This window comes from Cydia strobilella, chromosome 2 (assembly GCF_947568885.1).
Source record: "Cydia strobilella chromosome 2, ilCydStro3.1, whole genome shotgun sequence".
Lineage (NCBI taxonomy): Eukaryota > Metazoa > Arthropoda > Insecta > Lepidoptera > Tortricidae > Cydia > Cydia strobilella.
Window position 1 is genome coordinate 8,556,974 of NC_086042.1, and position 67,040 is coordinate 8,624,013.

The 67,040-nt window shown below is 38.8% G+C and overlaps 4 protein-coding genes across 6 annotated transcripts; 2 read left to right on the forward strand and 2 right to left on the reverse strand.

Annotated features, from left to right (window-relative positions):
- Nucleotides 1-11,741: 11,741 nt before the first annotated feature.
- On the forward strand, nt 11,742-25,220 carry LOC134750443 (TAF5-like RNA polymerase II p300/CBP-associated factor-associated factor 65 kDa subunit 5L). The gene is made up of 12 exons (XM_063685600.1): nt 11,742-11,909; nt 11,992-12,146; nt 13,862-14,236; nt 14,432-14,579; nt 15,102-15,171; nt 15,541-15,679; nt 17,126-17,308; nt 19,009-19,161; nt 20,484-20,631; nt 21,392-21,560; nt 23,960-24,191; nt 25,051-25,220. Exons 1-12 carry the CDS (start codon nt 11,832-11,834, stop codon nt 25,160-25,162), a joined length of 1,962 nt encoding a protein of 653 aa, XP_063541670.1. The 5' UTR covers nt 11,742-11,831; the 3' UTR covers nt 25,163-25,220.
- A 2,081-nt stretch (nt 25,221-27,301) lies between these two features.
- On the reverse strand, nt 27,302-28,904 carry LOC134750451 (DNA polymerase delta subunit 3-like). Its single transcript, XM_063685611.1, has one exon. The coding sequence runs from the start codon at nt 28,839-28,841 to the stop codon at nt 27,402-27,404; it is 1,440 nt and encodes a 479-aa protein (XP_063541681.1). The 5' UTR covers nt 28,842-28,904; the 3' UTR covers nt 27,302-27,401.
- Nucleotides 28,905-32,667: 3,763 nt separating this feature from the next.
- On the forward strand, nt 32,668-43,589 carry LOC134751141 (LIM and senescent cell antigen-like-containing domain protein 1). 2 transcript variants are annotated; one of them, XM_063686513.1, is made up of 8 exons: nt 32,668-32,788; nt 34,863-34,976; nt 39,883-39,995; nt 40,705-40,897; nt 41,233-41,374; nt 41,737-41,853; nt 42,410-42,551; nt 42,939-43,589. In XM_063686513.1, exons 2-8 carry the CDS (start codon nt 34,873-34,875, stop codon nt 43,127-43,129), a joined length of 1,002 nt encoding a protein of 333 aa, XP_063542583.1. In that variant the 5' UTR covers nt 32,668-32,788; nt 34,863-34,872; the 3' UTR covers nt 43,130-43,589. The 2 variants fall into 2 exon arrangements, with proteins under 2 accessions (XP_063542583.1, XP_063542574.1); XM_063686504.1 differs by lacking the exon at nt 32,668-32,788 and adding an exon at nt 32,867-32,969 and having other exon boundaries at nt 42,939-43,588.
- Nucleotides 43,590-47,977: 4,388 nt separating this feature from the next.
- LOC134751155 (ATPase H(+)-transporting accessory protein 2) lies at nt 47,978-66,011 on the reverse strand. Of its 2 annotated transcripts, XM_063686524.1 has the most exons (8): nt 65,869-66,011; nt 65,661-65,791; nt 65,343-65,441; nt 57,457-57,600; nt 56,371-56,505; nt 55,562-55,691; nt 54,423-54,568; nt 47,978-48,707 (listed from the first exon to the last, which is right to left on the reverse strand). In XM_063686524.1, exons 1-8 carry the CDS (start codon nt 65,918-65,920, stop codon nt 48,531-48,533), a joined length of 1,014 nt encoding a protein of 337 aa, XP_063542594.1. In that variant the 5' UTR covers nt 65,921-66,011; the 3' UTR covers nt 47,978-48,530. The 2 variants fall into 2 exon arrangements, with proteins under 2 accessions (XP_063542594.1, XP_063542602.1); XM_063686532.1 differs by lacking the exons at nt 47,978-48,707; nt 54,423-54,568 and adding an exon at nt 54,583-55,368.
- Nucleotides 66,012-67,040: the final 1,029 nt, after the last annotated feature.

Consider the following 67,040-nt stretch of genomic DNA (forward strand, 5'->3'; position numbering starts at 1 on the left):
AAAGGGTCTTGACATACACTCAGACAGATAGACGGACGGATGGACAACAAAGTGATCCTATTAGGGTTCCGTTTTTTCCTTTTGAGGTACGGAACCCTAAAAAATAACTTCTTCTAACAAAGCGCTGTTTCTTTGGACATACTTGTATGGTAATATTTGATTTACTCCGCTTCTTACTTATTTCAGTTCCTTTTACATTCTTATATATAGTCCTCCATATCGTGTCCGACAACGGCGACCTTTACAATTTCCTTTAATGAGCACGTATATGGCTCGCAAAACCGAACTTTGTCTTAAATATCCGGTCGCACTGTGCACAATAAAGCTTTACGTTCTTACATAATACGTGAAAGACAAGTCTAATGCATACTAATAATATGTAGGTATTAGGTATCACAAAGGCGAAAGCAGGAATCTCTGTCCGTCTGGTTCCTATACTAAGCGGATTCAAGCGGCACTACACTACACCATATCACACCTATTAGCCAATACCTTACTTAGCACATCTTATGTTGTTATGTTACTAACGCGCGGACCGCGCGGTAACACGATACATTACATTCAAAGTGTTCTTGCATATTTATTTATACATTTGGTATCTTTCTAAACATAAGATCACTATTTTCTCTCTTGACATGTTTATTTTACTATTCGAAAAACATGACAGCATCAAATATGTAATTGTCGTAAAAAGTATATAAGTAAAAAGGCTTAAGAAAAGAGCCCGCGACATATTATTATTATTATTTGTTAGACCCTTTAGTCTTACTTCAGACCAACTTCAGACCAACTACACTAGAGCAATAGAAAGGTACAAAAATGAAAAGTATTTTGTTTTGTTTTTGTATGTGTTTTTGTATTTTACTTTTATATACATATTGGAGTTTTGAATGATTCACGGTTAGTTTCACTAGACTACAAAATTACAAAAAAAAAATTGTATTATTACAAAAGGTAATCACGGTCTATATCCCGGTCAATATAAGTTTATATACATATGACGCTTCGGCTGTGAAATAAGCTCCCTGTCGAGGTTTTCCCGAGGGGCTACAGTATGGGGTTATTCAAAAAAGGAGTCACAAACCTACATATGTGCATAGATTAGTATATGTTATTACTGTAATAGATAAGAAACTCTCGGACATTTCACGTTCACGTCTCTACTAGTGCTGCCCCTAGCGGTCCTGCTCTCAACTAATGAGACTGTATATGCAGTAAACACGCACACATGTACACACACACACACACACACACACACACACACACACACACACACACACACACACACACACACTAACACACACACACACACACACACACACACACACACACACACACACACACACACACACACGTACTTATGGGTTCTTTACCTACATGTAACAACTTTAATATTGGAAACTGATTTATGTAGTAATCTTTGTCGTACCAATTTCCATTTGCTTAGAAAACTACATAAATCAGTTTTTCAGAATAAATAAATGAAAACTTATGTTGAATCAAGTACAATATATTATTTATAAGTACCTACTTATTTACATACGTTCCATTCCAAGTAACTAAGACACATGCAAATACAGCGACTCTTTAAGCGCACTTCCGTGAAAATAACTTAACAGCAAGTATGTAACAATTTATTTCCTGACTATGTTTTAAACAATAATTAGAGGCAACCTAATTCATTTCTTCTTCTTGATTCCAAAATAACTTGGAAAGCTTCAATAGTTTGATCCAACTTTTTTTGATTTAATTTAGATCCATTTTTGTCGCATATTTCATAGTTTTGAGAACATTCAAGCTTTTTATCCACAATTTGTGGTGCGGTGATCTGGGTGTTACAGCGCATTAGATTAGGTAGATTTTCCTTTTTTAGGTTCACTGAAATTGCCATTGACAACATCGAAAAACTTATCGAAGAAAAGCACGATACCTGCCGTGTCGCAACTTTATTCTGAAAGCTTTTTAATACCTGAAAATATATTAACAGTTAAGATGTTATCAAAAGTATAAAAAGGTTATTTTACAGCGAAACAGGACAAGTGTTGAGCATGCATTTTAAGGGTGTGCTATTGTCACATTTAATGTTAGGTAACAAGAAATCAGTGAATCGGGATATTATTCATGTAAAATGTCGACAAAGGTAACGTATTGTGGTTGGATTTTATCAGTAGATGTATGTCTTTCTAATTTTGGCAGGTTGTAGTTGATTTATCAGATTAAGACCTAGGCACGGAAAATAGTATCTTAATTATGATAATCAGAGCAACGTGTATGACGGGCCTTACGGGCACTAAGAATGGTGCTAGTTCAACGGCTGTTATTTGAAATGTTACAATGTTCCATGTTCCATCGCCAACATTTCATAAATATGCTTTACCCGAAGCCTCTATCAAAGCTTTTGATAAAGATGAAATAATAAATAAATGTTCAGGAGGTATATATATATTATAAACTCGAAAATTTACTTACCTTGCCCTTATACCGATGTACATACAAGAAGGTACACAGATTCGGCGCGGCCCGGCCGGCATTGCTTTTCATCTTGCCTGCGTTGGTTTGGTTGAATGAGTAAGAGCACAACTCAACACAACTTACAAGGTTGGTTGTGATATAAAGAAACGCTGTTTGTTAATATCTTAACATAAATCTGACCAAAAATATGTTTAAACGGAATTTATATTAAAAAACAACTTAGAAATAATTTCAAAATTTCCCGTCAAACCAAACGTCATTTGGTTTTTTTATTCGTCTAAATACGTCAGTCTGTCATTGTACGGTGTTTGCACTACATATTAAAAAAACTACTTTTACGTTTCAAATTTATTTTGTTTCCTAGTTCATTTGCAACGTAAGGTTAGTAACACTATCAAAACATTTTTTATTAAAATATATTCTTCTAGATTTAATTAAATACGATTAAGTTACCTGCTTAAATATTTGTTTTGGTATATTTTGTTTTCTACTATCTACACACAAGAATGATATCTAGCCACACTCAGCCCTCCTTATGCTAAAGGCGGTATCTCAAAAACGAATGAACTGGAAACGGAACGTTATGATTCAAATTTAAGGTACTTATTTGCATGCAATCTTCAATTGAGATACCGCTTTTTAGCTCAGCAGGGCACCACGGCTGAGGAATATATGTCCAGCATAACCCAGAGATGGCATTATTATCAGTATTACATTACTCCTCTTCAGAGATACTATACCATGCATATGTGTACCAAATTTCAACTTAATTGGCCCAGTCGTTTCGGAGAAAATAGGCTGTGACAGACAGACAGACAGACAGACAGACAGTCAGACAGACGCACGAGTGATCCTAAAAGGGTTCCGTTTTTTCCTTTTGAGGTACGGAACCCTAAAAACGGCAAAAAAATCACGTTTGTTGTATGGGAGCCCCACTTAAATATATATTTATTTTATTCTGTTTTTAGTGTTTGTTGTTATAGCGACAACAGAAATACATCATCTGTAAAAAAATTCAACTGTCTAGCTATCACGTTTCATTTGATATGTAACACGGTATAGGTAGAAAAACTTTATTTTTTGATTTTCTCATTTTCTCATCGTCGAGCGGCCCCACACTATCGGTTCGTGTTAGTCGTGAGGCCAAAAACTGACAGAGAACTGTTAGTGTGTGGCCTTTTGCGGTTAACTGACAGGCTGATATCGTCCGGCGGCCTGGTAGTCAGTGGGCCCCTTTAGAAGTAAGAAGCTATATTTACTGAATCTGTCTGACGGTGATGAATTGAATCCAAAGATACATTAAATATATACACTTAAGAAGAAATTGGACAACCGCCCCGTAGTTTCTATACAAACCTAGTTCCCATTTTCCTCTTTGAATATTGATATTATGGAAATTATTTTTATATAATTAGATGTAGAGCGAAGGATGATAGCTATAGTTAATGAACATCTAATTTTATAAAACTATATTCTTAATAATCTAGAGAGGAAAATGGGGACTATATTTGTATGGCGAACCGGTCATCTCCTTTCTTCTCAATAGCTTTATATATGCTTCGGCACATTATTATACTTATTTGTTATACACAATACACGCATTGTATATCTTACCTTAAACAGAGAGCCAGACGATGTTTGCTGGTTATTGGTTCCTGAAATCTAGTTATTTGTTTGACCAAACGGTGTTTAATCCTGTCGTGAATGGCTTCGAAAGAGTCTTGGGTCATATGAAAATAATCAAAAAAATTGTCGTCGTAGGTCCAAAGCTGCTTAAGGAGCCCGCAGCAGCCTCTTCATCTGCCATTACGGCAGCAAGGGACAAAATTTTAATTTTATTCGGCCTTTCCATTTTTTCTCCTAGTTATCACTATCAGCAAACAATTATTTGTGACATTTGTCATAAACAGTCCGTTGCTCGGATACACAACTAGTGTCGGGTGGCCCTGACGCCCCGGCCCCGGAACGCCCCGGCGACGGTGGCGCTCCTGATAGCCCCTGTGTCGGATCGCTCCGGCCCGCCCCGGTCCGGTCACGCCCCGGTCTAACGTGAGTCATCCTTAAGGTGCACGTCTTTAAAAACCCGTAGAGGGGCTCGGAACGAAAACCGATTTTAACGAAAAAGTGTTATGGCGCGATGGCGGTATATTATATATGGTTTCGATATCAGTGTATCAACGAAAGTAGCTATTACCCGGAACTGCATGTGCTGCTGACATAGTTGGCGCTGATTCTGCGCTAGAAACGACGCATTCGGAGCTAAAATGACCCCTATTTGCAGTGTTAATAGTTACTCATCAGTCCATTAACCGATTTAGATACAATTGAGTTCATTTGATAGAACTTTATGAAATATTATAAAAATAAAATACGCGGTATTATAAAAAGCTGGAGAAGAGTTAAAATGTTGCAATTTTACAGGAATTTCACGACTGTGTTTGTTTGAGGCCACCGTGAGCGAATATTAAGGCATAAAAAGCTCAAATGCGCATACAGGGCGCCTGCTTTACGCTATGAGGTCCCTAAGCAGCGGCCCTATGCGGTCTTCGCAATAACTTCCACGCCACGTTTCACATCAACCACTGCGGCTGTATCCCTGATACAGCCTATCCCCATGGTTTTTTGATGCCAATCGATCCCATTCCTATCCGCGATCAAAAGCTTGTATGGGACCAAAAAAACTTCCGCCTAAATAATCCACAAGTCGAGGATTTTTTTTCCATACAGTTTGTATGAAAATGAAAACTTTTATTTTTCACATGTCATTTTTTATGCCAATCGATTCCATTCCTATCCAGTATCAATAGTTTCATAGGGTTCAACTAATGGTAATGTACCTACTAAAATTATTATTTTTAATATTTGCGAAACTTACATCAAAATCAAAGTGATTTGTTAAGATTTAGTTAGTGGAAACTATTTTCTCCCGAAATGGAAATTGTATGAAAAAAGTACCTATTGTCTGTATAGCTATTCTACCCTTTTAAACGTAACAGGACTGATTGGCGAGATAGAAAAATATGAATAAAATTTCATGTTTTCTCCATAGTAAATGTAAACTTTTGTTACCTACTCAAAAATGTGACTCACACGCCAACAGTACTAAGCTATCAATAGAAGCGTTTTTGTAGTTGTCGGTAGAAGAATTCGCGACACTCAATTGATAATAAGAATAACATACGGTTAACACGAAAAAGAACGAAAAAAAAATTGGCACCGTCAGGGTTTGAACCATGTAATCTGTTTTTTTTTTCAAAACAGAGGTTACGAATGCCACGAGCACACGACAATTAATATCTGAAAATATCAGTGCCTTGTCAAAGTCTCAAACAAGAATTTAAATTTAATTTCTAATCTTTTTTAACAATAAACATTCCATCCGCTGCGCCCTCTAGGTTACTCTGTTACTTTACATTACGAATCTACTGACATTTGACACAGTACGTACGTGGACTGTTTAGATTAGCTACCCAAAATTTTTGTTCCCCAATAGCTTATGTTCCATTCGCGTTTTTCCCCATTCTGCTTTTTAACCAGCGTTAATTTTTTCAGTAGTTAATTTAATATGAAGGAAAGCAGTACAACAGAGGAGACAACCCACGATCGTGCGATGTGGCGCAGGATTACTAGGAGGGCTGACCCCAAATAAACTGGGATAATAGCCAGGACAAAGAAGAAGAAGAAGAAGAAGAGTTAACACGCGTATGTCCCAATCGCTTTTTTCCCCAAAGAGTAATGTTTTCACGATAGTCACACTAAGTCACATAGATAGGTAGGTTAGGTTCGTTAGGTAGCTTCAGATGCCCGAAGGGCAAACCGCCCAGAAATAGGAGCCCCGCGTAGCGGGGCTCCGTCGCCTCAGGGGCCTCAGGGTATGAAGGCATGTTCTCGAAAATATTACTCTTTGGGGAAAAAAGCGACTGGGACATACGCGTGTGATTAAATTAACTACTAAAAAAATAAACGCCTGGTTGAAAAGCAGAATGGGGAAAAACGCGAATCGAACTAAAGCTATTGGGAAACAAAAATTTTGGGTAATTAATCTATACAGTCCGTGCGTGAATGCAAGATATTGCTATATTTTGCTGTCTTTCTTTACACATTTTTGATGAAGTGTGACAGTCTGCTGTTGAGTGCAAATATTACAAATATTATTATATTTTAGACGTCATATTTTTGTTGCATGCGTAAATATCAACACGTCTTAGAAAATGCTTAGAAAATGATAGAAACGTTTTGGAAACGATGGTGATAATTCGCAAATTGTGCACAATCACGTCATCTTTTGGTGGTTAGTCGGCAGGACAGCCCTAGACACACATCCATCTTATCTTAAGCTATGCTCGCGAGGTCTACAGCTCACAGAGCAACTAGTACATAAAAACTCGAAGGTACTACTACTAGGACTACTGGCCAACGAGACAGGACAATATTGAATAGCAATTGTAGCCCGCTAAAGTTGATATACTTATATTATCGCTCCGGCCGCATACCGCAAGAATATTGAACAACCGCTCAAGAAGATTAAGTTTTGGAATGATAGACGAGGATACAGTTTTACAATGGGGCGTTTATATAGCCTACTAGCGATTTTCGTCTGTAGCCTTACTTAGGGAATGCTTAACCTTGTATGCTAGTTGCGTGTGAGCGTGTGCTCCCGTTAGTGGCATTGTTTCTGCCCGTATGTGTTCCACATCAGTAGTTGACGTCGGACTTTGACTATCATTTCTGACTTTTGTCTTTTGCAATGGATCTCATCCCATCCTAAAAACAAACCTGATCGATTGATACCATAAATAAAAATTTGACATCTTAGCCTATTGTAGAAATAAAAATACAGTTGATGATAAAAAGTTGTATCAACAATAAATTTGGTGACATAAAAAACTTAAATTTATAGTGACAGACTAAAACCAAAATTTATTAAAAATTATACGTATAATATTATAATTTTGTTTTCTTTCAGGTTCGAACAAACGTGAGGTGCAGCTTAAGGTAAAACAACTTCAAATGGAAGATAACCGTTTGCCCAAAAGGGGACTTTCATACAAGCACTGCCGCGTTCCAGACAGTATGACATTGTGCAGCACATCACAGCAGAGCTCAGCTTTTAGTGAAAATGCAATAACAATCAACGAAGCACCCTAAAGGACGACGCTATTCACTAAAAGAAAAAAATTATGCCATTCTCGCTTTACAAATAGAGTCCGAAGTGCTAATACAGGCTGTTGTGTGAATATTTTTCACTTCCACCTGGCAAAGCGATGAAAAGATTATTAGGCGAAATTAAACTTACCACAGTGGCATAAACACAATTATATTCGAAGGAATTAAACACAAAATAACCAATCAGATGGCAGTCGCTTTCGTAAAAACTAGTGCCTACGCCGATTCTTAGGATTACTTGTCAAGCGGATCCCAAGCTCCCATGAGTCGTGGCAAAATGCCGGGATAACGCACGGAAGATGATGAGGAAGGACCTTTCACATCTCCAAACTTCATGCATTAACCGTAAAGACTATGCGTCTCTGTAATATGGTACAATTTTGACTTATTGGACACGTATTAGTTGTGTATTCCGTAGCATTCGTTTATAAGACTGTTAGCTTAGTCTCCTGACGCAAAACAATTACTTACATACAGGGACCGGCCCGCTATCCCTTATCGGGGTTTTATAAGGGTATTGCATAAGGCTTAACTCACCATACCCTTTGCCAGACGAAACCCTTTGTTTTGGTTTTAAAAACCCTTATATAAAGCTACCACATTTGAGTAATCGGTAGCCCAAATACCCTTACAAAACCCTTATCATCCGCTCACCAACACCTTGCATATTGCTTATAAGGGTTAGCCTTATAAAGGGCTTCCCTTTTAGCATATAAGCGTGCTAATTTAAGTCGTCTACGTTGTTCATAAAGCACACATTACTTCAAATCCGAGCGATCGTCGGCGGCGGCGGCAGCGTTCTTTGACTAGGCACGTATTTTCTTTCCTTTTCATACACTACCGTAGTACTATACTAATCCTGTCTCTTTCACGCAAAGGGAAACCTTTATAAAAAGCGCTTAAAGATAAGGGTAACCCTTATTAAGAGCTAGCCTTATTTTTGGTTAGCTTTTCGGTAAGGGTTAGTCAAAGGTAAGGGTATGAATGGGCTTGCAGTTCAAAAGGGAAAGTCTTTCAATGTGTTAGCCATGTTTAAGTGTCGCCCATTGAAAGGGTTTTATCGCGGAAAGGGTTGTCCGGTCCCTGCTTACATATTTCATATTCGCTAGGCTAGGTGCACGACGGGTGCTGCTGTCCTTATTTTGCGGGCTTCTCTACGGGAGTGAAATTATCAAACTGATGCTGCTAGAATTCATGTGGGACATTCCATAATATTATGTGTGTTCTCCCTCCACCGACTGCACTTTGCTAATAATTACATTTTAACATGTGCCTAAGCCTTTCTCACTTCAAGGACCGCACGGAAGACCAGCGCTGGCTTTATATCTAGCATTACGCTGAGTTGGGTCCATTTCGTGATGCACACTTAACATATCAGAACCAAAACGTATTGTTACTAAAATTATAGGCAAAAAGTTGTATCTACTGATATACATACGTACATACATACATACATATAATCACGCCTATTTCCCGGAGGGATAGGCAGAGACCACGGATTTCCACTTGCTACGATCCTGACATACCTCTTTCGCTTCCTTCAATTTCATAACATTCCTCATACACCTCACAATGTGTTTACATTTTGTTAGATAGATAATTCACTATTTATTACCGTTATGTTAAAATGTCATTTTGGTCGGATGTTCATATCCAAAGTTATATGGAATTCGTGTCTTTTATTTTCATCAAAATAAATATTGTTTTTTTGACATTAGGGACCTTTAATATCTCCAAATTGAATGTATTATTGACGAATCGAATTTAATTTCCTTGCTTCATTTTTATATTGTACAGACTGTATTGTAACGTTTAGTATAAATACAAGTTGGCAGATATTTATTTTGATAAAAAAAAACTAATATGTTTAATATAAATTTATGTCCATCTGTACATTTTTAATGTCTGCTTTGGCTTAGGTTATTTGATTTTCTTATAAATTGTTTCATACTAAAATGCATGGACTTTCAGCAAAAAAGAGAAAATCTGTTATAGACAAATGGTGTACTTGTAATAAATTATTTACCTACTGAAAGCTTGCTAAGCTTGAAAATGTACATAAAAATATCTTTATTTAATCGTTTTTATTTATTTATTAAATAATATCATTATCTCTAAGAGCCACGACGCTAATTGCCAGATCTCTTCTAATTGCCATGGTGTGATAGTAAGCTCCCAACGCTAATTGGTAGGCCTTCACCTGTTCTTATTAGCTTTATATTGTAAATTTTAACGAAAGCCTAGGCTCCATGGATTGTTGTGTATGTACATATAAAAAAGTCTTTATTTAATCGGTTTTTTCTTATTACATAATATCTTTCCCTCTAAGAGCCATGACGCTAATTCCCCGGTCTCTTCCAATTGCTATCGTGTGATACGTTTATTGTGGTATAAAGTATATGTTTTTTATAAACTGAAATAGATATCATACACTGAAGAAAAAGTGACCAAGTCCACCACACACACAGTAGCAATCAATTTATTGTACACAACACAGGTTTACAAAAATACTTTATCAGAAATCAGAAATATTTATTGTGTAAACTGTGTAGGTATAAGAAGTTTAACTAGGAACATTTTTTGATAAACATAAACATATAGTAATGGAAGTACAAAGGCGAATTTATCCCTATAAGGGATCTCTTCCAAATAACCTTTGAGTAGATGAGTGGGAAACTAGGCAGGTTAAGTAAAGTTATGTTTACCCATGCATGAGGTAGATATTGCCTCCTGTATTTGTATATGTTGCGATATTTTCCTCATGTAAATATCGACATGTGTAGTAAACTTTTGGCTCCTGTATTTGTAAATGTGACGATGTTTTCTTCATGTAAATGTTATATCGTGTAATAAACTTTTGAATTTTAAATTATGAAATATCAACTATCTTTTCTTTCCAATTTATACTCACCTTATTATTTTATTTTATCCAGTATTTAACGAGCTACTTTATTATAATTTTCTTGTTAAAATCATGCTTTGTATAACATTGTATTGTACTTACTTTTCCTGTATGTCTTTACAATATGTGCTTGCCAATATATCTTACATCAAGCAAATATTATAATAAAGTTGTTGATTAATGGGTACTAGAAAAGCAAACTCGATATAACAAATTATAGATATATGACCCTGTTTACATATTGATTAGTGTTTAGTGTGAGTTTATACATTTGTAACAAATGTATGAAGTCGTACTAAACATTAATCAATATGTAAACAGGCCCTGTAGGTATGAATATTGACGTTAATGCTTGTTGTTCAGATTTACAGATGGCGCTTCAAAATGGATACAAAAAAGTTCCACGAGAGGGCTCTCTTTCTCCTATATATTATACTACTCTTTGTATCTCCCCCCAGAGGTTAGGTGGAGATGAGACAAGTGTTGACGGCCCGTGCGGCTTTATATCCGCACCCGGCGGATTTAACCCGACGGGGTTAAATGGATATCGGCAGCCCGTGCGGCGTTAATGCCTCGATGACTCGACATACTGAAGGGTATGATCTCTGTGACCTCACTGACGTACCGACCATGTGACTAAGCAGTCTCCAAGACGTTGATGACGTTACAGACAGACCTTAACTAATGACCATATGTATCTACCCATATCGGGCCTAAATGTACTTAATGACTGTGTAGTCATTAATCTATTTCACTCCCAGATGACGGACGGTGGTGCCGTGGTAAAGGCGACACATTAATTAGCGAAGCAGAGAGAGTGACAGCGATCACCATCATCGATACGGTAAGGAGTTGAGTATCATATCGAACCTTGGCTAGGTGCTTGTGTATCGCGTAACCCCTTAGTTGCAAGCACGTTATCAGTCCTATTAAGGATATATAAAGTAGCATGTGTCCACACACACACACACACACACACAAGGGGGGTTCGTGACAACACTAAGGTCGCTATACGGTGCGGTAGTCTGTTACGACTTTAAGGGTTAGTGTATAGTCGGCTTAAATATGGAAGAAAAAAACTGTCAAAATACTTTGTTTATGCCAAGCTTAAAAGCTTATTGCGATGTATGATGTATTGATGTTTGAGCTCATGGCCGTGTTGCCAATGCTCCAAATAAATGAAAAAAAAAAAACATTGCTTTTATTGCCGCACAGTGAAACACACATTATTTTGTAATGATTTGTTTATTTATTGTGTTGCATGTGAATTGTACTTTTGCGTCATAAAACGATGTCATTAATTAAAAAAACAAGAAATGATGCGATTAAGGCTGCAGTTACATCTTATTTGGAACGCCGGAATTACCCAGTACGTTTTACTATTACACCAATTTCAACAAACGTTTTATAATGTATTGTAAATTAATAATCTTTATTTTATGAACTTTTAGGATGCAGACATTTTCAACAACAACAATTCTATAAGCCAAAGTGTCGAACAAATGGCTGTCTCCACTATTGTACAATGTGAAGCGAGTCGCGCCAACTCAATTCTATTTTCTTGCATAAACAACGATCCAGGACAATATGACGTTCAGTACGCAAGGTAATAATTTTTTTACAATTTTTTAATTCCAAAAAATACTCTTTAGTACATATTCACAAAAACACTATCTTGAGTCAAACATATGCAACTCTCATTAAAACGGGCCAAGTGCGAGTCGGACTCGCGTTCCAAGGGTTCCGTACATTACACAATTTAAACAAGGTATTTTTTTATGTGAAACGTGTGTGAAATGTCTTCAAAAAACCCGTAGGGGTCGGATCAAAAACTAAGTAATTAAGTCCGACTCATGCTTGACTGCACATTTCTAATAGGTTTTCCTGTAATTTTAAACCCAGTAGATAAAGATAAAGGGGGGGTGGTCATTTTTTGCCTATTTTCTTGAACAACTTCTAAATTGTTTATCCTAAAATTATAAAAACAAAATTATTTCATTTCATATGTAACACAATATAGTTTGAAAAACTTTATTTGCTTAATTTTCTCATTTGCCCCCCAAAAGTGGCCCCCATGTTTAAAATGGGGTCCCTTTGCTTGACATAATTATTGAAATTCATAATGTAATGATTGTCATATTATCATTAGTCATAATTCTGAAACCGTTAACTTTTCAGGGTTTTCCTCAGGTTATCCTATAGGTAGGTTAGGTTTGTTTTATGGCAATCCTTAAAGTTAAAAGTTACGCGTTTCTGAGAAAAACCAAATTATGACTAACGAAAATGTGGACAAATAATTCATTATGACTTAAAACTATATGGGAAACAATAGAGACCCGTTTAAAATTCATTTGTTTACGTTACATGTCTGTCTTTGGGTCACAAACTTACATATGTGTATGTGTACCAAATTTCAACTTAATTGGTCCAGTAGTTTCGGAAAAAATAGGCTGTGACAGAGAGACAGACAGACACACAAGTGAGGCCAGAGCACTGTTTAAGCTAGTAAATATAGGCCTTAGTAATCGTAAGTGAGTGTGATTGTATGATGACTATATGGAGCGACATAATCGCTAAGCGATAAAGCTCTTTAATAAAGATTTAAAAAAAAAAGTGATCCTATCAGGGTTCTGTTTTTTCCTTTTGAGGTACGGAACCCTAAAAAATGATCTCTAATGTCTCTATTAGAGATGGGCCGAATATTCGGTATTTACTCGGTATTCGGAAAGTTTTCCAATGTCTTGTTGCAATACTGTAAAATGTAAGCTTTTCCAGAACTTTTCAAGTACTCTCTTCCATCGGGTTAAGTTTTCCCGTTGTCATTAATACACATGATGTGACATGTTGAATCCATAGGATGATTTGATTATTTAGAGAATGTTGAAAATTTGTTTGCTAGTTCCTTGCCTTTTGACCTGTTTGTTTCTAGGGAATTGCCTAGAAAGGAGCGATGTTAGGAATTCGTTTCTAGGAATTGAATTTTCAAATTGTTTATTAGAATGATAGGGATGAATCAAATTATTTGGCTGAATATTCATATTCATCAAACTCCATATTCAGCCCGTTCATGGTCTCCATTGTATGGAATTAATATTTTTAGTGCCTAAGGAATGCAAACCGGTTTTTAATTGTATGAAAAAACTGGTTATTAACCGAATATTCATATAAATAAAAACTGATTTGCATTCCCTATTAGTGCCATAGCACTAAGCATATTTGATATTAATAATAACTATATTATTGTTTATACCTCACTGTAGTTAAAAGGTAAACTAAAGCAGGCAGTATTAAGTGTTATCTACAACTTTTTTGACTTTACAGGTTATTAAACTTTATAAAAGAGATTAAGGTGGAAAATGTAAAAAATGAGCTCCTAGCACTACTAACTCCATTACTCTGCCACATGTATTTAGAAATGCTCCGAGGTGGCCATGGGGGAGCAGCCCAAATGTTTTTGAAGAGGCATTCAGTGTCATTGCCACAGAAGGATTTATCGTTTCACCAGCCAATTGATGGTAACTTACCATCAGCACTATATAGGCCAAACAGCTTAGAACAATTATTTAACTCATTACAAAATGGCACCATTGACAATGAAGCACCTGAGAAAGATTATCTGAACCAGTTGCTTGATGATATAGGATCCATTTATACGTTGCAGGATGTGGAAACAAAACCATCCGTTGCAGCATTCAGGTAAAGAGCTACAAAAATAAAAATATTGTGAACACAGACAATGTTGTGAGATATCAGAAACTTGCATTCGCTTTTGTGCATGTTTCATTGCAGGGATGTAAATATTTATTTTTGCTAACATTGGAAAGATTGAGCCATGAATATGGCCACCAAAAAGGTTCCCCTATTTTCTAATAATTTGTACTTTTATTTCAGATCATGTAAATATGACATATTCCTGTCGCAGGATGCACTGAACATGCTGAAAGCTTACCTAGCAAAACACAGCCACGTGCTTCTTGTTCAGATTTTACAGACTTGGTTTCACATTGATATTAGTAATGATACTAACAAGAAGGATTCTGTAAGTTTTTTTTTTTAACATATGTATTTCCTTTCATGTCTATAATATTACTAAGCTTCGAGCAACACTGGCTTCCAACACGTCGGAAGGTAGGAGCCCAAGCAATATCTTACCGTCCAAATCGTTCTGCCATTTTTTGCGAGGGGAAACGTGCACGCATTCGCACTTCTCACTCACTACATACAAAATCAAATCTGTAATGATAATGAAAACACAAATACATAGAAAATGACACACGTCAAAGACAAAGCGTGCACACATCGATCTCTTTTTGTGTACAAATGAGTCACAACACGCACCGCGCTAGTTGTGTGCATGCCCAGTGGGACATGTGCTTCGGCAGTAGGGAAATAGTCCGAATGCCGACTCCCTTCCTGGTGTTGCTCGAAGTTACTAAGCGAGGGAGGGAGACTAAATTTTTTGATGAAAGCTTATTAGAGAAAGTAGTCCTGAAGAGTCAATTTGACATACATGGGATGATTACAAACTTATAGGAAACTCAATCCACCTTATGACTTTCAGGAGGATGACGATGATGACCTTACTAATGATGGAATTCATATAAAAGAAGAGAAAGTTACCGACACCAATGGTATGTGTAGTATTTTTCTTGATCTATAAATGTTGACGTTAAATTTAAGAGTTATTAGTGTTATCACACCCAGCCTTGTGATACAGCAATGCGTTTGAACAATGCTCTACTACAGAGCCAGCTATATCTCAAGAACCACAATAGTTAAGGATCTGGTCAGTTCCTTCACATTACTTTCATTCGGAGAAAAGCTGATGGTTAAATATCAAATCATATTTCACACATTATTCCTAGTAGGGAATGTAAAGGTTTTTATTTGTTTGAAATTTCGGTTAATAACCGGTTTTTTTATACAGTTAAAAACTGGTTTACATTCCCTAAAAGTCGCTCTATTTCATTATTTATATACTGCATTTCTATTAATTCTAGACATATTTTCAAAATGTAATGGTCACACCGAGTATCCAAGTGTGGATAAAGAATTGAGAGATTTACAAGACGCAATAAAGAATGTGAGAGAGTCAATGGCACCTCTCAAGCTATACAAAGTGGCTGCTCCTGATACTTAGTAAGTATTTTTTTTTTTAATAAAATAAATAAATAAAAGGTAATTTATTGTCGCAGTAAATAAGAATTTGTAGGTAGGTTCAATAAGCTTAAATTACAGCAGTATTATACAAGTAGGAACTAACTATATATATATGACATTTACAATTATAGTTAACTTCTATTATAAATGCTAAGTGCGACAATAGGCTCGGGACTCAGCTTGTGCCGCGAGTCTGGCGACTGCACAGCGCTGTTCTTCAGCCCGCACCTATCTCTTTGCTTTTTATTAACTTTTTGGATTTTCTTTTCATCAAGACTCAACAGCATCCAACCCAATGCATAAGCAGGTCTGCCGTATTTTCATAGGAATTGGACGTTTATGGAGTAGGTACTTTAAAGGAATTTACGGAACCCTTATAAAAAAAAAACATTTATTTCAGAAAACATAGGTTCCATAATATGGTTAGTAATTCTTTACTTAACTATGTTAGAATATTATTAAAAGGAAAGGAAGACTAAACTAAAATTAAATTAAAATTGCAAAACAAAAACATATAAGATGCGACCAGTCGACCACTCCCTCCGCCGCTTCATGCATCCCAAGACACAACAAAGACAAGTAGGACAACTTATGTGTCCATCTGTCTGTCACATATCGACTAGCACGTGGCGGTTCGTTTTGAATATCATCATGAGCTCGCGTTGGCGGACAGGCGCAGACCCGCCGACGTGAGCTCCCGATTATGCTATGCGACATGCGACACGACACATTTTAAATATATTTTTCTCAAAAATGGACGGCAAAGTCGACGTTGCCGGTTAAGAAGTTGGTCGCGAAGTGCGTTGTTTATGGTCAGTCAAAAAATTAAAAAGTTAAAAACATTGCAGTCTCGATTTCGGGACTGCAATGTTGCATACAAATTCCATTATTTGTAGAGTTCCAAACTTTTTAAAAGTTGAAGTGGCCATATCAAATGAAGGTCCATTAAACAGCCAAACAGATGATCAGTACTTATTATTATAATGTTGGTACTGCGACTATTTAGGTGTCTCAAATAGGTTGGCGTATTTTCAGCAGAAAAATACACTTCTATTTTTAATTAAAAAAAATAAAACGGCGGCAAAGCAAATCTTTTACTTTTTTCTGTGAAAAATATACATAAAAACGTTGCTTCTGTAAAATATTTATATTATAGTTGTATTTATTGCGCCATTTTTGAGAAAAGCACTATATATGACTCGGCTGGAAGGCTACTTGCTGGCTTCGGATTCAATTAGACGGACTCCCAAGGTCGTCCGTTTAAAACGAATCCTCAGCCAGCAAGTAGCTACTTCCGAGCCTCGACAATAATGTACTATAATATGTACGATTATCAGGGCTTGTAAGACGTGAAAGGCGTTTATGAATAACGCCATTAGCCCATTAGACTAGACCTTTTCTACAATTAATCTATTTATTTTTCAGTTTGGTATGTGCAAAGACTGACCCCGGCTGTAATGTCCTCTGTGGAGGATTTAGTAATTCAGAAATAAGATTGTGGGATCTTGGCCAAAATAATGTAAAGCGAAATGTCAACAAGAACATCTCAGAATTTGAGCTGGCTTGCAATGTTCCCCCTGAGCCGGAAGCGGTGCTAGATGATACTTTGTAAGTTTTTTTATACGACGTCGGTGGCTAACAAACGTATGGCCCGCTTCACCCACTTGGTAGTAAGCAGTTACCGTCGCCGTTGGCCGCTTGCAACTGAAGGCTAGATACAATAATCTTAGGGCCGGCGCCTACTCACGGCACGGCAGTGTTTTTTTGCATACGATTTATAATTAATATAGTTACGGTTGTAAATGCAGTGTTGAACTTGCAATATTTTAATTCGATTCACACTGAAATGTCAACTGTAGGTACATAATATTAAGGTTCATAATTGTATCCCGTCCTCATAATCGTACCATGATCCGGCCGTTCACTTTCTAGGTTTTACTCATACATTTTCATATGACATACATGTGATACATGGATCGTTAATGTCATGAATACTATGCATAAGTAAAATATGGCTTACGAATACGAAAGTTGAAACAAAATAAACATTTTATTACACCGTTTCGAAGTGGTAAAACAAAGACAGTAACTAGTAAACCAGTTGGAGCAAGTTCCACCTTACCCAAACATTTCCTTACTGGCGTAGACCTTGTTCTAGTCTAGACTTTCTATAGTATAGTTCAGTGAAATATTATATTCACGCGCGAATTATACAGATACCAAAAAATTTACCCTCCCATAGAAAATAGACCAGCCAAAACGTATGAAACAGCCAAATTTTTTTTCGCGATTTCGGGGTTGGTCCCATAGAAAAAGATGCATTTGCAGGAACACTTTTTTAGCCACCCTGTATTTCGAGCGAAACGTATCTCCTACGCCCTCAACTGCCCCCCAAGACCCCGCGTAAAGGGCCCTCCACACTCGTGCGCGAAGCCGCGAATGCGAGTGTGGTCTAGTTTGCTAATCGGCTAAATCGACACCACACTCGCGTTCGCGGCTTCGCGCCGCGTAGTCTGGAGCGGGCTTAAGGTATCCAGCTTTCGCTTCCTGATTCCTATGCCCCACTTCACGATTTTCAGGCGCGCACTGCGCAGTGGTTTCTTGACGGACACTTCTGACATTCATTAACACAATTAGCCTCATGCATGAAGTTTATATTTGAACGAAATATTTTTTATTCGGATGTTTGCCGGACGGAAATGCCTTTGTAACATGATAATATAACGGTAACCCGTTATATTATCATGTTACAAAGGCATATCCGTTATTAAATTATCATTTAATTGCTAAAAATAATAAATAGAGACAATAGAAAGTACAAAAATTTGCCCGCGAAAAGCTAGTGAGCGAAACCTCGTGAATGTCAAGTGACGTCACGCGTTCGACAGATTAGTTCACATAAGTGTCATTAGTAGCAAACGTCAGTTGGGCCGTCCAACGTGTGACGTCATCACGCTCTGTCGAATTCGCGCCAACAATTATGAGCGTTCCAACCGCTCAAAAATTTTCAACATTTTAAATATTTTTTAATAAAATAATGTGAAGGTTTACAAAAGTATTTTTATTTTTTCCGGTGTTCAAATGATATAAATTATGATTACAAGAATTATAATTATATTTCCATTTGTTAACCCTTTAACCGCCAAAGACGTCAACTGACGCCAGCGGCTAGTGCGGGCCGGCTACACTACAGGCCAATATCGACCTACGTGCATTCCGCCAAGGTTCACAATAACGCGCCGCACACGATAGGCATGGCGTTGAAAGGGTGAAAGCATCTTCTAACATACTACATTATTTGTTTTCAGACATATTGGAACAGGTGTCCCATTGAGAGGACATTCAGGTCCCGTCCAAGCAGTAAGTGTTCTCTCTAGAGAAGAATTGGTTCTGTCCGCTTCGCACGACTGTACCATGCGCGCGTGGAGATTGCAAGATTATTCATGTGCGTCTATTTACAGGTAAATTGTATGTTATGATATTGTATAACCCCATGTAATACATTCGTCCTCCGCAAGCTCCTGCATCTTTTAATACCACTGCCTTTCATCTATCTTTATAACTTTTGGAAATATAGCCGAATTACGCTACCCCACGAAAACGATCTGATAAACATAATTTTCAATGTTAAAAAATGAAACCTGATAATAATCTAAGTAGAGTAAGGACACAATATGGAAGAGGCCGGTGTCGATTTTAGTCGCAAAAATGTAAAACTGATAGATTTAGTCGGTGAAATTGTACACCTTTTGTTACCTAATTGAAATAACAAGTACTGGTTTTTATTAGCACGTCTTCTTATCTTACCTTTTATCAGATTATTTTTTTGAAAACAGACTCACTAAATTAGTAATGTTTGCTTTTCTGATGGACGTTTAGGTAAACGCGCGTAAAGCACTGATTTTGTCGCTCTTATTTGTAAATTTCGTAAAGTTTGGACGGCTAAACACGGTAATTTTGTATTACACGTATCCTGTGCTTGACGTTTATCAGACTACATTTTTATTTTTATGACTTTGAAGTAGTGTAAATGAAAGTTAGACGAAATCAATTTTCTCCAGAAATTACTTCAAAACAAGTGACAATTTCTCTGAAAATCTACTTAATTTCAACGTAATTTTGATACTTAAACAATCTACAACATTTGCTGAAACTATTCTTATACATCAATTTGTATAATTTACCATCATAAATGTTTGATGAATTTTTAAAAACTGTCCCTTCTTTTCATATATTACCTTACCGGTGACGCACGCTCGCGACCTCATAATTAAAAGGCAAGATGAGCCAATACTTGTTATTTAGATATTACGTAACAAAACGTTTAATTTCAACGACTAAATCTATCAATTTAAAATTTTTGCTCCCAAATCGACTACGGCCTCTTAAGTGAGGTTGGCCTTCACATTGGGCCTATTTACAATGTACACATGGATTTGTAATTATTACGAGTCCATACATTTGCACCTTGCTACTTGCGTTTAGTGGCAAATTTATGAACTCGCAATAAACACTAATCAATGTGTTAGTAAACAGGCCGCGGCCACACTTATCCGTATTGACCTTATTTAACCTACCTATTACTTACTTACACATTTTTTATTACTTTACTTATTAGACCTAAATGTAGTTTACTGTTCAATTATTATTTTTTTGTGCATGTTTTCTATAAATGTTTTTGTGCTAAAGTGTATTGTGTATTTTGTTTTTTCTCTTGTGCAATTTTTTTTTCTGGTAGTGGCAATAAAACATTTTTAATTTTTTTTATTAAATTTGATTTCAGAGGTCACAACTACCCAATTTGGTGTATGGACGTGTCGAAGAATGGTCTATTCATCGTCACTGGCTCGCAAGACAAGACAGCTAAGCTCTGGTCACTGGACAGAACATTTCCTGTCAGAGTGTTTGTTGGACATATGTCGGATGTTACGGTGAGTAATGGATGGGATGGTTCTATCCACGTGATAAAATAAATGTCACTTTTTAACACCACGCGATTCAGAGACAGACATTGTCATTATAACGTTGTTACCATCAGGCATCATATCCGTACTGATTGATAACTAACGAAACGTACGAACTATCGTGCTGACCTCGTGTTGATTTTTAATTAGAGTATAATATGAGAGTGATTTTCGTTTTTTGGGTCAGTACAGTATCAGGTGCCTAGACAACTGGTTACAACGTATCTTACCTTTTGCGTCAAGTACATATCACTAAGAAGGCTGGTCAAACGCGCACATCACGGATAATAGAGAGATCCTTAACTTAGTAGAAAACGAAAAAAGAAACAGTAAGTGAGGAGCAAAATTAGTTTGCTACGGCACTTAATACATTCAGGAAGCCCGCAGAGCGTCAAGCAATGGTTTCCGTTGGGCAAAACACTTTCGTATTCGTATGCCCGGCTGTTCTCCTCTACAGGTCTCATATCTCAAGTAGTAGTAGTAGTAAAACTCTTTATAGTACAAAAAGAAACATAAAACAAGAGAAAAACGCATCATTTGTACAAAGGCGAACTTATCCCTTTCAGGGATCTCTTCCAGTTAACCTTTAAATGGAGTCTAATGAAATTTTCTGAGCAAGTAATATAATTATATGATTTTCTTTGTATCAAATCACAGTCACTAGTTTAAATGGTCCAATTAATTGATTGTTTTAAAGCATGTTTTATGAATAAACAAAATGTTTCAGTGTGTGAAGTTCCACCCGAACGAGGCGTACATAGCGACGGGCGGCGCGGACCGCAGCGTGCGGTTCTGGAACGTGTGCGACGCGCGCCTCGTGCGCGTGCTGTGCGGGCACCGCGGCGTCGTGCGCACGCTCGCCTTCTCGCCCGAGGGCTGCCATCTTGCCAGTGCCGGTATTTATACAATAGTAGATTGTACAACAAGGGCACAAAGCGATTCATATTTATACGAGGCAATTTATTTATAGCCGAGGATAAAAATAGGCGTTTGTGCCTGAGTTATGCACACTGCTTTTCACTTCGATTGTGAGTAAAATAAAACAATGGCAAACAAATAAAATACATTTAATTAAATTTTAATGTGAAATTTGAACAATTAGAAGATAACGTACAAGTAGCCAAATATTGAGCATCGGGAGCGGTGTTTAAGAATGTTTCCACATGGTTTGCCGTGAGAACCTTTGATTTTTTGGTTTTGTGCCCATTAGAAAGTCTTTTCAAAAAACATGTAAATTTCACATAGGGTTTTATATTCACGTCGTTTTTCACCTGCAATACACACCATAATGTAGGCGGCTTCAATTTCTTGGACAATTCGTCGATATATGTTAAGAAAACACCGTCCGAGAAAGTATCGACTAGTTTTTCGGCTCTCCAACTCATGAAATTTTCGTATACAGTAATATATTTTAGTTTGGATTTCTGCGGCAATAACTGCTCAATAACATTTTTCGCTTTCCTTTCCATTAAAGTATTAGGCGAAACTGTAATTTCCTTCTCACTCGACGACATTATTAAAAATAACAATCGTAAAACAGCAACAAATTGCAAAGCCGCAACAAGAGCTTCCCGCCAATATTCTTTTATTTTTATTTTTAACACGTGATATTTACCTTAAGTCCACTGCACACTCGTGCGCGAATCGCGGCGCAAAGCCGCGAACGCGAGTGTGGTGTCGATTTCGCTGATGAGCGAACTGTCCACACTCGCGTTCGTGGCTTCGCGCCGCAATTCGTGTGGAGGGCGCTTTAAGTCTTTATTCATACTGCCAAATTATAACTACATTTTGTAGTTTATTTCTATAATAACTATGCTGTATGTAAGATTTTAATGATTTAGTAATATATAAAACACGGATTATTAAAAAAACGGGCCAAATTATAGTGGAATAACAATATTATCCGATTATGTTTTATTGTGTACTATGGCAGTGATTTGATTGTCTTAGGCTTTAAAAAAATATTACTTTGTGCACTAGAGCATAAAAGTAGCATTTTGTGCCGCCTACATCTAGCACAAAGGAAAACTTTACGAGCATGAGAAGTGAAAATATACATTGTGTACGCTGTAGCGTGTACGCGCTTACAGATGTTTATCAAAATGATAAATGTACTATGATCGACTCTGATCAACGTGGGATTCGAACCCACAACTTTATGTTGCCGGTATGTTTTCTTGTTGGTCCCATATTGTCATATATAGTCTGATGACTTAGGATCCTTTAAGGGAATCGAAAGAATTCAAATTAGGCACACTTATAGTAATTACGATTTTTGCAGAAACTTGTGTATTTGCTCTCGGTATTATTTGGTGCAGTGGAAGTGCTGATGAAACCACAAAATGATGAATGTTTAACACGATCACTGTTCCAATGTTATATAGCTATATAGATTGGAACAGTGATCGTGTTAAACATATACCTTTTATACCAACCGTCAGATTCAAAGTTCTTCTTTCTGATTCTAACGAAACGGCACATTTATGATGCGCGACTCATGTGGTCAACATGCGAACGGAGACCAGCTAGATGATAAACGTAATATGAGGAGTGTCTTTTCAAAAAGGCTTATTTTTGTATGGTGTTCATTATCCGTCCAGTCCTACTTTATGGCGCCGAGACGTGGCCGGTTCTTGGAAGGCACGTTCAGGAGCTTCGCGTTACAGAGATAAAGATGCTGCGGTGGATGTGCGGCGTTACGCGCGCTGACCGCATCCGTAACGAGTACATCCGTGGCAGTCTCGCAGTCCGTGACGTAGCGGAGAAGCTCCAAGAATGTCGCCTCCGGTGGTTCGGCCACGTTTTACGCAGGCCAGATGACTACGTAGGAAACATATGCCTTAACATAGTCCTTGACGGCCTCCGATCCCAAGGCAGACCAAAAAAGCGATGGCTCGATGTCGTGAAAGCCGATATGAGCGTAAACGGGCTCACACGAGAGGACGCCCAGGATCGCGCAAAGTGGAGAAAGGCTAGTAGGACAGCAGACCCTGGCAAAGGCCGGGATAACGCTAGGTAGAAGAAGAAGAAGAAAAAGGTGTTCAATGTGTTCAAAGAGAAATGAGCTCTTTTAAAAAGACTCCTCATATGTTTTATAACTAAACTAGCGACCCGCCCCGGCTTCGCACGAGTAGTTCAACTAATTTACCGAAAACCTTTACAAATTATACATATAAACCTTCCTCTTGAATCACTTTATCTATTTAAAAAAACCGCATCAAAATCCGTTGCGTAGTTTTAAAGATCTACGTTTTATACTATGTAGTGATAAATTAAAACATTGTTTATTTTTCAGGAGACGACAAAAAGATAAAAGTCTGGGATTTAGCAGCATGCACCTGCATCCACGAATACAGAGGTCATCACGGAAAGGTGACGGCTCTGGATTGGTCGGCGATCGGGAAGCCTAGTCTCACGCATAGAGTGGGTCTGTACCCCAACGATCCATCCGCTCAAAACTCGCTCTTGTGCTCAGCCGGAATGGACGGCGTTGTCAAAATTGTTTGGGATAATCACAGCAAAAATAAGTATGTTAATATTTTATCTCCCCTTATTTTGTTTTGCAAATGGGCGTTTTCAAAAATAAATATTGAAAACCTGATTCTTTCAAATCTGGACGTTCTTGGGCTCATTCTACTCAGCATTCTCCATCCTGCCATTAAAAAAAGATGTCCCAAAATGTCCATTTTATTATGTCACGTTTTAGTGTGAAAAATATTTCACTTGTGTGCGTGACGTAGTGGAATATACAATTTTCATACAAGTTTTTGGGACACTTTTTTTATCATCAGAATTGAATATGCTAGTGATTCTGAGTTGAAAGTACCCAAATACACCAGGATCTGTGAGAATCAGGTTTTCAATATTTATTTTAGAAAACGCCCAAATAGCTCTTAGGGTCAATTAGACCAACCGTCAGCTACCGTTAAAACGGTCGCTAAATTTATATGGGCTTTGGAAAATTTTATTTGTAGTTCAGTGCTGAGTGACAATAACAATTATGGTTCATGCAATTAGCCCTTTATAGGCTGATTAACAATTAAAAAGTGGGCCCCCTCGCGAAATTATTGCCACACGAACTAGCTTGGTCTGTGTAGAGGTGCTTCGCCCTAGGCAAACGCATGTGCGGTTACGAGTAAAAGGAAATACCTCTTCTACAATCAATCACTCTTTGGTGAATACATACTCCTACTTTGATTCTTAGATCTGTTTTATCTCACTAGATGGCGTAGTATAATTTTCTCAAAGATCATGTTGCTAGTCAATAGTACATTGTGCAACGAGGGGGGTAAGTGAAATATTGGAAACGAGCGTGTTAATTTACGACAGCCGCAGGCCTCTAGTCTTTAATATCGTGAGTAATATACGTATAGTTTTTTGTTTCAGACAAGTCTCCAGCCAGGACGTCCTAACATCAACATATAACACTAAATGTTCATATCTTGTTGATTTGCAAGTTCACCCGGAATGGGTGGTAGCTATAGGAGCTAAAAGATAAAAAGATATTTATATTCTGATACTCTGTTAACATACACTACTTATGAAAACAAAATAAATTATTTTATTTGGTAATAACATCTTTATATCAACTCGCCTTCCGACTTCCGACCAATTAGATATTTAATTGAATTAAATAGAGTCTGTGCAGATAGAGAAGAGTCGTAGAATGTATGGGCTCCCAGACAGACTATTAGTAGAAAGAAATAGAAAACATCAAGATAATATGCGGATACGATCCGCAGGGACCGCAGGGGGAACGCATCGGTTAGTTAGCGTGTAGAAAATAGGATTTGGAGAATAATAAATTAGGAGGGTTCAACATTTGGAAGAAATTAAATTGCGGCTCGGAGGTCAGAAAATGGGGTGTCATTATACAGTGTAAACTCTATAAAGCGATACTCAAGGGACCTGACTTTTTTGACGCTATAGAGAGTTTTCGTTATATAGAAATTAATATTAAAGTAAAGCAACTATAGGTAACACCTGTTGACGTTATAAGATATGCCGATTTTTAATGAAAGTTTATGGAGGTACACCGAAGGTACACTATAAATACACACATTTCGCGTGAAATAATGTAAGATTTCATAGGTCCACCCGCCAACCTGACGTCAGGATGGCGGGTGAACCTTTTTAGAGTTCCGTACCCAAAGGGTAAAAACGGGACCCTATTACTATGACTCCGCTGTCCGTCTGTCTGTCACCAGGCTGTATCTCATGAACCGTGATAGCTAGGCAGTTGAAATTTTCACAGATGATGTATTTCTGTTGCCGCTATAACAACAAATACTAAAAAGTATGGAACCCTCTGTGCGCGAGTCCGACTCGCACTTTGCCGGTTTTTTATTTGTTAAATATCCCGTTTTATAGAGAGGTACAATGAAGGTACATGTTTATAAATATTTCGTTGATATCGCAAAGGTCCACCCGCCATCCTGACGCTCACCATTCCACATCATACCCGCACTCATACCTATACCATATTTATATCCTTACCATACTTATACTATTATACACATCTTCATACTCACATCGTACATCTTAAACCTTTACTTTACCTACTATTTGTAGGAACTGCAAAAGTATTCTTTCGGGGGTATTAAATCACATTTAAAATCGGGTCTATCGCGAATTTATTTAGTTACCTTTATTTACCGACGCGACGTTCGACACAGGTTTCACTGGTCGTGGTCGCGGCTAACTGATGTCCCAGCAAAAAGTCAAAACAGAGATTTGTACCCCAAACTTTTCGTCGGGTAGTCACACTAACTTGAGAGAAGAACCACAAATGCATGGAGAAAATTTTAGTCTTTGAAAGAAGTTTTTAAGGCAAAAGAAATACCAACAAGGCAGAAATTTAAAGTTTTCAATAGTTGCATAATACCAGTAATAACTTATGGCTGCCAAACTTGGGGACTTACAAAAAAGCAGCACCAAAAACTGAATGTGTGTCAAAACCATATGGAAAGAAGCATACTCAATATAAAACTTAGAGACAGTCAAATTTTCCATTATCAAGGTAAAATCAAAAGCAAAAACAATAACTAAAATATTAATAAAAGAACAAAAGTGGCGCTGGACAGGCCACATGATGAGAGAAACACTGGATAACAAAGGACCTTGTAGAGTGGTGTCCGAGATATAACAAAAGAAAGAGTGGTCCACAAGTTTAGATGGTCGAATGATATAAGAAAAATAGATGGAGGTAAATGGATGCAAACAGCAAAAGAAAGAAACAAGTGGAGAGCTATGGAGGAGGCCTACGTCAAAGGACGAGTTGAAGTTGAAGTCGTGAAACCAAATTAATATATGCTATGTACCCAAAACTTCAATAATAAAGGCTATTTACATTTACATGCTTTATATGTCACTGAAAATTCAGGGTTCTAGTTTTAGCCAGCACAAAATTACAGGACGTTAAAAATGGCCTGAATGGCTTCGACAAAAGGATGGTACGGCCGTGCCTCTTTGTATTGCTCGATTTGGCGGTGATAGATTTGGTGATAGACAGATAGTGTCTTAGCTTTTTACACTAATTTGTGATGAGCCTGAACTAAACACAAAAATAAAGTAAATTAAAGTGACTCCCTTCAGTTAGTGTTCAATTGGGTCTTATTTGAATGATCAAAAAATACAGTAAAAAAAAAGTTTATTGGAACAGTTACAAGTATAGAGCAAAACATTTTTTCATAACACATTATTTTCAAAAACCATGATTTACATATTGGACTAGTCAATCAAGCTTTTTTGAAGAAGTTCATAAGTGTAGCTTGTTTCCCTTTCTGAGGAGGAGATATCTTCTTTTTGCTATTTTTTGGGCCAGTTTTCTTACTAGTTGGAGAGACCTCTGACTTAACTAATGCTTTCTTTTCACTAGCTGCTTCATTATTTACTTTTTCTTTTTCTACATTTTCCTTCATGTCTGTGTCCTCATTTTCCGACAGACTCTCATAAACTTCCTCTTTCTTAGTTAATATGTATCCATCCTCATCAGTATATGTTTTGTTAACTATCTTTCTTCTCTTCCTAGGATTTAACATATTTGATGCCACTTTGATGGTATTAGCAGCCGGTGTTGGAGGTATCTCATCCTCAGATTCTACATCCATTTTTTTATCAAGCACATTTTCATCATCAACAAATGGATCATTTTTCTCTTCATCACTCTCACTGTCTGAAATGTGTAAGACTCTTTTACGCTTTTTATCAACCTTGGCATTCTTTTTTATTTGGGTCAAGGACTTGTTACTGCTCTTGGATTTATTTTTTACAGTAGTATTCTCAGTCTTCTTTATTTTTACATCATTACTGATGACAGGTTTATCATTATTTTTCTTCGTTTCTGGTACCTTGTCATCAATATCTACATCCATTTGTTCATCATTTTCCTTGGCAACTGATTTTATTTTAATATCAGGTTCATTTTTCTTAGTCTCTTTTGTTGATTTCTTTGCTGGAGCACTGTCAGACCGGCTGAAGAAACCAGCTATTCCTTTTTGAGATTTATTAGTATTCTTGACATCTGTCTTCTGCTTGTTGCCATTTACAGTACTTTTTTGTGGCGACACATTCTTTTGTGGTGACATTTTTTCTTGCTTTACAAATGCTTCAGTTTTTATCTCTGCTTTCTTGGCATCACCATTCATAACTTTATCTCTCACATTTTCCTCTTTAATTTTCTTTGGAGGTGGTTTAGTCACTTTTTGCTCGGCTACTGCCACTTGGCTGGATGACTTCAATCTACTTATTTCATCTAATGTCAATTTGGAACATACATTATTCTTTAGCAAGCCCGAACATAATTGGTAATCTTCTAATGTAGTAATCGCCATGAAAGCTACTTTATCTACGGAAGGTTTTCCCTTGTTAATACTGTATATGTGCTCAAAGAAAACTAACTTCAACCCCTTCCGATAGTTTGTTACCTCACTTTCAAGACAAACGCTCGTTTGAGCTTTCTTATCATTTGTTAATCCTGATATAATATAAGTAACATTAAGCATCGTTTCTGGGTGTTTTTCTCTTATCTCCTCTGCCGCATTACTCAAGAGAGATTTGCTTTCATTTACATGAATACAGAATTCTTTGCTAATAGATACATATGTAACCAACCTTTCTTCGTCCAATATTATTTCTTTTAATGTACTCAAGTGTGATAAGTATTTTTCATCAGCCATTTTTACGTTTCACTTAAAAACCCGCGATTTCTGCGTATCTTCGTTGTCGCCATGAAACGTCAAACCCCTGACAGACTGCAAATGTCAAAACTTAATCTATGCTTTTAATGAACGGCCATAGATTGTACGATCTGACGCGATTGTACGCAAACGCGAGTGTGGAGTCTAGTTCGCTAATCAACGAAATCGACTCCACACTCGCGTTCGCGGCTTCGCGTCGCGTAGTCTGGAGCGATTAAAAAACCAAAATTAGTATTAATCCATGTAAATTTAGCATAGATAACATTAGTACTAGCGGTTACGGCGATATTTGCATCGAAAGCTGCACTTGATGTAGAAAGCAAGCCGCTTTGCCCAGTGATACTAGGGACCAATCTGAATGATTTCATCCGAGTAAACACAAATTTCATCCACTAGAATTCAAGATGGCGGACCTTTTCCAAAATGGCAGCTGCAAAATTTTAAAAAATTGTAGTCACAAAACGGGTGCACCGATTGTATATCAATCAATTCGTATTGACATCTGTAATCGGAAAAAAATATACCATTTAAGAAATTAAAGATGGCGGCCGAATTTTAAGAAAATTATGTTTTTTTTCCTTCTACTGAAAATAACAACTAAATGTTCTATAATATGGTCACATATTCTTTCATTTAAATGAAACCTGATAATATTAGCTACAAAATAAAATAAAAAACTTGACAATCCGTTGAGTAGTTTTTTAACTATACGCATTACAAAAAGCGCGTAACACCCGTCCGAAACGGCCCCCTCGCGTCAAAACTGACAACTTTGATGATATTTCTTTATATTTAAAGGTAAAAAAAAGAAAATAATACATATTTACTTTATTTATGGGGCTATAAATAAATGTATTACCGCTTATTATTTGTGACGTTCCACGGAAAAAGGAACCTTATGGAGGCTGGCGCTTACGTCGCATAGCACCGCGATAGTATTGGAGCGGCGTTAATAATAGCTTAAGCGCAAACCGCCATAAGGTACCTTTACACGTGGGACGTCACATTTACTCCTCTTTATCATCTTGGTCCGATGTGGTTGAACTGTAAAAAAAAGAAAATTCATATGAAATCAGAACAAAATATACCTACCTAATATAATTAAATTGAATATATAGAAATGAACTATGCCAAACTGTCCCGCCCCTCCATTACTATTTCAATGCGCTGTTTGAGGGTCATATAGGTAGCAGGTGAACTTATGGGGCAATGCTATTATTCTTGATGATGCCTCTGTGCATTGCCATCCTCTTGGGGTTGGAAGTCATCTAATGACAGTTGGGAACCGCAATGGTCTGAAGCCAGGGAGATATGGCGTGAATTATCATACCTGGACCATTGCGGCTGTAAAAAAGGTTGCGAAACAATGCGCTGCACGTGTCGGAGGGTGGGTCTACCCTGCACAGTGCAATGCAGAATGCAGCACATGCAAAGGCAACTGCAAAAACGAAAGGTACTTATAGATAAACTACGCCAAACTGTCCCGCCCCTCCATTACTATTTCAATACTACACACATTCTTCTTCTTCTTCTACCTAAGCCTTTTCCCATTATCTGGGGTCGGCTTGTCCTCTTTCTCCACACAGGACGATTTTGTGCTGTTCCGGCGTCAATATTTGTGTTTTTCAGGTCATTTTGGACCGTTGTCAGCCAAGTAGCAGGGCGTCTTCCACGGCCCCGTTTCGTCGTTGGTAGATCCAATGCCACTCGTACCATGTGATCTGACGACCGCCTGAGTACGTGACTGTACCAGCGTAGTCGCTTTTCCTTCAGCTTTTCTTCAATAGGAGCGATTTTAAAACTGCCTCTCACGCTTTGGGTGACTGCAGCTGACCAGCGAAGTATGCGCATCTTTGTTATATGCAGTTTTTGAACGTGTTGTTTTGTTGATGCCCAGCATTCGGTTCCATAAAGTATGGCGGGTCGCACTGCGGTTTTATATAATTTACCCTTTATTTTTAAAGGCATTCTGTTATCACACAACACCGGTCAACTGCCTCCACTTCATCCAGCCTACTGTGGTTCTATGAGTTACGTCTCTATCAATTTTACCATCGTTGCTGATTATCGACCCTAAGTATTAAATTATTTCACTGTAGGCAGTGGGACACCATTTATGTAGAGCTTGATTGAGTTGGGATCTGTTGTACCGTCAAATAAACATGACATGTGTTCTGTTTTCTTATGGCTTACTCTCAGACCATTTTCCTCTAATGATTTAGTCCAAATGTTTAGTTGATTTTGGAGGTCTTCGACATTATCTGATATTAGGGCGACGTCATCAGCATATGTTCCATGGCACTGGTTTTTGGTGAGCCCTTGTTAGGTAATCTATGGTGACGTTAAATAATAACGGGCTTAATGCACTCCGTTGCTTATTTCAAACTTTTCACAGGTTCCAGCTTTCCTGAATGAATGCTATATACCGTTCAGGTACTTCATGAAACCTCAATACTACACACATTGAAATAGTAATGGAGGGGCGGGACAGTTTGGCGTAGTTCATTTCTATATATTCAATTTAATTAGATTAGGTAGGTATATTTTGTTCTGATTTCATATGAATTTTCCTTTTTTTACAGTTCAACCACATCGGACGAAGATGATAAAGAGGAGTAAATGTGACGTCCCACGGGTAAAGGTACCTTATGGCGGTTGGCGCTTAAGCTATTATTAACGCCGCTCCAATACTATCGCGGTGCTATGCGACGTAAGCGCCAGCCTCCATAAGGTTCCTTTTTCCGTGGAACGTCACAAATAATAAGCGGCAATACATTTATTAATAGCTCCATAAATAAAGTAAAATGTATTATTTTCTTTTTTACCTTTAAATATAAAGAAATATCATCAAAGTTGTCAGTTTTGACGCGAGGGGGCCGTTTCGGACGCGCTTTTTGTAATGCGTATAGTTAAAAAACTCCTCAACGGATTGTCAAGTTTTTTATTTTATTTTGTAGCTAATATTATCAGGTTTCACTTAAATGAAAGAATATGTGACCATACTATAGAACATTTAGTTGTTATTTTCAGTAGAAGGAAAAAAAGAAAAAAAAAACATAATTTTATTAATATTCGGCCGCTCTTTAATTTCTTAAATGGTATATTTTTTTCCGATTACAGGTGGCAATACGAATTGATGGATGTATCAATCACTAAAATCGGTGCACCCGTTTAGTGTCTACAATTTTTTTAAATTTTGCAGCCACCATTTTGGTGGTATAGGTCCGCCATCTTGAATTCTAGTTGATGAAATTTGTGTTTCCTCGGATGAAATCATGCAGATTGGTCCCTAGTATCACTGGGCAAAGCGGCTTGCTTTCTGCATAAAGTGCAGTTTCATTTTGCTAACCGCTATAGCTACATGAAAAATAGGGAAAAATAATTTTGTCCAGTTTCGATGTTGTCTGCAGCAGCAAACACAAAGTGAGCGAGTGCGAGAGTGCGGTTGATTCACTTGATTCCCTCGCTTCACCCCCTCGCGTCGCGTCCTTTGACTCGCGTCCGAAAAACGGACAACAAGCGGAGCGACAGCGAGGCGAGCCGAGGAAAGACGAGGGGACACGAGCGTCCATCCACACTCTCGTTCCCTCATGTAGCCTCGTGGAGAGTGTGGAACTGTGGATGCGGCATTAGCGTTTTCCTTCCATGTATTGTTTAGCCGGGTATTGGATGGCCGTCTATTTTTCACTTTTTTTCCTATATGGCAAGATTAGTGAAATGTGTCATTCTGTGTTGTGTCATCGTTTGGCCTTCCTTCATACGTATGTCTATTTCTTAGGAAGTGCTTAGGAATTTATTGATAAATTCTTAACTTATGTATGTTCCAATTTACTTTACTAAAAGTTAGTGTATCTAAAAATACGTTTATCGGGTGTTTAACTACTTTGTTCACTACCTTCTCATCACATCTCTAACAATTTCATTCAGTAAGTACAAGTGTTCTATTTTTGTTTGCATTACATCATTTAGGGAGTTTGTTAAGTTTTCCGTGATATATGATTATTTGAGACCTATTTATAAAAACAGTTCTTTTTTTCTACAGAGAAGTTAGCCAGCGTCGTCTTTAGTTTGGTTTTTAATAAACAATAAGTGGTTTAAAATGCCAGGGTAAGAACCACCTGCTTGTGGGAGTGGTTATAATGCTAACTAGCACTGACATCTCATTAGCACTGCTAATAGTTAGTGTAAGGACATACAACCTACACAATGATCATCAGTGTGTAAAACAAATCCATTTAATCATTCTTAATTAATTATTTAGATAATCACTTGTTATTTATTTTTTAATACAGTTGCTCAAAAAGTGCTACTTTCCGTGGCTGTTTAGCGTGCGGAAAGTTGGTTTTCGCGAACTAGTGCTTTTTACTTTTCCAATTTTTTTAAATTTATACTTGTTCCAATTCATGACTACTTATTGATGAGTGTTAATATTAGTTTCCTTTAAACATCGTAATCAACATAAAAACCTACTGTTAATGTAAGAATACGAAAAATATACATATTTCATATTTTATTACTTACCCCTTAATCATTATAACACATCTATTTTTTTTATATTGAATATTGAAAAACCGTTCTTAATAAATTGTCTGAATGGAACGGAACGAAACGGAAAGATGAGGCGTTTTTTCTTTATAGGCAACATTCGATATTGTTTTTTAAATGTACGATACATAAATAATCGTAATTAACGATATTTGGGTAATAATAGTACAATGTTTTATATTTACAATTGTTTCTGTCTTATAGAAAAAAAAAACTCATTGAAGTGGGTTCAATAATAATAACACCCAGCTAAAAAAACACCTCTTCATAATGTCAATGTCAATGATGTCACAGAATTAATCATATAAAAGTTTCGAATTCCTTAGGTACTTGTTGTTTTTCTTATTTTTTCGCAACTGTATTAAAAAACGTCGTTCGATACACGTGCGGAAATGTCATTCTTCACTCGTCCCGAGTCTTGCCACTCGCCTACGGCTCGTGGCAAGATATCTCGGTACTCATGAAGTAATGACATACTTTCCGCACTAGCATCGAAATGTACTATTTTTGCTACAACTAACTAAGAAAATAACATTCTACATCAATAAATTTAGATTATTAAACATTTATATATACATACATTAAGAGTAATGCTATGATTGGTTTTCCCTAATACATACAGGAATTTAGTAGCATGTTTTTACTTAGGTCATCTTGGTGGTCAAATAAACAAATCCATCAGAAAGTATTCATATCCAGAAACTTAAAATAATATAGCCTTCAAGCTAATGGTAACTTAATGTTATAATAACAACCTAAAATATTATTGGAAACACTATCCCTCTTATTCATAAAACTTTACGGGCCTGATTTAGTTAAATTATGTTTTATCCCTTTCTTACAAATACATAATTCAAAATGACAGGTAAAGACAAATGATTCATAACTAATGCAGGCCAGTAATGTGTATGAATAATGCCATATATTTCTATTAACCACCTCTAATATTTTTTAATCCTAGATACCAATATATTCATGCTATTTTCATTCAATTATTAGTATTGCTATTCCATAAATTAAACTGATCAAATAATAAATGAAAAATTATAAGAGTGTACAACAAAATGTGGCTGTTCAATTGTTCATAGTGCATGATGTAAGTTGTATTTTTTATTCAATGCTAATATTGAAGCCACACATATTTTTTTTACTGCAATACTATAAAATGAAACAAAATCATATTAAAACATTTAAGGCTGTGCAAATACTGCAAAATTAGCAGTTACGAAAAAATATAGCTAATCATGTACAAATAGTTTTACCTAATATAGCCATAGACACTTTTTTTACCTGTATAAAGTTGTAAAATGACTACTTGTGTAATGTTTTTTGATTTATTTCTGAGCATCAAGTAACTTTAGATCTACTATATTATTACATAATTTGTCACCATGAATAACTGCATGAAATAAAATTGATGTTCTGAATTTTGTTTAGACTTATTTGTTTTTACAGAATTGCAACTATGTCACTGGAGAATATGTACTGCACTCGCTGCGGGGATGGGTTTGAACCCAATGAGAAGATTGTTAACTCCAACGGAGAACTCTGGCATACAAACTGTTTTGTGTATGTATGAATTCAGAATTTATAAGTATTAAGGTGCTCTCACAGCAGTTATAAGACAATAGTTTAACAATAGCTTATAGCATTAAAAGAGTTATTTCTATATACATAATGTTATCATTTATTCATTCAGATGAACAGTCTGGCCTAGTGGATAGTGACCCTCCCTGTGAAGCAGATGGTCCTGGGTTTAAATCCCGGTAAAGGCATTTATTTGTGTGATGAGCACAGATATTTGTTCCTGAGTCATGGGTGTTTTCTATGTATTTACGTATTTATATATTATATATATTACGCGAGGCCGATTTTTGTTCATCCCATCAGATCTACAGTTATGGTCCGATTTTAATAAATTATATGTCATTTGATTCGTCTCATGCTACAGATTTGCAATAAGCTCTTAGTTTTTTGATTTTTTCCCGAAAAAGTACTAAAAAGTTAATTTGAAAAAATGTACCACGTGACCTTTGTTCTGACGAGATTGAATTGAACTCAAACCTACCTATATATATGTAAGGTATGTAAGGTATCCAATCCATTCAAATATTTGTTTTGAGACTGTAACATGCATACACCACACTAAAAATTACATTAAAACACCATAAAATTTTATTATTGTGTTTGACAACATGTCAGACATGTGTCATCCACATCGTACTCATCAAGATGACACATGTTTATTAACTGACTTCAAGATTTCAAAGGAGGAGGTTCTCAATTCGGTTGTATGTTTTTTTTTTAATGTTTGTTACTCCATAACTCCGTCATTTCTGGACCGATTTTGAAAATTCTTTTTTTGATTGTAAGTATATACATACAGATTGGTCCCGTTTTTGTCAAAAAGCAGTTCTGATGATCGGATCCATGAGGAATCGAGGGAACTCCTCAAATGTTAAAGGCATAATATACTGATTTTAGTATTTTCATCAACAAATCAAGCACTTACATTTAAAAAAGTGACATTTGATGAAGTGGAACTGCTGATGATGATCAGAACGGAACTCTTCAATGACGCATATTTCACGTTTGGCGATTTGTCCTCTTCGTTATGTTTGTTAAGCAAGTTAGGTTTTCAAGAAACATTTTTGTCAAGCTCGAGTTCTGATGATGGGATCCATGAGGAATCGAGGGAACTCCTCAAATGTGAAAGGCATATAGTGATTTTTGTATTTTTATAAACAAATCCAGCACTTCCATTTTAAAAAGTGACATTTGATGAAGTGGAACTGCTGATGATGATCAGAACGGAACTCTTCAATGACGCATAGTTCACGTTTGGCGATTTGTCCTCTTCGTTATGTTTGTTAAGCAAGTTAGGTTTTTAAGACATATTTTTGTCAAGCTCGAGTTCTGATGATGAGACCCACGAGGAACCGCCCTCGAAATTCTTTTTTTGATTGTAAGTATATACATAAAGATTGGTCCCGTTTTTGTCAAAAAGCAGTTCTGATGATGGGATCCATGAGGAATCGAGGGAACTCCTCAAATGTGAAAGGCATACATATAGTGATTTTTGTATTTTCATCAACAAATCCAGCATTTACATTTAAAAAAGTGACATTTGATGAAGTGGAACTGCTGATGATGATCAGAATGGAACTCTTCAATAACACATAGTTCACGTTTGGCGATTTGTTCTCTTCCTTATGGACCCAAACCCAAACTTGGACCCGGACTCGGACCCGGACCCGGGTCTGAACATGGACCCCAACTCGGACCCGGACCCGGACCGAACTGACCCAAACCTGGACCCGGACAGCCGGACACGGACCCGGACTCTGATCCGGACCCAGACCCGGACCCGGAAATGCTACTAGAAAAGTGGGTTAGGTGGGTGGGTAGCTTTTGAAGTGCGATTTTCACAGAACAGAACTGCTATCAGAAAAGTAGGTTAGGTTAGGTTAAAGCTGTGACCCTTACAGAAACGAAATGCTACCAGAAAAGTAGGTTAGGTTAGGTTAGAACTGCGACCCTTACAAAAACGAAATGCTACTAGAAAAGTGGGTCGGTTTACCTCCTTTTCTACATAATTAGGCAAAAGATGCTGTCTTTTTCATTTTATTGTCTGGAATCTAACAATGCTTTCAGCGGCATCCCCCATTGAAGTCGGTTTTTTTTTCTTAAAAATTATTTTATTGTTGCTTTGGCACATAGAAGGTAGGATCCTATAGAAGTGGCTTATCGCGTGCGCCCGTGAGGGACAGAATTTGTAGCCCACCAGCCCACCATAAACCATACAAAACGGTGGGGAAAAGCATCTATATTTACTTCAAAAAGCACGTATGGCGAGGTTTGTTCTTATGAGGATGTTAAATGATGTCGGATCTTTAAGGTAAACGGTCAGCCAATGGGGTTGGCAACTGTCAAAGGTTTGCAGAGATGGCGCCATCATAGCTTGCCCCTTTTTCTATGAGATTTGGCTTAAAGGGCTGGCATCCAGGGAATTAAAAAAACAAAAATTTGACTCAATTGTAGGGATTGACAGGGCAAGCTATGCTGGCGCCCTCTGCTAATTATGTCGACCGGTCAGCCCCATTTTCCGCATCGGTCCGCGCCCTTGGTGCGGTGCGGCGTATGTGCGATCGTATGTAAAAGCCGTAACAGACTACCGCACCGCACCGCGATCTTGGTGCGCCACACCCATAAGTGAGGGCGAGAAAGAGAATATCTCGAAAAGCCGTATTGGTGCGGTCAAAATCTCTTACTCGCTCTAACTTATAGCTGCGTCCTTAACGTATGTACAGTGACAACCTTGCACACTATCGATACGTGCGCCGCACCGCATCAAGGCCGCGGTGAGGTGTGGTAGTCTCTAACGGCTTTTACGATAGTCTGTTAAATACGGATATAATATTCCTTTCTCGCTCTAACTTAAAGCTGCGTCCTTAACGTACGTACGGTGACCACCTTGCGCACTATCGATACGTGCGCCGCATCGCACCAAGGTCGCGGTGAGGTGTGGTAGTCTCTAACGGCTTTTACGATAGTCTATTAAATACGGCTATAAAGCGGCTAACACATTACCGCACCGCACCAAGGTCATTGTGTGACTTACTTATGGGTAAGTAAGAGCGAGAAAGCAATATCTCTTTCTCGCTCTTACTTATAGGTGCATCGCACAATGACCAGTGCGGTGCGGTAATGTGTTAGGCGCTTAAGGTGGGGGCCGTACGCCGAGAGCGAGAAAGAGATATTTTGACGGTACCAAGGTCGCGGTCCAGTCGTTGTACAGATTTTCAAAAAAGTTAATTAAAAAAAATACTAAAGTGGGTTCAAGGTCCTGACACTCTTTGATGGAGAAAGATAGTCTTATTGCGATTCCTATAAGAGGAAAGAGAAAATAGTGCCATGCTTTATTTTTATCACCGACCGGCCATTTTTCCATGGTCGGGTTTGCTATGATGGCATAACCCGACCATGAAAAAATGCCGAATGAAATGGAGGCGATGGCGAAATACCGAAATTTATAAGAGTGAAAGAGAAAAAACCGGCCAAGTGCGAGTCGGACTCGCCCACCGAGGGTTCCGTACTTTTTAGTATTTGTTGTTGTAGCGGCAAGATAAATACATCATCTGTGAAAATTTCAATTGTCTAGCTATCACGGTTCGTGAGATACAGCCTGGTGACAGACAGACGGACAGCGGAGTCTTAGTAATAGGGTCCCGTTTTTACCCTTTGGGTACGGAACCCTAAAAAGGATTATGCTGCCATACATGAAACTGTCAACACATGAATATGTCTTTCTCTTACCCCTGGTCCATGGAGATTTTATAAAGGAGCCAAATCTCTATGTACGAAAAGTGTCCATCAAAAAACAGTAATTAGGCGGCGCCACCATACACCGAAATACTACTAAAAACAACCAACGTAATTTGGTCGTGTTATTTGTTGCCTTACATATTATACTCATGTCCCAGAGCCTAACTAGCGCCACCGGAGAGATTAGGAACTATTATTTAAAGCTGAAAGCGGTCACTTTTGCAACAATTCTGCTTCTCCTTTCTATACCATCCATACCAGGGTATGGAGAGCCAAATGACAAGAAGGCATCCTATCCACGAAACCTTGATTTACCGTATCATATCGCGGTCGCGTATCATGATTTTTAGTTTAGAAAGATGCGAAAAGATAGACAATAATTATGTCTTTTTTGCATCAAAACTTACGATCACAAAACATGCTGGTAGGTGCTACGCGACCGAAATATAATACGCTAAATTTATACAAACGTGTCGCCATTTTATAAGAAATAATTATGTGTAAGATTTTATATTCTGTGGGTATAGTCAGCATCAAATAGATAGTGACAGTCAGTGATTCATCTGAAGGCGTCACATTTCCTGATTTCATTAAGCGTTCAGTTTTAGGCTGTCTGTCCACAGAAGCGGAGCGAGGTGGCAGAGCGATGAGCGAGGAAAAAATCCACCGACTGAATGGCATAAAATCTCCGCTCTGAAATTTTAATGAAATTCTATTGCTGGATTTTTTCCCCGTTTACCGCTCCGCTTCAGTGGACAGGCAACCTAACTTTTAGAACCATACTCTAGCGGCGTTTTGACGCCGCAACAGGTCTCTAGTATATTATAGTACCCATAACACAAGCCTCCTTGGGCTTACCATGGGACTCATGGGACATGTGAATGTCCTATAATATTTATTTATTTATTTTATTCATAATGATTTATAAGTTTTACAACTGCTGCATTTTTAAATAGCCCATGCAGCCAAATTGACATGTTCAAGTTATATAGGTACTATGTAATCTTGTATTGACATGTTCAAGTTATATAGGTACTATGTAATCTATGTATATGACTTGATGTGGACCTTGCGCGCGTGGCAAGTTTTGTGGAAAATGGTAAACTTGTTGAGTAAATGGATGTCAATATATTTTTTGATATTATTTTAGATGTGCCCAGTGCTTCCGGATGTTCCCTGATGGAGTGTTTTACGAGTTTGAGGGCCGTAAATACTGCGAACAAGACTTTCAGGTGCTTTTCGCCCCGTGCTGCGGCAAATGCGGTAAGTGAAAAGACATTTACAGTACAGTCAAAATCAAAGGTCTGTTTACACTTCTGCACCTTACTCCTTTATAATAATAGAAGAGGCGAATAATGTAAACATATATTTGACGTCGACTGTACCATATATGTATACATACCTTCTTGAAATAATTCAAATATACCTAAATCAAAAAATAATTTTACAAATGGTTAATAAATTACTTTTCCTAATGCTGGATATCTGTAAAATCAATGGCATGTAGGTACACCATTGAACTATTATTACTAACTTATAGAACCGGCACAGAGAACCAGCATTTTGCGCCATGAGTTACTGTCGTTTTGACAACAAACCATAGAAGCTGAGCGCGACCTAAGCGCCATGAATTTTTACGGCGCTTACGACGTTTTGGTCGCGTGGTACAAGTTGCGATTGCGACAAATTCATTGTTTAGTATGACTTCTCTATAGTAATAATAACTCAATAAGGTACACTTACCCCATACGTATTTTTTTAGTTCTAGATAGAACCAGAATAGAACTCTGAACTGTATTCAAATTCAAATGTATCTGTTTCAGTTTATTAAAATGACTCATTTGTTATGAGATTTCCTATTGGTTTTGGTTCTGTGATTCTGTCTGTGTGGTCTGATATTTTATTTTATTTATAATTCCTTGAAGATATCTTTTAGTATGTTTCGTTTATTATCAATAAAATCATTGAACAGGCGAGTTCGTGATCGGACGAGTGATCAAGGCGATGAACGCCAACTGGCACCCGGCCTGCTTCCGCTGCGCGGAGTGCAGCACGGAGCTGGCGGATGCCGGCTTCATCAAGCACGCGGGTCGCGCGCTGTGCCACGCCTGCAACGCGCGCATCAAGGCCGACGGCTTGCAGAACTACATGTGCCACAAGTGCCAGTAAGTCAACAATCAACAAAGCCCAAAATTACAACACAGATCTTCTTGAACTGATCAAATGGTGGAGCCAAAAGCCGTGAGAATAAGAATATATAGCTATAATTATCCTGGTCACGGCACCAAAATTGTAACACAGCAACAAAAACAATACTTATTAGCACGAAAATTCCTTTTTTTATCGTTATAACGAAAGTATTAATGTATTTCAGTTTCTTTAATCGTGACTAAAAATTTAAACTATTAAATAATATATATATCCAGTTTTGTGAATAGGCACTTTTTCTTCCTTTAATTTAGTAGTAGTAAAAATAATATATAATTGTTTTTCCCAACAGTGGTGTGATCGACGGCGAGCCGCTGCGTTACCGCGGCGAGGTGTGGCACGGGTACCACTTCACGTGCGCCACGTGCGGGGTCGAGCTCGACCACACGGCGCGCGAGGTCAAGAACCGTCCGGGCTACGCGGCCAACGACGTGGTTAGTACTTCACCTACCATCTTTTAGCGTTTTCTCAGTGCAATCACAAAGTTTGAGGTTCGTTTTTTGGCAGCCACATTGCCAGGGTGTCTTTACGAAACCGGTTGACCTTGCAACTTAAGAGGAAAAACCACCACCGCCATCTTCAAAAGCGGGCCAATCAACAGCGCACTTTTTAGTAATTCAAATTTTTTTTTGAACTAACATAAAAGGTAATTTAACAAAGACACATTGCAGTGAACCCCGCACTAGGCATGTTGGCAACAAATATTGCATTATTGTTCAATTCAAGCTGATTAATTCGGAGTCGGACCCAAACCCTTTCGTAAATTGGTGAGATCATTTTTTCCTGTTTGTTCCAGAACAACCTGTTCTGCCTTCGCTGCCACGACAAGATGGGCATCCCGATCTGCGGCGCCTGCCGCCGCCCCATCGAGGAAAGGATCGTCACCGCCCTCGGGAAACATTGGCATGTTGAGGTATGTTATTAAAAAATCACTCAAAATATATTATTGGGTATATATGCTTTTATTGCTGACTGAACTTCCTATCCTTTACATGTCAGTCAAGTAGGTACTCTTCAAGACCTTTCAAATGAGCCTAAACTCAACATGTTTGTGTTTTTTTTATCTAAAAGTTCCTTTGGCTACCTTCCGACTGTATCATCAAATCCATCTTAGCGTATTATTGCATTGTCATCAGAATTATGGATATTTGCTAAATTTCAATTAGACAACGAGAATAGGTGCAAATTAAAGATACAAGATTTTAAGCACACATAAACCCATAATAAATACATTGTGGAGCATTTAGATTAACCCATTTGTACAAAAGTTAAGTTTTATGCAGATAAAAAAATCAACATTTTTTTAAGACTAATACTAATTTTATTTTATTTTATTTTATAAGGATAATTATATTCTCCAAAATTTTAATACAAGAAATTACAAATACCAATTGTACGAAAACAAAAAAAAGATACAAACTTGATCCACTTCCCTACTTTTTTATATGACGCCGACGTCATGATTTCAGCATTTCGTGTGCGCTAAATGCGAGAAGCCGTTCCACGGGCACCGGCACTACGAGAAGAAGGGCCTCGCATACTGCGAGCAGCACTACCACCAGCTGTTCGGCAATCTGTGCTACGTCTGCAACCAGGTCATCGCCGGAGATGGTCAGTATTTATTGTTTATTTATCAGTGCGCGGCCGAAGGTCCCGAACCTTCGGCCAAAAATTGCTGAACGTTTCGGCCGCGCCGAAACTGTATTTTCGTTAGTGTCCGACCGGGGTCAAAGTAAAAATCATGTTCCTACCGAAAATTCGATTTCGCCCGAAACTAAAGCAAAACTGAACCTGTGTTTCGGTCGGACACTATTATTTATTTAATTTAAACTTTAATGCACAGTTAAAATAAATACAGCTAATTTAATGCCTCGAGGCATTCTCTATCAGTCAACCATATGGCAAAACTGATATATGTGCTCTGCCATACCACGTTGGCCGTCACTATGTAATAGATTGTGAGTGTACAACTGTAGCACAGAGTCCCTCCTCCCCCAGTGTTCACGGCGCTGAACAAGGCGTGGTGCGTGCACCACTTCGCGTGCGCGGTGTGCGACGCGGCGCTGAGCACGCGCAGCAAGTTCTACGAGTACGACGAGCGGCCCGCGTGCCGCCGCTGCTACGAGAAGCTGCCGCAGGAGCTGCGCCGCCGTCTGCGTCGCGCGCACCACTACACGCCGCGCCGCTAAACATAAACACAAACACAAACACCGATGCCAGTGAATGACACCACAATCTAAACACACTGACTTACCACTACTTCACTCACATATGTAGCATTTTAAGTTATAGTTTAACGGGGATTCTCAAAGTGCGACCTTTAGCGAGGAGGTTCGTGTAATCACTTTCAGATGTTATTTGTTATCGTCATGTGGTTCGCAGTCGTCTGGTTTATCCCATGTGTTAACATAGTTTGGGGCTGGGGTGTTACGTACTGCTGTTATTGTCAATGAAAGGAATTAAGTTATTCACAAAATGGTGGTCACTTGATCATTATTTTAATCGCACTAATAAACCCTACTGGAATGTAATATATGAGATTAATTTTAAATTGTTACTGTAATACTGTTGTATGCTTTTGCAGGATGGCGGTGAAAAGATTAAAACCTAAAGTTTTGAATGATTCACGGTTAGTTTCACTAGACTTATATTGACCGGGATATAGACCGTGATTACCTTTTGTATTATTTGTGAGCTCCCGATATTTCGACGCAGTTACATGCAAAAGGTAATCACGGTCTATATCCCGGTCAATATAAGTCTAGTAAAACCGAAAGTTCTATATTGTGAGGTACCTATTTTATTTGTGTCATTCATGAACTAACTTATTCATGTTCTCGGTTGTGTTAATAAATTGTATAAATAAATGTTTTAATCGTGTCTGTTGCACAGACTGCAGTACTTGAGGAGTGTTTTTTCAAAAGGACTTATTTCTCTATGAACACTATACAAAAATAAGCCCTTTTGAAAAGACACTCCTCACTTAGTAGTGACCTTTAAATATTGAAATGTTGTATTAAGCGTGCCATGTTTTAAATGTATCTGATGTTTATGCTCGTAAACCACAATGAATGTTTTTATTTATTAACAACATAGTTTTAACTTTCTAAATAATGGTTAGTATTTTTTTTTTATATTAATAATTTTGTAATGGCTATGCTTAGTAAAGCCTAATGTAAGTTAATATGGAATTGTTGGACCATCATGTAAGCAAAAACTAGGTCACATGTCTACTCTAGCACGTCCTGCCTCGACTCCATAATGTTTAAACTGTCTCGCGACTTGTGTGAATGTATGCTGTGTATATGCAATTTAACAGATTATTTTGTGACTGAGTTGTAATAAGTTTATCGGAATCTTGAAAAGTTAGTGTCAGGCAATTTTACTGAAATGTTAACAAATCAAATTATTTTATACTACGGTACTCAACTTTAAGGTAAACGTACCAGTGCTCGACATGCTAACGCCCAATAGGTGTAATATAGTAGTGCTAATGGCGAAAGTTTAAAGATGGCATGTGTTGGAACAGTGACGAGCATTCTGACTACCTTGTTCATTTTAACCCCTAAAGAGGGTAGCATTAATAAAACTATGTGCCTTAGTAGTAAAAAAATGTGTTCCACATAATTTTCTTATTATGAAATGACTAGGTGCTAAACGAAAAAGCGCCTTTATGTAATGTTTTTATTCATATTCAATATAACTTATTTGTGCTACCAAATGTTTAATCCGACATGTACGAATTGCTTAATTAAGATATTTTTATTATATTATTATAATACTTAATCATCATTGTATTATCAATGAATTAAAATTTTATATTAACAAATAAGGCTGTTTTATTTATTTCTTCAAAGGAGGCCCTAATAAGAGTTCCTTCTTGCCAGTAGCTAATATAATAAGTCTAATAACCAAAGAAATAACACAACGCAACTTAATATTATCACTTGCTGTGTATGTGTACAGGTGATTTCAAATTTGTAGTACAAAAGCAATCTTTTAGATACATATATCTTCCCTAAAACAAACCCCTCTACTCGTACAATAGGTCCTATGCTGCAAATTAAAACCACTTTTTAACCGACTTCAATTTCATAGGAGGAGGTTCTGTATTCGGTTGTGGCTATTTTTTTTTTTTTTTTTTATGTATGTTCACCGATTATTCCGAGACCCGTGGTCCGATTTGAGTAATTCTTTTTTTGTTCGAAAGGAGCTACTTCCAAGTTGGTCCCATATTAATCTGGTTCTGATCTGATGATGGGATCCCTGAGGAATTGAGGGAACTCCTCAATTTTTAAAGGCACATGTATGGTGATTTGGGTGTTTTCATAAGCAACTTGAGCATTTTCTCTCGAAAACGACCAATTTGATGAATCATCAGGTCCACGATGATGATTGTTTTGAAGATAGTGATGATGATTTTTTTAATGTAGGATGTTCAGCGATTACTCCGAGACCCGTGGTCCGACTTGAACAATTCTTTTTTTGTTTGAAAGGAACTACCACCAAGGTGATTCCACATTAATCTGGTAATGTTCTGATGATGGGATCCATGAGGAATTGAGGGAACTCCTCAATTTTTAAATACACATGTAAGGTGATTTGGTAGTTTTCTTAAGCAACTTAATCATTTTTTCTAGAAAACCACCAATTTGATGAAGTGGAGCTGATGATGATGATTGTTTTGATGATAATGATTTCAGCGATTACTCCGGCACCCATGATCCGATTTGAGTTATTCTTTTTCTGTTTGAAAGAAGTTACCTCTCCAAGGTGTTTTCGTAATATTTTTGGTTTTGATCTGATGATGGGATCCGTGAGGAATTGAGGGAACTCCTCAATTTTTAAAGGCACGTGTATGGTAATTTCGGTGTTTTCTAAAGTAACTCAAGCATTTCCTCACCAATACCACCAATTTGATGTAGTGCAACTGTAGCCTAACCACGAGTTTGGCACTAAATATTCTTCGTAACTTACTTTGTACACTAATACGCCAGTACGAGTGAGATGCATAAACAGTAAGTTATGCACACGATAGCGAATATATCAATGTCAAACTCGTGGTAAGGCTACTGATAACTTCCCTCGTATGTGTATTATGATTTTTTTGATGTAGGTAGTGTTGGAAACAACCAGAGACTGAGAGGTGAAGGTAGAGGGTATTAGTGTTTGGGGGGCTTGAGGTTGGGGGTTGAGGGGAGGTGAGCTGATGGGTCGGAGACTGAGGGGTTGGGAGTTAAGGGATTGGGGGTTAGGGTTAGGAGTTAAGGGGTCTGGGGTTAGGGGTCGGGGATTGGGGGTTGAAGGGTTGGTGGTTTAGGGTCGAGGGGTTCAGTGATCAGGGGTTGATGTGCTGTGAGGTTGAGTGATCGGGGGGTTTGAGGGATTGGGTCAGTGGCGGGGCGGAGAATGGATTTACTGACAGGAATGATTTCCCAGACGCACTCGAGGAAAATTCTGATTATTTAATAAAGTTTACGAATTTACAGATAAACATGATTATGTTTTTCATTCATGCGTCACGCTCTTAACAATGTCTTAAAACTAAAAATGGAAAAATAAAAACATTTATAAAAAAAAGATAAACCGACTTCAAAAAGGATGAAATAAAATATTATCCTTTTTAGGGTTCCGTGTTTAAGTATATGCGTTACCAACTGATATGTTTGGAGTCGGTGCCAAGCCAAGTACTCCAAGTAGTAACAATACCAGTCAAAAATAATCAGCTTTATGTCTATAAATCCCATTACAACTGTACAAATATTATAAACGTGAAAGCAATTATGTCTGCCTCTTTGCTACCTTTTCATGGCTAAACAACTGAACCGCTTTAGCTGAAATTTTGCATGAAGGTTCCTTGAATTGTTTTATATTTTGAAATGTAGTCCTCTGGATAAGCGACAGAAAATAACTCAGTCCCAATCCCACACTTGCGTGCTATGACTTTTTAAGAATTAGTAAGAAATGCTCTTTAAAAAAATACGACGACAAAACGTATTAGATTTACACTAACGTGCCGACAAGCATGGTACGAACTGCGCCAAGAAGGTTCAACCGTGTGTTCTGTTCTGAGGTGTACAGGAAGTTCGTTTATTGTCGTCGTGTAACGCTGCGTCTTACATAGGCGAACACGAAGCGAAGCGACGCGGCACGGCGCGGCCGGCCCAATTCGTTCGCGTTCGCAACGAGATCGCCCACGTAGGACACTTCTATATAGGCATAGAGTAACTTATACTAGAGCGGTACTGTCATAGTAAATTTTGTAACCCCAGTAAATTCACTGCCATCTGTCGACACACTTTAAAACTAAAAATAAATATTTATAAAAATACGATATAATGTATTTAAATATGGATAAATGATTTTTTTTATTTGCATTAATTATTTTTATGATTTTGACCCATGTTCTTTCACTGGTATGCGTTAAAATTGTTAAATAACAAACGAAACCGTCAACGCCATCTATACGACTGTAGGCCAAAGCTAGTAGCGCCCTCTGAACGAGAATCAAATTTTCTTGATTTTTGAGGCACGTTTTTTCCTTAGACTGTATCCATCTATTACGGAGTTATATCTATCTTTGATATAGGTATCAAAGGATTAATTAAGGCGCCGTGCCGCGCCGCTTCGCATTCGCGTGTTGTTCGCCTACGTAGTACGCTGCATTAGGTAATCCAACGTACATACTTATATAGCCGCATCTTTATCGAATTTCACCAAAATCCCTATGAATATATGGTTTCAAATTTGGCTTGGCACCGACTTCAAACATATCAGTTGGTAACGCATATACTTAAACACGGAACCCTAAATAGGATAATATTTTATTTCATCCTTTTTGAAGTCGGTTTATCTTTTTTTTATAAAAGTTTTTATTCATTATTCATTAACTAAGCCAGAATCAAGTATTTTATATTACATGGTTTTTTGACACCAGTGAGCTGGTATTTTTATTCTTTCTAATTCTGGATATCACTTAAGTAGACTAACAAAACTATTAAAGCAATAACCACGTTTGAAAAGAAAAATACCATTTTAGGAATGTATATATTTATTTCACGAACAAGGACAAACGCAGCAACAAGTTTCATGTGTAAATTTAATACTGTTTGAAAAAAATTTGGAGAGGTATAACAACGCATAATAGGACAAATACCTACACCGTCAAATTCCAATAAATATAGGTAGCACTGAAAACAATTAGGATTTATATTTACAACTATCCGCAAATAAATAAAATTCCTTTCAAGTTTTTACTTTTAACTCTAATATAACTCTAAGTTATACTTATTTTGTACAAATAACAATTATTCGTTAAGAAACAAGAACATTTCAGCCACAAGGATCAAGTGTGTTGGTAGGAACTTAACCCATATATTTTATGATCGAAGAACTGCATACCCTATAGAAGTTGAGTAACAGAATGTGTGTGGCAGATTTCATTTACCTTTTAACCGCCCTGACATTCAACACTAGATGACACTTTAAATTAATTACCAGAGTTACAAATTGTGAATTTTTATCGGCGGTTAATAGCAGTAAGTTCACAATGCACGAACTAACAACAAGATATACGTGTGTTACAAGAATCTAATTATCCTTCTTCATTCTGGTGCTAGTCATGCGGTAGATGATGGAGTCCCTGCCGGGGTCCATGTCCATGATGGCGTACACGATGGCCACCAGGGCGAAGGCGAACACGAGGCCGAACCACAAGATGATGTTGAAGATGGCAGAGTAGTCTTCGGAGTAGCTGTCTTCCGAACTCTGAAATAATAAATTGGTAAATTAATATTAGACTAACTTACACATATCAACCTAGTCTCATATTAAGGTCAATAAGGCTTGTGTTGTAGGTACTGGACGACGATATATAAATATTTATATACATATAAAATACTCATAACCCCGGAACAAGATCCATGATAAACACACCAATGCATGCTCTTACCGGGATTAGAACTAAGGAATGATTTTTAACATGATAATGATGAATTATTTGAATCAAGGTTATGTACCAGTACCAGTTCGCTTCATTTGTCCGCATAATACCTAAACTAACCGATCGTAATTAGTTCATTACCTACCATATTTTAATTTTAAAATATGGGGTAAACAAACGAATGATTAGTACAAACATTGGCACCTATTTTTGTAGGAAACAACTGGGGGCCTATTTGACTGGTCGTGATCGACATTGACGACATTACGTAACTACAATGTCTACATATCGTACAAATTTAGTAAAATTACGTCACATCTGTGTTTTGCATTAAGTACAACACAAGCAAAATATTGTAATTTGTCTATTAATCTAACTACTGCGAGAAGACACCCGTACTGTTAGATCAACTGCAAAAATACCGCAATCTACAAAATCCTAAATACCAATATATAAAGAGAATCACAAACACTATCCTAACTACTACCAGACGCAATTAGGGAAAAGAATCCAACTTAAGAAAATCATCAATGTAATTAAAACCTTCTGCCAATAACAGAAGAAGTAAATTTCAATAACCAATTCCTTAAGGGCCCTCCACCTCGTGCGCGAAGCTGCGAACGCGAGTGTGGAGTCTAGTTCGCTAATCAGCGAAATCGACTCCAAACTCGCGTTCGCGGCTTCGCGCCATGTAGTCTGGAGCGGGCTTTAGGTTGAATAATTTCGCGGAGTAAAGTAAAATAGTACATTTCGATGCTAGTGCGGAAAGTATGTCATTACTACACGAGTACCGAGATATCTTGCCACGAGCCGTAGGCGAGTGGCAAGACTCGGTACGAGTGAAGAATTACATTTCCGCACGTGTATCGAACGACGTTTTTTAATACAGTTGCGAAAAAATAAGAAAAGCAACAAGTAAGGAATGGAATTCGAAACTTTTATATTATTAATTCTGTGATATCATTGACATTGACATTATGAGGAAGTGTTTTTCTAGCTTTTATTCGACTAGAATAGATTTTGTTATTATTATTGAACCCAGTTTTTTTTTTCAAATGCATGTTTAAATAAGACAGAAACAATTGTAAATATTCAAACATTGTACTATTATTACCTAAATATCGTTATTTATGATTATGTGTGTATCGTATATTTATAAAAACAATATCGAATGTTGCCTTTGGAACCTTAAAACATTCTTGCAGTAAGAAAATACGCCTCTTTGACAGGCGTTCCGTTCCATTCAGACAACTTATTAAGAACGGTTTTTCAACATTAAAAAATAAACGTGTTATAATACTTATAATGATGAAGAGGTAAGTAATAAAATATGAAATATGCATATTTTTCGTATTCTTACATTAACAGTAGGTTTTTATGTTGATTACGACGTTTAAAGGAAACTAATATTAACACTCATCAATAAGTAGTCATGAATTGGAACAAGTAAAAATTTAAAAAAATTGGAAAAGTAAAAAGCACTAGTTGGCGAAAACCAACTTTCCGCACGCTAAACAGCCACGAAAAGTGGCACTTTTTGAGCAACTGTATTAAAAATGGATTTTTCCCCTCACTAGCTCGGAAAGTTGTCTTTTATCCTTCAATACAAGCGGAGAAAAACGCGTTTTATCCACTAGTGGGGAAAGTAATTTGACCTTGGATGGAGCGTGTTTAAGTAGCTTGACAAATAACAAAACGTAAATCGTTTATGATAATGATTCGTTCGATATTAATTATTATCATTAAATAAATGGTTTGAGAATCTAATGAAAAATACCAAATTTAGCTTTATTTAATGATTTTAAGTCATAAACCTTAAAATTCCTTAAGAAACGTTTGTTTTTTTATAATGATGTTAAATATAATTCTGTACGCACAAGTTGAGTCGATGCAATTTCAAAACGCATCGTTGACATTATAGAGTACGTCATACGTCAGAAATGTCAACATTGTCAACAATTTTTTTACTAAAAAACTTTTCTCACCGACTCGCGTAAAAATACACAACTTCCAGAGTTTTCTGTTATAATATGTAAAGAAATGAGTGATTCCAGTGATGAAGATGATCTAACGCCTGTGGATGTTGCATTTTCCTCGCTATAGTGAGGTGAAAAGTTTTGTGTTATACACGGGCGCAAATGTATTTTACTTCTCGTGTGTTGAAACACTTGCTACGCTCAGGATTCTATTTTAGAACCACTCGCTTCGCTCGTGGTTCACCTATAGAATCCTTTCGCTTGCTCGTGTTTCAATTCTACACTCGCGAGTAAAATACAACTTTGCACCCTTGTATAACAAATAACTATTTGATAGTTATGAATTGATCTTTATATCGTGGAAAATCTTACACAGATTAACCTAGCCCCAAACCAAAGATAGATATAACTCCGTAATAGATGTTTACAGTCTAAGGAAAAAACGTGCCTCGAAAATCAAGAAAATTTGATTCTCGTTCAGAGGGCGCCACTAGTTTTGGCTCACTGTCGTATAGATGGCGTTGACTGTTTCGTTTGTTATTTAACAATTTTAACGCAAATCAGTGAAAGAACATGGGTCAAAATCATAAAAATAATTAATGCATATAAAAAAATCATTTATCTATATTTAAATACATTTTATCGTATTTTTATAAATCTTAATTTTTAGTTTTAAAGTGTGTCGACAGATGGCAGTGAATTTACTGGGGTTACAAAATTTACTATGACAGTACCGCTCTAGTATAAGTTACTCTATGCCCAAACTAAGCGAAGGTCTACTATGGATACCAGGCGACGAAATACATCCATAAACTCAGGAGGAAATATTCGTAATCAACACAAATAAGTGCCCTTACCGGGATTCGAACCCAAAATCTCCCGCTTCGTAGGCAGGGTCGATACCGACTAGGCTTAGGAGGCCGTTACAGTGAGACAAAATAGTAGAAATAAAATAAAATGGAACAAAACAAAATTCCATACTAAATTGTTGCCATGTTTAAGCATTAAATTTTACGTCAAAAATGTGACAGTTACGTAGGAAGTGGGAAGGGAAGCCCTCAATAATTTTCTACAATTTCTTGTCGGACTATAAGTGATAGCCTTAGCTTCCTAAATTTATGGGTTATTTCATAAACTGTCAAAAATCTATTCTTACGATACTCCGACTATAGAACTGACCGCTGCACAGTGTCACGACGCGATACTTGTGGTTAGACGGTTGGATGAGAATTTTCTGTTTTTCGACGATAACTTTTATTGTCCTAACAAAAAATTATAAGATTCAGTAAGGATCTTAGGAATTTGTTCAGGACTATCCTATCCAAATTTAACGATTCTTTGTCAACACCGTACAGTCGAAGGCAAAAATATCGATCCAGACCAATGGCTCAAAAATATGTGAACAACTTTATTGTCTAACTAAGGTGTAAGAGCGTACACATATTTTTGAAACTTTTTTCCCTTGACTGTACACATGTAGTGTACATAATCCTTTACCATCGTATTTTCACGGAAACGTACGAACGTATGACACGTTCTGTAAAGTTTATCATCGAAAAACAGAAAATTGACATATTATCCAACCACTAGTATGGCGTTGTTCCACAGTGCGCTGGCACTAAGTCCGCGGCCTAAGGTGTTTCACTAACTCTAGCGGCATCCGGCGTTTTAGGAGGTGTCCCTTCGTCTCCCTCTTGTGCTTCGGCGACCCCATCTTCAGGGGCATCACCATCTCGGACGCCTCTCTTTTTTCTTGCAAGTTTCTATTACGTATTAATACCAAAATAATTATATTTGCCACCTTTTACTCAGAGTAATAATTTTATTATTAAGCTGCCGCGCGCGGGTTATTTGCCGTATAAATGTTAATGTGTGCTAAATATTTTTCAACACACTTGCTCAAAACGACGTTTTTATTCCACCGATTTTTGGCTCATAATCCTAGATATTAAACACGCGTGCTCTTTCAGTGTATTATTCCACTCGTGCTTTTTCATTATATTATCCGACTGAGTTAAGAAGGTAACTGATTGCTAATAATATGCATGGAAAGGGAGCCTTCTTTAATTGGTCAGACGGGCGGGCACCGGCGCGCCCGACCGCCTGCGCGGTGCGCGGCGCGCGGCCCGGCCGGCCCGCCCGCCGCGCCGCCCGCGGCCGGGGCGAGGGGCGGCCGGCAGTATGACAGATGCAACACACAATACTAACTGTTTTAATTATTAAAATTTGATTAATATGAGTATCTTTTTTTTTTCTCGCAAGTGTGTTGAAAAAGTCGTATGAAACGCGTGTGCATTGGTCATTACACACATCGGCTTTCTTATTGCGCGCTCGCTTACAGCTCGCGCGCACAATATCGCCTCGTGTGTAATAACTAATAACCAACTTAGCACACTTGTATCATAATGTACTATTACGATATTATTGTTTTTTTTCTACATGCTCGGCCTAATATGTTTGCTTTACGCAAAAACAATACCGGAAGATCTTCCTCATGGTCGCACCCTAATAAAATAAAAACAAAGTCATTATCGTTAACCCTTGAATGCATAGTGATGTATGTATGTACACAACAAAAAACATATAATTTTATGCATAATTAGGTAAAATCTATTTGGTCCTGTATAATTATTATGATCGTAAATTAATACACTTTCCGTCGTTTTATTGAAATTTGCGCAGTATTTAAGTTTAAAAAAATTACATTTCTTTTAACACGAAATGGCGGATAATTGGGAAAATTTAATGATTTTTAGTATGTAATTTAGGCGGTTTTTTGGGGTTTGTAATTATTTATATTTAAAATCTTTATTATAGGTATATTACAAATAGTATAAATTTCTAATGGTAGTAAGATTTTTTATATCTTTTACCAATAATTGTATAAATTTACATAAATTATTATTTACCCTATGTAAATTCTAATACTGGTTAAGCAGTGAAAATCGATGTTTTAATTTATATTTTTAGTTTTCCTAGAATCAGTAAACAATTATGTAAGACATATATTAATTTCAGGCAAAAAGAAAAAATCATGCATTTAAGGGTTAAAGTTAAGCGATCTAGATCGCTTCATTTCGACGCTTGTCGCTCATTGACTCAAATATCTTATTTAATCGTAAGTATAACAAGTGTCGATCCGTTTAGCGCGAGCCGTAACTCGCTTATTGCGTCGAAATAGGGTTTATTATTGGACAGGGGGACAGCTGTGTTGTTGACATATGGTACCCGAGCACTGTCGTTATTTTAGTTGGAGCGCATCGCTAACAAACAGTTTCACAGTTTGGCGAAACTTAAATTACAAGTACATTGTGTTTTGTTAAATAAATTTCAAAAACCGGCCAAGTGCGAGTCGGACTCGCGCACCGAGGGTTCCGTACTTTTTAGTATTTGTTGTTATAGCGGCAACAGAAATACATTATCTGTGAAAATTTCAACTGTCTAGCTATCACGGTTCATGAGATACAGCCTGGTGACAGACAGACGGACAGCGGAGTCTTAGTAATAGGGTCCCGTTTTACCGTTTGGGTACGGAACCCTAAAAAAACGCGCAGTTGAACATACCAGGTCGCGCTGCTGTTGCTGGGGCGGTGTGGGCGCGGCGCGCACGGTGCGGCGCGTGTGCGCCACGTCGGTGGCCACGGCCGCCACCAGCACCGCGCCGTCGTACGCCCGAGAGAACGCCGAGCTCAGCTCCGAGATAGCCGAACCTAAACAAACATACCAGGTCGCGCTGCTGTTGCTGGGGCGGTGTGGGCGCGGCGCGCACGGTGCGGCGCGTGTGCGCCACGTCGGTGGCCACGGCCGCCACCAGCACCGCGCCGTCGTACGCCCGAGAGAACGCCGAGCTCAGCTCCGAGATAGCCGAACCTAAACAAACATACCAGGTCGCGCTGCTGTTGCTGGGGCGGTGTGGGCGCGGCGCGCACGGTGCGGCGCGTGTGCGCCACGTCGGTGGCCACGGCCGCCACCAGCACCGCGCCGTCGTACGCCCGAGAGAACGCCGAGCTCAGCTCCGAGATAGCCGAACCTAAACAAACATACCAGGTCGCGCTGCTGTTGCTGGGGCGGTGTGGGCGCGGCGCGCACGGTGCGGCGCGTGTGCGCCACGTCGGTGGCCACGGCCGCCACCAGCACCGCGCCGTCGTACGCCCGAGAGAACGCCGAGCTCAGCTCCGAGATAGCCGAACCTAAACAAACATACCAGGTCGCGCTGCTGTTGCTGGGGCGGTGTGGGCGCGGCGCGCACGGTGCGGCGCGTGTGCGCCACGTCGGTGGCCACGGCCGCCACCAGCACCGCGCCGTCGTACGCCCGAGAGAACGCCGAGCTCAGCTCCGAGATAGCCGAACCTAAACAAACATACCAGGTCGCGCTGCTGTTGCTGGGGCGGTGTGGGCGCGGCGCGCACGGTGCGGCGCGTGTGCGCCACGTCGGTGGCCACGGCCGCCACCAGCACCGCGCCGTCGTACGCCCGAGAGAACGCCGAGCTCAGCTCCGAGATAGCCGAACCTAAACAAAACCACACTCAAATGCACGTTTACTCTATTTAAATACCATATAATCAAGATCATTACGAGGTGTTTAGTTGTTTACCTCTGAACAACTAACCATGACCGTAAACATGGCAACGAGGGACGCTAAAAAGTTGATTCACCCATTTAGTCCTTAAAATAAAATGCACAGTGAAAGCTGTAAACTTTACCTAAAAGCTTTTTGGCTTCCTTGACTTGTAAAGAGTTGGGGCCGTGGTAGTCGGACAAGGCGTGGAGCGATTGGAAGCGGAAGTTGTAAAAATCGACGATGTTGTCCCCTGAGACGACACCGGAATTAATCTGTAAATAAAAATAATGAAAAAATATTTCACAGACTTTTAGGCGATTTACAGACTAACTCCAAAAATCTCCCGCAGCAAATGGAGCAATAGATTTAGCAATGTATGCAAGTATTGCAAGTGTATGATTTTGTTAATAAAATACGATCAGTACAATTGACGTCAAAGATATGATAAAATATGATTACACTTTTGCAACTCCTTTGTAATAAGTAATACGGTGAACAATGTAAACTGTTGACATCCACTGTTCAACACACTGAGGATGCGCCAGCCTATATGAATTGCCTAACCTTGCTCGGTCCAGGTTAGGCAACTCATACCTCCATGAGTGAAAGTCTCCATTTCAGCTTGAGAAAAAATGCTTTCGCATGGCTATAGTTGTTCTCGCTCCTTGTGCACTTTGGTGAGCACGAGCAGATACGAAAATTATACAGATTTTTTTGTCGATCAGTTTCTAGATTTTTCAAAATTTGTAGCCATGTGGATCTAGAAAAGCGAGAAAATTCGCTACTTTGTCATAAGCGAAAGCATTAAATAGGCCAGAAAAAACCTTATATAAAAAAACTGACATAATCCACACTGTTAACTGGCAATTACCATTTATAAACCTAGCAAAGCCCTTATTGATAAAACTTAGCAAATATAAAATACCAAAGTAAATGTAAATATCAAAGTACCTTTTCAATGATAGCCTTCAATGCTGCAAGCTCATGTAGGAATGCACTATCTTCTTCCACTGAGTATTTCAAGTGGCTCAGGGACAGCTTAAGAACCTTGGGTACTTTGATGTCTGCAAACACCCCTGATGACAACTGAAAAAAAAGTCGTGATTACATGTTTATAAGATATCACAAGATTACACTTAGTTGATCATATATTGCTTAGTTATATTAACTTCAACATTCAGGCTCTTGGTATTACAGGATCCGAGATAGGTATACATTTGTTTTGCCCATATAGTAATCATATCCTAGAGTCAAAAACTTACATTCAATTATAGACATGCTATAGTAATGTTCTAAACCTCTATTAAAAAAACAATAGTTTCTTCAATCCAAATTGGCAATTTATAATAACTGTATGTATTATTATTATTATTAGAGCTTTTCATTATTCTACAGAGAATTATTATATGAATTTGATACATATATTTTAAGATTTTATTTTATTTTTCTGCTGTAGACCCCTTCTGCTACACTTTGCCATTTCTGGCCTGCAGTGGCAACAATTTCGTCCTGCCACCTGGCTAGTGGATGTCCTCTCTTTCTAGAGCCCGGGGGGCCCTTCCATTTGGTTACCTTTCCTGTCCACCTCCCGTCGTTAAGCCTTGCCACATGACCAGCCCATCTCCATTTCATGCTCTGAGCAAACTGTAAGGCATCAGTTACTTGTGTCCTTTTTCTAATGACGGAGCATCTTATTCTATCTTTTAGTTTTATGCCTAAACAGCTTCTTTCCATTGCTCTTTGGGTGGTCTGTAGTTTATTTTTGGTTGAATGATTTAAGGTCCAGGTTTGACAGCCAACTGTATGATTAACAGTAATTTGCTGGATCTCTTTAATATCATAGCCATCAATTTCAAATATAATTTCTAGCTAGACTATTTTAAATTAATGATCATAGCAACCATTTTATATAAATGTGCTACACAAAGTAGCATTTACTTTTTCCCATAAAATTTTCTAACAAATTAAATTAGACCCACTTAATCAAATTACTAGATAAAAAATTGTGGACATTAAGGTTAATGTTTAAATACAAACCTGATTTACATCAGTAAGCTTGATCTTAAGGAGCCTACTGCGTCCATTGCTGAAGCGCTGCTGAATCCTGTGCTGAACTGCTTCAAAAGTATCTGGTTCATATTCGTCCACAGTCAACGGGAAGCCACTTGATTTAAGCTCAATCTAGAATTTAATAAATTAATACTTAACAACAAAACTACTTTGGATTGGATCTAATATGAAAAATATAGATAACAAATTAATAAAATAATAGCCTTTGCTTCATACTAAAGTTTTTACAAGTACAATTAAATTACTTAATAATTTTGTATATTTGTTTGTATTTTGCGTATGTGGAAAATTACAACTATACAGTGTGGAAAAGAATCATGGGCCCTGGAGGGAAAGTGCCTTAAAACCTTAAGTTAGCTCATTTTACTTAAAGGAAATATTATTTTTAAAAAAGAAACAAAACTGCATAAATGATTTTTTTTTATTTGATTGCCTCGACCAAGAATCTAACCTATTTTATTTTACTATTTGATACAGTTAATGTTAATGATAACATTTCTCCAAGAAACTTTAGGTCTTACACTAAAGTCTTACATTATCACTTTAGGTCTTACACTAACTCAGCCTCTTTGCGGATCATCCGTGGTCCAAAAAGAGCCGGTCACAAGCCCGGATAAATGAGGAGTGCAAGGGTCGTGTTGTCGTCTTGGAGGAAACCCCATCATGGCAACACGCCCCAAAACCCCCAGGGTCAAGGTGGGAGGACGTGCCAAGGACCCTCACAGCCGGCTGTGGGCAGCGGGGGGTTGGTGCTGATTGGGCTCGCAAGCGGAAGAGGGGAGGGTGGACAGGGCCTGTGGTGTGTCTGGTTGAAGGGGAGGTGCGGCTGTCGGGGATCCCCGGGGCGTCGAGGAGAGATGCTCTTGGGGTGAACTACTGCTGCGTCAAACCGGAAACTGGAGTGGTAGGAAATATGTGTGCAATGGTTCGCCCCGGGAGGTCAGGAGAGATCTCCTAGGGGTAAACCGACGTGCACATTCTCACCACAAACAAGCAACACAGGAGCTGTCTTCCCATGCCTGCGAGCCTACTTAGCACAATCGCTGCCGTTAACGACTATGCGCAGGGGGGTGGCACCACTGCGTAGGAGTAAATGTAGCTGGATGGGCGGTAAGGGAGCTCTGCCACCATTCTAATGTATTTCTTCCCATTATCTAGACAGTGAATTATGAGTAATAAAATGAATGCCAATGAAATAAACACCGCGTCAGCGGAGAAGCAGCCCGAAAGGGCAAAAGTGCGAGAGGGTGTGAAACCAGCCGGTGGACCCCCGACCGTGCTAATAGAAGGAGGAACTCTGAGTACTGACGAGGAACTCCTAGCACCGAAGCAAGGAAGATCCGGACAGGGTACCCCAGATGTCCTTATGCTGGGGAGCCTGACACTGGAAGAGGACGAGCTGTTGCGGTCACCACCGGGGGGGAAAACCGTTAGGGAAGTCGAACCGGTGTTGGAAGGACAGTTTCACAAGTATGAGTCGAAGGCACAGAAGAAGAGGGCAAAGCTGCTTAGGAGAAAGGCTGCGCTTGCGGGGGATGGGGGTGGCATTCCCGAGATTAAAATGGGGGAGGCCAAACCTGGCCCGGGCAAGCGCGGTCTGAAGGTGAAGAGGCAAAGTACGGATGAGGGTCGCTCAGAGCGTCCCCCGGCGAAGCGCCCCAACCAAGGTAAGGCAGCCGCTGACGGACCACGGAGCGTAGCTAAGGCGTACCGTGGTCTGGCAGTGGCTGTGTGCCGAGAGGATGGTGCTTCGGTGGACGAGGCTCTGGCGAAGCTCATCAGGAAGAGGCTTACGCACCTGATCGAGGTGGTCGTCCTAAAGGTAGTGAGGGGGGAGCCTGGCTTAGTAGCACCGAGATTTGCTACGTCGGGGTTGGTGTCAGAAGGGTTTTTCCTGGTGACACCAAAAACGGCGGAGTCGAGGGAGTGGCTACTAAGTCAGGACTTCGGAGAGTTGGACGGCCACCGGATCATCTCGCGTAAGCTAGAGCAGAATAGGGTGCAGGTTTGGGTTCCGGGAGATACGGACACTGAGCACGTAAAGGAGTTCCTTTTTGCGCAGAATCCCGATCGGCCGGAACTCAAAATTCTGGGCTGGAAGGCAGTAGGTAGGGAGGCTCTAGAGCTGGGGACCCGTCTGACCTATACGGTTCCTGATGGAGTTGAGGAGAGCTGGGGGCCGGAAAAGACCAAGGTACTGGACTTTTCGGCTACCAGTGTACGAGTTCGGATTCTGAGGGCCAATTCAAATCAACAACCCTCAGAATCCAAACCAGAAGGGACGACAGGAGAACCCGTGCTGAAGCAGGAGAGCGCAAAAACCGACGATGTCTATACAGGAGGAGAGGAGGGTATGGATGTCGCCGGCGTTGAGCTCTCCGAGTAGCAGCTCGGGGACAACTACACTACACACTGAATGAAAAAGAAGGGCGACACAAAGGGAACACTACACAATAACACACACACAAATACACACACAAGAATATGCCAAGTAAACCTCCAACATTGCAAGGACGCAATGTCCGAGTTAGGACAGTATGTTAGGAGGGCCAAAGTAGACATAGCACTGCTGCAAGAACCGTATGCATGGAGGAATCAGGTGTCAGGCCTGGGACATCTGGGGGGAGCTCTCTACTATGAACATAATGGTGAGCTACCTCCTAGAGCATGCATATATGTGAGCAATAATGTGAGAAACATGGGTTGTGTCATGACCTTATGTTACAGAGACCTTGTTGCGGTGGAAACTCACTTCATAGAGGATGATGGGAGAAGATACAAGGTGGCGCTAGCGTCCTGCTACCTGCCGGGCGATGGAGTGACACCAACAAAGGAACTAGAAGAAGTGGTACTGTGGTACAGAGGTAAGGGAATTCCCCTGATTATTGGCTGCGATGCTAACGCACATCACGAGGTGTGGGGTAGCACCGACACCAATGAAAGGGGGGAATCAGTAATAGAATTTATAATCAGCAATGACCTAGAGATCATGAATATTGGTAACACACCAACGTTCGTAACGAGGGCGAGAAAAGAAGTACTTGACATCACTATGGCAACGAAAGAGATGAGCGATAAGGTAAGGGGCTGGAGGGTGGATGCGGAGGATAGCATGTCTGACCACCGCAGAATACTCTACAGCATCGAAAGCCGAGTAGAAAAGATGAAGGTAAGAAATCCACGCAAAACCGACTGGGCGAAGTATGAAGAGGAGCTAAGGGAATTGGCTGACTCGGAAGTCAGGTATGAGAATGTGGACGACCTAGAATATGGGGCGCGCAGACTGAAAGAGATTATAATGGGAGCTTACCACAAGGCATGCCCGGAGAAGCTGGTACAAACTGGCAAAGGGCAGCCATGGTGGAACAGAGAACTACAAAAGGTAAGAAAGAAGGTGCGTAGGGCAATGAGAGTAGCGACAAAGAGGGACGACTCTCAGAGCTGGGAAGCGTACAGAGAGGTCAGGAACAAATACACCAGACTGAGAGAGAAAGCTAGACAAGAGGGTTGGAGAAGGTTCACGGGAGACATAAACAGCTACTCGGAGGGGGCGCGAGTGGTAAAACTGCTGGCGGGAGACCGAGCGAGTCAACTGGGCAGCCTGAGAGTGAATGGAGACTTAGTCACAGAACCGGAAGAGATATTAAGCGTCATGTTGAAATCTCATTTCCCGGACTGTAAGGAGTCGACAGAAGGTGAGGAACAGAGTGGTCGGGGGGGCTCCGACTGGGCGGCGGCATTGGAGGTGGTGGAGGAGGAAAGGGTAGAATGGGCGATCGGCTCCTTTGCGTCCTTCAAGGCTGCGGGCCCGGACGGAGTCCTACCGATACTACTGCAGAAGGGTTACAGATTCATAAAAGAGGACCTGGTGAAATTATACAGGGCAAGTATAGCACTAGGGTACATTCCGAGGGTATGGAGAGAGGTGAGGGTGGTCTTTCTGCCAAAACCGGGTAAGAAATCGTACCAAGAAGCGAAGTCATTCAGAAGCATAAGTCTATCGTCGTTTGTTCTGAAGGCTTTAGAGAAAGTGATAGATAGGCATATAAGAGAGAAAGTGGAAAGCAGTGGGGACCCGCTGCACGGGAACCAGCATGCTTACATGGCAGGAAAGTCAACGGAGACCGCTCTACACAACCTAACGGTAAGGGTGGAGAGGGCACTAGAAACGAAACAATATGCATTAGGTTGCTTCTTCGACGTAGAGGGGGCCTTTGACAAGGCAACTTTCGAGGCCGTGGAGGAAAGCCTAAAGAGAGAGGGCATCCGACCGACTATAGCACAATGGATTGAGAGAATGCTCAAAGGAAGATCCATAACGGCGGAGCTAGGAGGAGTAGTAAAGACGATTAGTCCAAGGAGAGGATTCCCACAAGGGGGATGTCTGTCCCCCCTAATGTGGTGTCTTCTGCTAGACTCAATGGTGAAAGAGCTGAACAGAGGAGGTGTGTACATGCAGGCATACTCTGACGATGGAGTGCTGCTAGTGAGAGGGACGGTTATCAGCGTCATAAGAGATATAATGATAAGAGGTCTCAGACAGGTTCTGGGATGGTGCAGAGAGAGAGGACTGGATCTTAATCCGGCGAAAACAAAGCTAGTGCTATTTACTAATAAAAGGATAAAGGAGATAAGACCCATAAAGATACAAGGCACGGAATTAGAATTGGTGGATGAGCTAAGATATCTGGGCGTTACTCTTGATAGTAAACTCAGGTATAAGACTCACATCAAGGAACAAACGGCAAAAGCTATAAGAACACTGTTTCAATGCAAAAGGGCAGTGGGAAAGAACTGGGGATTGAAGCCGGGAATGATGCACTGGATCTACAAGGCGGTAATATTACCCAGGGTGCTATATGGAGCCGTGATATGGTGGCATAGGGCACAAGTTAAAGAATACCAAAAAGAACTAACCAAAATACAGAGACTAGCGTGCCTCATGATGACGGGGGCGTTGAGAACGACCCCGACACACGCGATGGAGGTAATGCTAGGTTTGAAGCCTCTATGGACTGAAGTGGAGAAAAGGGCCATGGAACAGTGGTATAGAATGAAAGCGTGCAAGGAATGGAGAGGAAGCTGCGTGGACAAGAGACACGCACTGATACAAAGAGAGGCGCTATCAAAATTCGATATGCTGATGGCCAATAATGACCTTATAAAGAGGCAGGAGATATTTGACAAAAAATACAGAGTACATATAGGAGAGAGGGACAACTGGAAGGTGGAAGTCAGGCACCCAACGACTATCTGCTTTACGGATGGGTCAAGAAGAAGCTCGACGAATCTAGCAGGGGCGGGCATAGTTATCCCTAAACTGGGAGAGAAGGTATCGGTACCACTGGGTAGGTATGCCAGCGTGTTCCAAGCAGAGGTATGTGCTATAGCGCGCTGTGCGCGTATAGTGAATGAGAGTATGCAGCAAGAGGGCGCTGTTGTAATATATACAGACAGCCAGGCAGCACTGAAAGCACTAAAGAAAATATCGGTCACCTCCTCTCTAGTGAGAGAATGTCGAGAGGAGCTGAACTCGCTAGGCAAGCATAGAAATGTCACGGTGGCATGGGTACCAGGACACCAGGGGGTGACAGGAAATGAGAAAGCGGACGAGCTAGCGAGGATAGGGGCGGAGACGGAATATATAGGTCCGGAACCGGCTCTGCCTATGTCAGCGGATGTCACAAAGGGAGTCATCGAGAAGGTAAAAGAGATGGAAGCACAGAGAGAATGGGTAGAAGAAACAGGATGCAGACAGTCGAAGATGATGATTAAAGGGATAGACCACAGGAGAACCAGGTATCTCTTGAAACTAGGTAAGAGCAGTTTGAGACTGTTAACAGGTATTATTACAGGTCACAACACTCTCAATAGACACCTTAAGATAATGAGAATCAGTGCGGACGCCTCCTGTCCACACTGTGGTAGGGAGGAAACTAGCTTGCACTTACTAGCAGAATGTATTATGTACGCAGCACCGCGATATAATACATTTGGTAGAGACATACTAGAAGAAAACGAACTAAAGGATATCGAACTTAAAGATGTCCTTCTGTTCTGCAGGAAAACAAGAAGATTTGAGGAGAAGGGTGTGGGAATGCCGCCGGAACAGTAACCTGCAGCTCCAACTACAGGGAATTGGGCTGAATGAACACGACATGTGATCGACAGCCCGCCTGCTTCCGGCCGGGCGTCCCTACACTACATCTACATCTACATCTAGGTCTTACACTCGTCTGTGGCACAAAATGTCCATAAAATCCAATATTTAGTACTCAAGAATATTTTTAGACAAGCAAAATTGAAAAAAAAAAAAAAAATCTGAATGCACTTAATAAAAATGTGTTTTAATAAAATAATGTTTCCTTTAAGTAAAATGCGCTAATATTGTCTTCGGTTACCGCGATAGTTACTCATGAAATAAAACTATGAAAACGGATTATATCGCGTATATTGAATTTATAATACATCCCGACGTTTCGAACCCTTTACAGCGTTCGTGGTCAACGGGTGACTGAGGAAAAATTACAAAGTGCAAAAATACCCACATACTAAAATAATGAACAATCATAGACTATAAACTTTAAGGCTGGTTGTACATGCAAAATCGGTTCATAAGGCTAGTTATACACTACAATTGAATTGAATTGATCCGTGGTGTAGGGTAGATATGCTAGCGTGTTCCAAGCAGAGGTATGTGCTATAGCGCACTGCGCACGTATAGTAAAAGAGAGTGTGCAGCAAGAGGGTGCTGTTGTAATGCCGCCGGGACAGTAACCTGCAGCTCCAACTTCAGGGAACTGGGCTGAATGAACGCGACACGTGATCGACAGCCCGCCTGCCTCCGGCCGGGCGTACCTACACTACATCTAGGGTTGGAGCCGGCGTAGTTTTTTATCGCGTATATATATATCCTTAATTGAAAATAATTGTAGTGTATAACTAGCCTTATGAACCGATTTTGCATGTACAACCAGCCTTAAAGTTTATAGTCTATGATTGTTCATTATTTTCGTATGTGGGTATTTTTGCACTTTGTAATTTTTCCTCAGTCACCCGTTGACCACAAACGCTGTAAAGGGTTCGAAACGTCGGGATGTATTATAAATTCAATATACGCGATATAATCCGTTTTCATAGTTTTATTTCATAAAATGCGCTAACTTAAGGTTATTATTAGGCACTTTCCCTCCAGGGCCCATTAATTTTTTCCACCCTGTATAATATTACATAAGTGTCTTGAATTTGCAGGATAAACTACAGATAAAAATTTTAGGCCCAAAAAAATGTTAGGACTACACATATTGGAGGGTTCTGTACACAAGGGAGGACAACTCATTAATGGTTCAACTGATCACATTAAAAATAAATTTAATGAAATTATCATACATACAGTACCGGCCAATAATAATATCACCATGTTTTTACAGTATAACTTTTTTTATATATTTATGAGTGACTTCCACCTCACATTGCTTATGTAGTCTAGTAGTATTCCTTTGTACGGGCGATGAGAAAAATTGGTCTCATGCAATGGTTTTTTCATAGAGGTTTTTTTTTAAATGTATTGTTGACGTAATTTTTTTACTAGATGCTTATTAGTAATATGCTGAGTATCCTATTGTAATTCACAGTATTTCATTGCAATATTCATCAAATATTTGTATAAAATGACTAGTAAAATATGCAACGTACAAACTAACCTATATTGTTTACTCTATACAAGCTCATACAAACACTCAAATGTGATATATTATTGGCCGGTACTGTAGTTCTGTAGGGTAGTTACTGCATTATGCATTAAGGGTCAAGGTGTACCATTGTAAGATTATAACAAACAAAAATACACTTACAGTCTCACCGAGGCTGGGAACTCCATCTACATACACTTCTACTACAGCTTCAGGTAAAGCGAATGGATCAAGAATGGTCATGCCATCCCATTCGGTACCCTGAAAAAGAGCACAGAGAATATGTTTATTAAGTACCTAATTGTACTTTTTTGCACCAATAAGTAAAATGTAAATAACAGAAGTTAAAAAGACAAATATAATTAGGTAACAACAGGCGCTCTTATGTCTAAAGAGCGATCTCTTCCAGACAGCCTTTTGGTTTGGGTTGGGCTTTGGCTGGCTGGGTTAACTATACGCTTCGTAGAGATGATTACCTACCTCTTCAACCGACAGTCCTAAAGCAGCGGAAAACACTTCTTTCAAGAGACTTTCAGGTATCTTACTGGATCCAAAAAAACTAAGGGATTTAGGGCTGTGAATCACGTCGAATTCCCCAGCGGCATTGGAGCCTAAAATCAAAACAGTTATAAACAAACGTAATATAAAAACACATACTTTTAATGGAAACCTAGATTTCTTTTCTCACCGACTATGAGGAGGACGACGGAACACCAGAAAACGACCATTTTCACAGCCATTTTTATCGACTGAAAAATCTTTCCTCTACAATGGGCAGACTGTCATATGATCTAGGTCTTGCCATACAAATTACGTGTTACTATATGCAATATTTCCATAGCACATGCTTTATTTCATTATGTTGGTGCAACAGTAAAGTGAGTAAGTTAATATAGCTGGTCAAACAACTTTGTCAGTAGAAAAAGGCGCGAAATTCAAAATTTCTATGGGACGATTATCCTTCTCGACTATAGTTCGTTTATTTAGCGTTAAGGACTCTCCACACTCATGCGCGAATCACGGCGCGAAGCCGCGCACCGCTTCGTGCCGTGATTCGCGCATGAGTGTTGAGGGACCTTTAGAAAGAAGGTGAGCGATCTTGACGTGCCTTTTTAATAAAAATCACTTTTGAAAATAAGTCACAGCAAATATGTTATAATTATAAATCATATACGATCTTTTACATTCTTTTGCTTTCATAAGTAATATATGTATATAAATAAACTAATTTATTTAAAGCGTTTTTAAATATTTTTCAATAAAAAGACACATTAAGATAGTTTACTTTTTTTCTAACGCAAAAAAAAACGAACTATACATTTTACATTTGCCGCTTATTTTTACTGACGAAAATGGCTTGACAGACTATATATACCTTGACATAGCTTTTGAAGGGCCTTCCACACTCATGCGCGAATCACGGTGCGAAGCAGCGAACGCGAGTGTGGAGTCTAGTTCTCTAATCAGCGAAATCGACTCCACACTCGCGTTCGCGGCTTCGCGCCGCGTAGTCTGGAGCGAGCTTGACGTCGTGACTGTCACTGTCAGTCATAACTCAAATCAAAGAGGATATAATAGGATAGTGCCAAAGAGCGGTACAGTCATAGTAAATTTTGTAACCACAGTAAATTCACTGCCATCTATCGATACACTTTAAAACTAAAAATGAAGATTTATAAAAATACGATAAAATGTGATATGGATAAATTATTTTTTTATTTGCATTAATTATTCTTATATGATTTGACCCATTTGGCCCTTTCACTGATATGCGTTAAAATTGTTAAATAACAAACGAAACCGTCAATGCCCTAGTGAGTATTATATTCTTTGATCCATCTATTACGGAGTTATATCTAT

Bases quoted from the DNA above. Each gene is read 5' to 3' on its own strand.
- LOC134750443 (XM_063685600.1), top strand. From the start codon at position 11,832: ATGTCATTAATTAAAAAAACAAGAAATGATGCGATTAAGGCTGCAGTT. The intron at 14,237-14,431 runs GTAAAGAGCTAC...CTTTTATTTCAG, and splicing joins CCATCCGTTGCAGCATTCAG to ATCATGTAAATATGACATAT. The intron at 14,580-15,101 runs GTAAGTTTTTTT...TATGACTTTCAG, and splicing joins ATACTAACAAGAAGGATTCT to GAGGATGACGATGATGACCT.
- LOC134751155 (XM_063686524.1), bottom strand. From the start codon at position 65,920: ATGGCTGTGAAAATGGTCGTTTTCTGGTGTTCCGTCGTCCTCCTCATA. The intron at 65,792-65,868 runs GTGAGAAAAGAA...TTTTGATTTTAG, and splicing joins CGTCGTCCTCCTCATAGTCG to GCTCCAATGCCGCTGGGGAA. The intron at 54,569-55,561 runs GTAAAGTTTACA...ATGTTTGTTTAG, and splicing joins GGAAGCCAAAAAGCTTTTAG to GTTCGGCTATCTCGGAGCTG.
- LOC134751141 (XM_063686504.1), top strand. The intron at 34,977-39,882 runs GTATGTATGAAT...ATATTATTTTAG, and splicing joins TGGCATACAAACTGTTTTGT to ATGTGCCCAGTGCTTCCGGA. The intron at 40,898-41,232 runs GTAAGTCAACAA...TTTTCCCAACAG, and splicing joins TACATGTGCCACAAGTGCCA to TGGTGTGATCGACGGCGAGC.
- LOC134750451 (XM_063685611.1), bottom strand. From the start codon at position 28,841: ATGGCTGATGAAAAATACTTATCACACTTGAGTACATTAAAAGAAATA.